Below are 72,089 nucleotides of genomic sequence, written 5' to 3' on the forward strand. Positions count from 1 at the left end.
TAAGTCCGTCCCTCTCTCTTGGTCTTTTACCATTTCCTCCACCCACACACACACACATGCGCACACACGCACACACACACACACATATTCCTACCTTGAGGGTGTGTGATGCATGCAGTCAGGCCTGATAAATGGAAGTGTCTAGGAAGAGGAATGAGTTGGTGCCTTGACCTCCCTCCTGGCATGGGCATCCTTCTCCAGACTGCCTTATCACGAGACGAATGGTCACAATGGTACACACATCACTCCCTAAAAAACGTGCACTTCTAAAGTAGCCCCTCCAAGTATTTAAGTCGTCAACCTAAAAAAAACGTCCAAGATCATACACGAAGGACATGCAGCTTCTCTCAAAAAGATTTCACTGAAAACAACTTTTTCTTTCTCAGCACAGTTGAAAGGTACATTATTAAGTATTCCACTGAATTACACGTGACTACAAGAGAGTTTTCAGTTACTGTAGCTGAATTGGTTTATACAAATATGACTGACCATTTATGTGCAATAAGACTGTAAAATGTTCCCAATCACTGTGGCAGAAACATACTATTTAAATCAAAAACCATTCAACTTTTAAATCTTAAACCAATTACGTGTTAACAACGTCCATATCTGCAGGTTTTGAATGTTATAGTTTCTCATTAATACCAAAAAATATGTTATATCAAAAAGCATTTTATATTCATTTAAAAACTAAGAGACACCAAAATATGCAAAAACCCCCAAAAAATAACTTTGTAATTTCTAGCCTGTTTGAGTGAGCGACAGCTGGCTTATGTGTTAAACAGAGGGATGGCAGGGATATCAGTAGGGTCACTTATCACAACAATTCCTCATCCAAATAGATAAATAAAAAGATGAGTTCACTGAGATGCTGTTCTCGGTTCCACACGTTGTTAGAGCCACATTTATGTGCTCTACACGTACTAAAGTGCGGTCATCTTAAATGAATCAAAATGCCTCACAACACATTAAAATGACTAAACTGTATGACTTGTTTGTCTTTCATGTGTGTGTACTGAATATCTATCCCCCCCTACCCTCGATTTGAGGACTCGTCCATCTTTGTCAGAATGCTCAGTATGGCACATTAAAAATGTTCCCCCTGGCTAAAACTCAAATTTGGAAAGGTTTCTGTTCTTCTTTGGCCTCATCAGTAAATTGAAGGGGGCCATATGAGACATCATTACGTAAATACTTTGTGTGTCTGTGTGTTTGAGAGTGCGTGTGTGTGTGTGTGTCTGTAGTATGTCTTACAGACAGAAATGATAAGAGAATGCATTTTGGATTATTGGAAGGAAAACAACAATTATTTTTTACTAATAGTTTTAAGAAGCCTGTCTAATACAACACAAAATTAAATACATAAGGAGGATGACTTGATAATTTTATAGTTATCTGTAAGTGTTACCTGATTTTTTTTTCTTTGAAGATGGGTGTCATCAGCTGGACTGGATATTTTGCCGGAGACAGAAAAAGAAAGAGCAGAGACTGAAGGGCGGAAAAGGTACAGTTTAATCTTAGCATCTGATTATGACTGGATAAACATGTATTTAAGGACAGCTACAATATTATATGTTGTTAGACCTCTGGACCAGTAACTTTTGAAGGAGTCAGATCCTTCTTGCAGTATCAAATCAAATTGCATATCATCTTGCCAAACTTCAAGCCGTGCGCTTGCATCAGAGCTGGAGTTCTACGAGACCATTCAGCATCCTATGAGAAACTCATATCTGACCACATGAAAATGATATAGGTAGCTACAGTGACTGTGTGCAAGCATGCTGTAAAAATGATAGCTTGACAGACTGACAGAGGCACACAAATATGAGATGGAAATTCTAATTTGTTCACTGTATCATTTTACATGACAAATGGCAAAAAGAATTAAAAACAAAAAGTAAAGACACGCAGCTGTTGATCATGACTCATACTTACACAAACATGAATTGATGTGAAAAATTGAAAGAAAAAAAAAAATTTTTATCTATATATTATTTGACAGGAGTATAAAGGGCAGCCAAGGGGAACATAAAAAGAGCAGAGATAAGTTTTGACATGCATTGCCAACATTAAAACAATGTTATGACTGGATTGCATCCACTGTATACACCTCTGAACATACTTTTGCAATTCACTTATCTCTCTTATCCACTCTCTTGGAAACTTTATCTTTTTCTGACAGTTTTTTTTTTTTTTTTTTTTTTTGAGATAGCTCAAGGCATGAATTTTTAAGAGCCAAAAAGGCCTTACAGAAATATTCTTTAAAAATCCAATTTCTTTTTGTATTTAAACCAACCAATGGAAAATGATTGTCAGTAAACAAACATGTTTGATAATTTAATCATTTAAACAATTTCATTAACTGTGCCAATATGAGAAAAAATTCTTCTGAATGCAGTTTGAGAAAAAAAATAGAGGATTTATTTCTTTTTTAATTTCCTTCATGCAAAACTAATCCATGAACCGCGGTGCTGCTACGCTGCTGAACTAATGTAGCATTTTAAATCATTTAACATGCCATGATTAAATCCTCCTTCCACTTTGTGTTATTTGTCCAGCTATACCATTTAACCTCAATATTTAATTTGAAATAATGAAAAATTTTCAGTTTAAAAGTCAGTTTAAAAATTAAAATGAAAAAACAGTCTACTTTTCCCCTTCTTTTTCTATTTTCTCTTCTTACATAGTGGATGGTTCTTGGCAGTGTTGGGATTGAAGTGTTGGTGAAGAATGTGTACGTGTGTACGTGCATCCATATAAATAATAATAATACTTTAAAAAATGAGGGGACTAAAAAGAAATCAGAATAGAACAAAGTACTTTCCTGAACCCCTCCCATATGAAAAATAATTAAGAAAAGAAAACAGTCTACTTTTTTTTGTCTGATGACAGTTTGCAAGTAGCTGCAGCGAGCAACTTTTGGTCGTGAGGCAATTGCACAAATCTCCCGGTGGGTGGAAACCTTAGTCCAACTCAGACTGACAACATCCCATCTCAAACAGATTGATAAGGTTCAAAATTAATCACCAGCTAATTTATAAAGGGAGACAGATTGCTAGCACATTGCAATCAGTCAGTCTGTGCCAATGACAGTAACTTGCCTGCACCATCAAATGAAGCACATATACCAGTTTGTAGAGACAATTTACTACAAATTGCACTAAATATGACAGTGAAAGGCATTTCTTATTTTAAGACCATTATGTCTGTGATAGTTGTTGCTAGGAGTGTTTATTTTTTGGAATGAGAGGGGGAGATGTTGTCAAAACAAGTGCGTAATTGGCACCACTGGACAGCTCAAAGCTGTGAGTAGAGTGCCAAAACTTTGGCTCTGTCCTCTCACTCTTTGTGTGGTATTTTATTTAAACTGAGCAGAACTCAGCTGATATATCACAGCAAAACACGTAATAGACACGCTGGGCCACCGTGTCCATTTCAGTGTTGCCACTCCTCAGTAAGGAAAATCGCTATTGGTTGTCCTAAAAGTCATCGCCTAATTTGCACAACTGGTCATGCTTATGTAATTGTAATCTACATTGTAGGAGAGAGAAATAACATCGTGGAAGACACACAAGTGAGTAAAAAACACCCTAAATGCATTTATAATATATTTAGAACTACAAATTAAATTCTTTTAGCAATTATTGTTTTTTTTAATGTCACAATTCCAACTCTCCTCCTTTATCTGGGCTTGGTACCGGCAAAAGTGACCCAAAACAGGCACTCTGGCGGAGTTACACACACAGACACACAAAAGTGTGTTTGTGTTTTTAGGTAGTTTTAAACCTTCCACAAAAAGTAAGGGTAAAAGAAGAACTGACTGCATTACAGTCAGGGTGGGAGCAGTGGCTTCGCTCATGACCGATTCATTTGCAGTTTGGACACGTAGGGGTCAGCATCTCCTGCTCTGACAGGGGCTGGGGGTGACTGCTGTGTGAGGACGATCTGCTGCCTGTGAACGCTTTGGCATGGGCGAGGTGCCCACGGCAGCACCCGCTTGTTGAGGGTAAGAGCGATACGTGCTTTCACGTCAAAAAGAGGTCATAAGTCTTCCTAATAAAACCAGCAAAAGTCATCAGATTTGTCGCTAGTCGCTTTTTAGGAAAAAAGTCGCTAAGGGGGTCTGAAAACTCGCTAAATATAGCGACAAAGTCGCTAAGTTGGCATCACTGGTCCATTTCACGCTTTGCCTCTCCAAAACATGAAATGTGCACGCATGGAGAAGCTGCATTACCAGCAGGGGGAGATAATAGATTTAAACCTACGAGGTAGGTTGGAGGTGTCCAAAAGATGTATGAAGTACATTCCAGGGTCCCTAACTGTCAGAAACGATTAAGCCAGGTGGCCATGTCTATTCGACGCTTTGCTGTGATATCAGGTTGCTCTATGGCGGGATGTTGCCTGGCAAAAAAACCCACAATTTTGGTTAATACAATGTTCCTTAAAAATATATACATGTTTTTATTTATTTAATGACAAAAGACATATCACTGTTCATTAAAAGGAGGTGTGGAAGAGGATTTGACTTTTGACCTGATGGTAAGCCAAATCCAAATAGCAAGTAGTGCCAGCTACTGTAAGACTAATTATTCATAATTAAATTTAAAGAATTTTCAAGTGCATGAATATGTGAAAAAAGTGTATTTGATTGTTTGAAGATAGTGAACAAAAAATCGAAATCTAAAGCACAATTTTTTGGTTATTTGCCTCAGGGCAATATTATGCAGTTAGAGTTTCTTAGGGCAATAATACAAATTATTCCTTCTAAATTCTGGTCCTTGGAACTGCTTCTTTGAAGCTTAGGTGTTTCCCTGCTCCAAAGCATATGTTTCAATTTTTTCATCTTATCTTGTTATCTTGTAAATATATCAAGCTAATAATTTCAATCCAGTGTGTTGGAGCAGGGATTGGGGACATGAGGAGTGTGAAATATTTTATTCTCAAAAAAAGGGAAAAAAAAATCATGCTATTGAGGGTTAAGGGCACATTAGAAGGAAGGACTGAGGCTACGTTCACACTGCAGGCGAAAGCGCATCAAATCCGATTTTTTCGACCCTATGCGACCCGTATCCGATCATGGTATGACAGTGTGAACGGCACAAATCCGATATTTTCAAAACCGATCTGGGTCACTTTCGTATGTGGTCCTGAATCCGATACATATCCGATGTTTTAGAAAGCGACTGCTGTTTGAATGGTCAGGTCGCATTAAATCCGTCTTTTATGTCACTGACAGAGACAGACGCCAATTATCAGCACCGGAGAAGACGAACCAAAAAACCATGGCGGCGGAAACTGGAGACGGAGCGAGTCAGTGGACCGAAACTGAGGTTGCGGAATTGATTAGCATATGGGGAGACAATTCTATCCAAGCTAAACTTGAAGGGTCGTATCGTAACCGGGCTGTGTTCGAGTGCATTGCCAAAGAAATGATTGAACGAGGGCACAGGCGAACATGGCTACAGTGTCAGAGGAAAATCAAGAACCTCAGAGCCAAGTTTAAAGAAGCTAAAGATATAAACAAACGAAGCGGACGTGGTTGAGTCACCTGCCCGTTTTATGATGAGCTTGACCGTATTTTGGGGGACAAACCCAGCTGTCAGCCAATAGAGCTGATCGATAGCTCCACTGAAACAGCTGAAGAGGAGCCTGAAAGTCCAGGGGCTAGCGCCAGTCCAGCTCCCAGCCTCAACAGTGAAAAAGGTAGGCTAACTTGTACCTTGTTGTAGTCATGTGTGGAGAATAAAACTGAGTACAAGTAACGTTACATTAAACGTATAACACATGTCTAAACACATAACAGAACTGAATAAATTACTGAACAAAAATTGAAAACATTCTATAAGACAGCAATAGCGTAATTCTAAATGAAGGCTGAACTACATCAGCTATAACCATGTACATAACTTTTTAATAGGTTGTATGATTGTATTTTCGAAAGGCGCCTGTACACTGGGTGAGGATACTCCTGTCTCACTGACATTTGATTCTGCATCAGACGAAAGTTCTTCATCTGCAGTGAGTGCAGATAATTCCATAAAGAAGAATGCACAAACCCGAAGTAAGTAACCCATATATTAAATAGAACATTGTTGTTGTTGTTGGAAACTTTTCATCATCCCATTAGAATAAAAACGTTTTTTCAAAGTAAAGTGTCATGTTGAGACCTCACAAGGCAAACTAATGAGTTAAATTTTACTCTAGATGCCTAAGCATGGATAAAGCACACATATCTTTTAATTAATACTACTCATTTTGTCAATGAGAGGGGTGAGATTGTAATGTAAGACATACTGTAGATTGTACAATGTTTTTTAAATAAAAACCATGATTTGACTCAAATGATCAAATACCCCACAGTCTTAATTTCTGACCTGTACTGTTATGGTGATGTTCTAATTTCTCCAAGGTGTGTACCAGAACTACATATGGGAATTCCCTCTATCTTTCAAACATAAAAATTATCCTTTGGTTGAAGTAACACAAACAACTATTCTCTTTACAGATACATCTGCCAAGAGCAGGAAGAGAAAGTCAAAGATGGAGTCAACTTTGGAAATATTTGCGGACAAGATTACAAGCGCCTTGAAGAATGATGAGTCGGAGCTTCTGTTGAAGATGCAAGCAGCTCAGCATGAGCACGATCTTAAAGTGCTCTCCATGTTGACCCAGCTCATCACACGCCAACAACCACCTTTCTACCAGCAGGCAGTACAGGCTCCACATCTTTACTGCCCAACACAGTCTTCACTCATCCATTCCACTCCATACCCCATGGATTCAACTCAGTCTCCACCATTTGAGATGTCCAATCAGTCTCTGTCTTTCCAACAAGATTTAGCTCAACCTCTTCCTTTTGGTAATGCCCTTCCACCATCTCACAATCTGGGTCAGCCCTTTAGACCAGAACGACCAAACCCTCGAGACCAGGCTCAGCATGCATCCTTTAACCAGGCCTTTACGTCATCCTACCCTCCTCCAGATGAACAGGATTAAACTACTTTAAGGCATTAGTTTAAATGTTATAAAAAGCAAGTTTTGCACATGGTTCACTTAATGTATTTTAAATGGATACTCCAAAAATATTTCAGTTAATGTTATGTTAATATTGTTTTGGAGGGACTTTACTTTCAATGCAAAATGTTGGTTATTTATCGTTGCATCCAAAAATGCTTTATATTTGTTGTTAGAGATTTTCAGTACTGCTGAAGGACAGTGGGTCTTTCAGATTTAATTTGTGCTTTTCATATGCAAACTTCTATGTTTTGAGACAAACAACATTGCAATTTCAGTACACAGAGGAAGAAGTGTACATGTTACACACGTTAAAATAAATATTTTCCATAAAAAAATAACTTTGAATGCTTTACTTTAAATTTTGTGAATGCATCACTTAAACATCAAGCTCAAATTTATTGACAATGAGATGAAACCATGGCTTTTGTGCCTTAACGTTGACTATGAAAAAATTGGGTCAGCACCTCTCTGATTCTTATTGGCTGAACATCTGGTAAGATGCCTCCTTCGGTACCTCTAGAATCACGCAAATCAGCGTTATCAGTTTCATTGTAGGCTTCACCATGTTTTTCACACACATTGTGGAGTGTACAGCATGCAGCTATTGTTGTGGGAACAGTGTGGATGTCCACATCAAGACGTTTCCCAAGGCACCTCCACCGACCCTTAAGTCAGCCAAATGCACACTCCACTGTCATCCTGGCTCTGCTGTGTCTCTGGTTGAAGTATTGCTGTTCTTCAGTTAGGGTTCCTGTATCTGCGTATCCCTTCAGCAGCCAGCTTCGCAGGGGATATGTAGGGTCACCGAGCAGCATGACTGGAACTTCAACACCCATGATTTCTTCTGTAACCTAAGATTATGTGAATACAAGGTGACACACATCAACAAGGAAGAATGGTAAAACAATTTTAATTACAATTCACTGTGTTCAAAGATACTGACTGGTGGAAATAGCTCCCCTCTCTCTGCCATTGTGTATATCTCAGAATTCTTGAGAACCCTGGCATCGTGAACGCTTCCTGGCCATCCAGTGTAGATGTTAGTGAAACTGTTGGGAAGACAACGTTGGAGAAACGTGAACATTTTATTTCTACTGTAAATCTGCAGATTCTGACAGAAATCTGCAAGTATACTTTGAAGCACTGCTCTTCTCTAAAACAGCAATAAGGATTATTATCAGGACATATGTAAACAGCAAAATAAATTCATAACTTAAGGCAAAATTGCGAAACGTAAAGTCCAAAAAAAGTCTTTATATTACGGGCCATCAGTCAAACAATACTTTTTGGTCTGGGTGGGTGCCAGAAAATGCAATATATTTTAATAAAATATATGAAATCTGTGAGGTGGGTAGTATAAGTTTTACCTTTTAAGAGTAGTTTTACTTGTAAAAGTAACAGTTCACTACTACATTGAGCAACAGTTGATTACTTATGACAATTTATAAAGGATCACTCATTTATTTAATAGTAATCATTTAAAAATATGTTACATAAAAAAAAACAAGTAAAGTGAGTTTAAATGCATAGGGAAACCGATTACTGGAAGCAGGAATGATGTGGGTAATTAGGAGAAAACAGAGAGACTGAAGGAAAACAACACAAAATGTTCATCACACTTATGATCAAACAGTTACTTGTATAATTCTTTAGCCGACTACTTTTTGTCCAGCTCTGTATATACGTTTGAGCCATTCAAATGCATGTTTATTTCCTTTCAAATTTTCATAATTAGTAGATCATAGTATGCTTACCAGAATTGATGGTCGACGACGCCCTGAAGGATGACAGAGTGCCAGCCTTTGCGGTTAAAATAATCACAGTGATTGTCCTCAGGAGCAGTGATGGGAATGTGACTCCCATCTATTGCTCCGGCACACTGTGGGAACCCCCATCGCTGTCTGAAGCCTTCAATAACTTGTATCAGGTCATCTCCTCGAGGCCATTTAATGTACTCAAGCATGAGGACATAGCGGACTGCAAAGCAAAATTCATGGACGATGGAACAAACTGTGGATTTGGCAACTCCGAACAGGCTTGACATGGTCCGATAACATGCGCCTGTTGCCAGCCAATACAGCCCGATTCCAACGCGCTTGCTCACAGGTATGGATTGGCGGAGATGAGTATCCTGTCTAAGCATTCTTGCTGAAAGGCGCTGACAGAGATATTCAAATGTTTGTCTTGACATCCTGAAATTGTGGATGAACTCCGTGTCAGTGAAGCCTCTCACATCCCAATCCCACCACTCCTGGTTCCGACTCCGTGTCCATACATACCTCTGCACGGAGGTAGCAGCCACTGCTCCAAACAAGGCCATTGTTAAAGCACGGACTCTCTTTTTTCTCAGCGTCCTCCTTTCTCTGATTAATTTGTCAAGATTCTGTCGGTTACGACTTTGCATAAATTGACAAACTGCTGCAACAACACCTACTCGCTCTGTAGCCGCCATTTTTACTTCCGTAAACAGAGCGTGTTGTGCTTCTTTTGCGCATGTGGGTCGCTTTGAGGGCCGTGAACCGTTCACACTGCAGCATGTTTGCTGTTGTATTTTATGTGTAGTGTGAACAAGCAGACAAAAAAATCGGATTTGATCAAAAAATCGGAATTGAGCATTAAGACCTGCAGTGTAACGTAGCCAAAGTGAATCCTGTTGTGAACTTCCTCAAGAGGTGCTAATAATTGCACTTTGTCTTTCAAAATGTAGCTATTAATGGGACTGTGTTAGTGGGTTTGATTAATTTCTGAATGTTACAGTTTGTTAGGACTATTTAAATCAATATATGCAATATTCTCAGTCACACACTTTCCTCTTCAGACACTTGCAATCAAACACAACAATACAAACATTGTAACGTGCCAAGAATAAATACCCAGTTCACTTAGTTCAATTTGACCTGCTGTGGCACGTCCGTATTTAATATTAAATAATGTCAAAATGCAACAGCATGAAAGGTTGTTAATTTAAAGAAAGAATTCAAAAATATTACACTGAACAGATTCCTAAGAAGGCAGTTTGCTTTGATGAGGGATTTTTTTTTCTGTTGTCCCGCTGTGTCATCAGTGCCTCACTATCTTATTTATTATTATTTTTTATGATCATTTTTTAATTATCATTTTTTAACATATCTATAAATGTCCATGCAGGGAAGAAGGCATCCTGTTCCGTTTACTGAGATCCCTACCGTAAGAGCTGACTTTTGGAGAAAAACTTTTATCTTCATTCAGGAGTGTGGCTGCTTCTCTCTATCGGCACATCATGGCAGCTGCACTATCAGCTGCCAAGCCAACAATCCATGGGCATAATATTTTTTCAGAGATGCTTATAGAAAGGGTTTCTAACTGCAGGATGTGAAACAATAACCCAGGTGCATAGCTCCAATTCAGTTTCACAACTCCACATGCTTATTTTAAGTATTACAAAATCAAATGCATTACGTTAAATCTCCCCATTACCGATTTTAGCTTGATCTTGGATTTTATATTTCATTTCATTTCAAACATAAAACAAGTAATCTCTCTATGTTTGTCCATTGGTATTATTGATATTCTCTTGGTAACTATGTCTGTGAAGCTGGATTTAAGAAGTAAGTGCTTAAAGTTAAAGTTTTAAAAACATGTTTAGTGCCATCTTCTGACAGTACAGAACGTGACATCATGTGTTTGGTTGGTTTGTTTGTGGCTAGTAGACTAATATTCAGGGACCAAGAATCTGGAAAGAGTTAAAGGTAGCCAGTTAGTCGTGAGTATGAAATATACAGTAATGATTAAAGGGGACTCATGGATCAGAACATCAAAATGTTAAAGAGCATAACTGCTAGCGTAATACCATCTCTTTTGCTTAAATGTTGGAGAAATCTGAGGATAGCCAAGGCATCAGAACACGCTCAAAACATGTCACAATCTGGCTGAGAGCAGACTGTGTGGAGTGAGGAGGTGGACCCAAGAGCAGACACACGAAGAGGCAAAACAAAACTTGGGCGTGACAAAAACGAGCCATTTATTAAGGCTGGCAAAATAAATACAAACAAAAGGCAAGGGCAAAACTAAACAATAATCTAAACTGGGTGAACTAACATTAAAACATGAAAAAAAATTGAACATGGAGATCTGGCATGGATACATAGGAAAAACATGGAAACATGACGTGAATATAACAGACGACCAGATGAGGAATGAATGAAAACACACAGACTAAATACACACAGGAGGTGATCAGGGAAAGTGGAAACACACAAGGAAACAGCTGACACAAATGAACATAATGATGTCACAAGGGAAGGGTAAAGCTAAACACACTGAACATAGAAACACAAGACCTTTTCAAATTAAAGAGGTCAATTTTCAAAATAAAACAGGAAACATAATGAGACGCAGACATGACAACACGAACTTGACAACATAAGACACGAAGACATGAAACACATGAGGGGCGAGGGAGACTTAAACACAGGGGTTGAAGACACAAGGGGAATCTAATAAACAATGAACTATAACGGCAACCTAGGCATAATAGAAATGAACTTAGACAACCTAAAGAACTTAAACATAAGCCATAAACATCAAAATATATTAAAACTCAAAACGCTGGGTCAAAAGACCCAGGATCGTGACAAAACAGCTCCCTGGCCTGTCAGTTCCCAGTAATTCATCTCTGAGGCCATTTTATAAATCTATTCAGAGCAAGTGTTTAAAGTTTGGTTAGTTTTCTGATCAGTCATTCCATCTTTTAAAAATCAAAATATACACTTTTTTGTGCATTTCAGAACCAGGATATTCAACTAAAGTCATATATACAGAAAAAAAGGTAAGCAGAATCCATCCATCCATCCATCCATCCATCCATCCTCATCCGCTTTATCCGAAGTCGGGTCGCGGGGGCAGCAGCCTAAGCAGAGAAGCCCAGACCTCCCTCTCCCCAGCCACCTCCTCCAGCTCATCCGGGGAACACCAAGGCGTTCCCAGGCCAGCCGAGAGATATAATCTCTCCAGCGCGTCCTGGGTCTGCCCCGGGGCCTCCTCCCGGTGGGACATGCCCGGAACACCTCACCCAGGAGGCGCCCAGGGGGCATCCTTGTCAGATGCCCGAACCACCTCAACTGGCTCCTTTCGATGTGGAGGAGCAGCGGCTCTACTCTGAGCCCCTCCCGGATGGCCGAACTTCTCACCCTATCTCTAAGGGAGAGGCCAGCCACCCTTCGGAGGAAGCTCATTTCTGCCGCTTGTATCCGCGATCTCGTTCTTTCGGTCACTACCCACAGCTCGTGGCCATAGGTGAGGGTCGGGACGTAGATCGACCGGTAAATTGAGAGCTTCGCTTTTACACTCAGCTCCCTCTTCACCACGACGGACCGGTGCAGCGTCCGCATCACTGCAGCCGCAGCACCAATCCGTCTGTCGATCTCCGGCTCCCTTCTCCCATCACTCGCGAACAAGACCCCGAGATACTTAAACTCCTCCACTTGGGGCAGGAACTCATCCCCGACCCGGAGTGGGCATTCCACCCTTTTCCGGCTGAGAGCCATGGCCTCAGATTTGGAGGTGCTGATCCTCATTCCCGCTGCTTCACACTGGGCTGCGAACCGTTCCAGTGCGAGCTGGAGGCCCCCACCCGATGAAGCCATCAGAACCACATCATCCGCAAAAAGCAGAGATGAGATTCTGAGGCCACCGAAGTGAAAGCCCTCCGCCACTTGGCTGCGCCTAGAAATCCTGTCCATAAAAATTATGAACAGAATCGGTGATAAAGGGCAGCCCTGGCGGAGCCCATCACCCACCGGAAACGAGTCCGACTTATTGCCGGCAATGCGAACCAAACTCTTACAACGGTTGTATAGGGATCGAATGGCCCGTAGCAGTGGGCCAGACACCCCATACTCCCGCAACACCTCCCACAGGACACCCCGAGGGACACGGTCGAATGCCTTCTCCAAGTCCACAAAACACATGTAGACTGGTTGGGCAAACTCCCATGCACCCTCAAGTATCCTCGAGAGGATAAAGAGCTGGTCCAGTGTTCCGCGACCAGGACGAAAACCGCATTGTTCCTCCTGTATCCGAGGTTCGACTAACGGACGAACTCTCCTTTCCAGCACCCTGGCATAGACTTTCCCAGGGAGGCTGAGGAGTGTGATCCCCCTGTAGTTGGAACACACCCTCCGGTCTCCCTTCTTAAAGATGGGGACCACCACCCCGGTCTGCCAGTCCAGGTGTACTGCCCCTGATCTCCACGCAACATTGTAGAGGCGTGTCAACCAGGACAGCCCTACAACGTCCAGAGCCTTCAGGAACTCGGGGCGGACCTCATCAACACCAGGGGCTCTGCCACCGAGGAGTTGTTTAACTGCCTCAGTGACCTCGACCCCAGAAATTGGCGGGTCATTCCCCTCATCCCCAGACTCTGCTTCCTCCTCGGAAGACGTGTCAGTGGGATTAAGGAGGTCCTCGAAGTATTCCTTCCACCGTCTGACAATTTTCTCAGTCGACGTCAGCAGCGCACCGCCAGCACTATACACAGTGCAGGTAGAGCACCGCTTTCCCCTCCTGAGACGCCTGACGGTTTGCCAGAATCTCTTCGAGGCAGTCCGAAAGTCTTTTTCCATGGCCTCTCCGAACTCCTCCCACACCCGAGTTTTTGCTTCAGCCACTGCCCGAGCCGCATTCCGCTTGGCCTGTCGATACCTGTCAGCTGCCTCTGGAGTCCCACAGGCTAACCAAGCCCGATAGGACTCCTTCTTCAGCCTGGTGGCTCCCTTCACCTCTGGTGTCCACCATTTGGTTCGGGGATTACCACCACGGTAGGCACCAACCACCTTGCGGCCGCAGCTCAATGCAGCAGCTTCGGCAATGGAGACGCTGAACATGGTCCATTCGGACTCAATGTCCCCAGTCATGCTGTTGAAGCTCTGCCGGAGGTGTGCGTTGAAGATCTCGCGGACTGGGGCCTCTGCTAGACGTTCCCAGCACACCCTCACTACGCGTTTAGGTGCACCGGGTCTGTCCAGCGTCCTCCCCCGCCACCTGATCCAACTCACCACCAGGTGGTGATCAGTTGACAGCTCAGCCCCTCTCTTTACCTGAGTGTCCAGAACATATGGTCGCAGGTCTGGTGATACGATTACAAAATCGATCATCGACCTGCGGCCTAGAGCATCCTGGTGCCACGTGCACTTATGGACACTCTTATGTTCGAACAAGGTGTTCGTTATGGCCAAACTGTGATTTGCACAGAAGTCCAATAACAAAACACCACTCGGGTTCAGATCAGGGAGGCCGTTCCTCCCAATCACGCCCCTCCAGGTCTCGCTGTCGTTACCCACGTGAGCATTGAAGTCTCCCAGTAGGACAACAGAGTCTCCAGGTGGGGCACCTTCCAGCACCCCCCCAGGGACTCTAAGAAGGCTGGGTACTCTGAACTGCCACTCGGCGCATAAGCGCAGATGACAGTCAGGACCCGTTCCCCAACCCTGAGGCGCAGGGAACAAACCTTCTCATCCACCGGGAAAAACCCCAACGGTGAGGGACCAGACAAAGAGCGATTCAGAAGACCCGTATGAAAAGAACATCGAGGGAACAGTTTACCCTGCCCGGGATAGGGTTACCGGGGCCCCGCCCTGGAGCCAGGCCCGGGGAGGGTGCCCGAGGGCGAACGTCTGGTGGCCGGGCCTTAGTCCATGGGGCCCGGCCGGGCACAGCCCGAAGAGGAGACATGGGCCCATCCTCCCGCAGGCCCACCACCCGCAGGAGGCGCCATAGGGGTCGGGTGCAATGCGTGTCGGGCGGCGGCCAGGAGCGGAGGCCCTGGCGGACCGATCCCCGGCTGCCAAGACTGGCAATAGGGACATGGAATGTCACCTCTCTGGTGGGGAAGGAGCCTGAGTTAGTGCGTGAGGTTGAGAAGTACCGGCTAGATATAGTCGGGCTCACCTCTACGCATGGCTTGGGCTCTGGAACTAGTCTCCTGGAGAGGGGCTGGACTCTGTCTCAGTCTGGAGTTGCCCCTGGTGAGAGGCGGCGGGCTGGGTGGGTATTCTAATATCCCCCCGGCTTGCTGCCGGTACGTTGGGGTAAGCAGAATATCCACAGATTTTGTGCTTAATATTCAACTCAGAGCAATGCATGTTAGTAGAACTCCCTGATTAGTTTTGTGCCAATTAAATTATCAACTACTTTACAAATAACTACAGAATAACTACACATAGCATATTCCAAAGGTAGCAAATTCCAAAGGTAGCAATACAGCACATTGGCCCATTTAAAAGTTATAGAAATATTCATTTTCAGCTCAGCTGTTAACTAGAAAATGTCAGTTTTCTCTCAATTATTGGTCAAGGAATACCTTCAGTTTTGCAGTACAATGCAATATGCCAAGACCATTTAAAAATATATATTCATTTAGCTTTGCCCATCTCCTGCTTCCTCAACACAAATCGATGAAAAGCAGCAGGTGGTGACCAGGAAAATTGGACGAAAACAAATTTTGCCTTGTGGCAACAAGCCTCAGTCACACAGCGTTGACAAAGATCCAATGACAAATCCATACTCATGACATTTTCTTAACATAAAGAGTCTGCTATAACCACTCTGCATTCACATACAGAAACGCACATGTACAAATTCCAGAAGAAATTCTAAATAGATCCAAAAACTAAAGAAAATCCCCACTTATTACTCTGTCTAAAAGCTGAGAGGCTACATAGTGACTGGTACACACACATAGAAGCACAGACATACTCTTATAACTCCACACACACTCATGATTGCACACACACACACACACACACACACACACAAAGTGGATGACAGATTGGCCTGGAGCCGTCATGGGAGAATGGGCTGTCATTTGAAGAGGTGAACGAGAGGACTAGAAGACAGGGATAGTGGGATAAAGAAAATTTTAACTTAATGGTAGAAAAAAATAGCTAAGAAATATAATAGTAATCAAATAGGAAACAACATAGGATTACCCTAAACAACGTCGAAAGTAGAATATTGAAATATAAATAATGTAAATAATAAGTGCACGCAGCTGGATAGTGTAGTGTTACCACTACTCGCCTTTGGAACTTTGGTTGGGGTTCAACTCCCTGGAACAAGAAGGCATAAGTGGACAAGGGATGAGAATGTGAGGCTGATGGAATGCAACCAGGCAAGTAATCCCAGCATAAAGGGTTAAGCGGTTACAGAAAAGGGATGTGGGACCTACGGAATTTTGAACACCCAACATCTAGACCAGGGGTCTGCAACCTTTAGCACCCAAAGAGCCACTTGGACCCGGTTTCCACGCAAAAGAAAACACTGGGAGCCGCAAATACTTTTTGAAATCTAAAATGAAGATAACACTGTATATATTGTTTTTTTACCTTTGTGCTTTGTGTGAACAACTAAAGTAAGTAAGGAAAGTTTATTTATTAAGCACTTTTCACAGACAGGCAGTCACAAAGCGCTGTACACAAATATTAAAATAAACAATACAATCAATAGACATTATACACAATGTAAAAGATCAAATGTAAATAATGTAAAGAATATAAAATACGTAGATCAACAAAAGGCTTGTTTGAACAGAAAAGTTTTTAACTGCTTTTTAAAAGAATCCACAGAGCAACTAAGGTGTGTTGCTTATGAAATCCATGAAGTGCTGCAGAGAAAATTACATTTTATTTATGTAATTAACACATTTTGAACTGTTAAAGAAATATAACAAAAGGAAAGACACCAACCTGAACTAAAATGATCCAGCAAACAAAAACTGTTGTGAGCCGCCACCCTTTTAAAAAGTAATTGGAAAAAAAGCACTATGCTGCTAAAAAAAAAATAGATATTTGCAAAATTCTGCCTAAATATCTATTTTACCTTGTTAATGTGTGTGGCGGGGCGTGGTCTGCAGTGCCGCTGAATGGGAGTCGGACGCACCTGAGCGGCACCCGCAATCACGCCTCGCCGCCTTAAAGTCTGTGCTCTCTCTGCTGTTGTGTTGTCGGGCTGTGAGCTGAAAAGCTACAGCCGGCTGTATGCGTACAGCAACCGTGTGTGAAAAGTGGTCAATATAGAGATGCTGAAAAGCGTGTTCATGCAAACATCGTCGGGTCTGCCGTGATATGTTTACAATGAGACTTCTGGTCCCGAACCTCTGCTCACAGTGTCTGCAAATCGGGGCTTTCATCTTTACGCAGGACTGTAAGCTGTCATCTGTGAGGCGGGAGCGGTGTTTGTTTTTAACATAGTTCACGGTTGAGAACAGCTGCTGACATAATGTGGATCCGAACATCCATAATTGGCCTATCTGGGGTTGAAAGTCTCGATAAATGCACGGCGTTTCGGCGGGTACACCGGCTTCCCCGAGTGTGACGCTTATTTTGAGCGATGAAAAAAATAATAAAATATTATTTTATTTTTATATTTCAAAATCACAACAATCTTCCAATATAGAACTACAAGTTTTTTAAAAAAGAACTAAACACATATAAAATGCACTTCAGCTAAATACTTCTAATTTATTTTCCCAAACCACGCGGAGCCGCAGTATAAGGACTAAAGAGCCGCATGTGGCTCCAGAGCCGCGCGTTGCCGACCCCTGATCTAGACTAACAGCAAAACAACTAGTAGCTCAGTGTTTCAACATCGAGAAGAAGCAACTGCTATCACAACTATAGATTGATGAGATACAATACAAATGCTATGACAAGGGGAAGCCAGGATGTCAGGTCAGGGTTGAGATATCATCCCCACCCTCTGAGATCGGGTACCAAGAACCAATAACAATTGGTGCTGAGTGTGAGAGCTGTTGACCTAAGAGATAGAATCATGGCTAAGCGAAATGGAAACCTGGACCGTACATGGCCGAAAACCAAGACAATTTGAAATACGCTCTGAAGGTGAATGCAGCATTATGGACAATCTACACCATGCCATCAGTGATCACTGAGATACTTGGATACAAAATGAACAGCCACAAGGAGCAGTTCCCTGGATGGATAAGGAGAGAAAGCTCAAGACAACATGGAGGGAAGTTAGCTAACTTTTAGAGCTACAGAAAAGTATGATGAAGAAAGGGATGCCAAAATGTACAACATCCATCCATACTGAGCCATCCATACCTGACACATTAGAAAATGCTAAGCAAAGACTCAGAGCCTTGGTCAGCCGTTTGAAGAGGTATACCATAGAGATCGAACCCACTGAATACTGTATTTCTCAGTGGCCCCACCGAGAATGCAACCTAGAACAACAATGCACATTGGCTAAAGAAGCTAAGTGCACTCCATGAGGGTCTGGCAGCGCAAATAAATCAGCTGCTAATTGATGAGACACGTCCAGAATGGCTAACCGAAGGCCGAATAGTCCTGCTCTCAAAGGATCCCCAGAAGGGACCAGTCCCATCTAACTACCAACCAATAATCTGGCTCGGCACAACATGGAAGCTCCTATCAGGCATCATAGTGGCTAACATGAACAGGCACATGGCTCAGTAAATGAGCGGGGAACAGAAAGACTTGGCAGAAATAACAGAGGGGCAAAACATCAGCTCCTGGTAGATAGAGCAGTAGCTCGGGACTGTAAGACCAGACAACTTAAGGACCGCCTAAACTGATTACAAGAAAGCCCATGTTTCAGTGCCTCACACATGGATCCTGGAATGCCTGCTTAGAACTGTAGGCATGTCAATCAAATCAAGGCCATACATTTCCATTTCATTACGGTAATATTTATTTTTTTGTTCACATTAAGTCACATGTGGCAAACAGAGTGAACTTCACGCCTTCATTACGAATAATAAAAATATTCATCTTCATAATTATAAAATTAAAAGTGCAAACAAAGTTTTGAATGTCCCGTTTCTCTTCACATTTTCTTTCCTTTCGTAATACAGTGAACAGTTGTGTTCACTGTATTAGGAAATATTATAGCTAAATTTCAATCAGCTAAAGAGGAATTTGAGGCCAACCTTTCAAGAAACAAATCACATCATATGCAATTTGAAGCTTAATTCCCAAGTAGAGCTGGGCGATATAAGATTTTTTCATATCACGATATGTTTTTCTCATTTCAGGCGATAACGATATATATCACGATATAAGCCAAATAACTATATTTGTAAGATTTAAATGTGCCGTTGCTCACAAGTAAATGTGAAATAATTAGCAGCTTGTTTTAATTAAAATATTTATTTCCCATAATAAGTTCAACAGGGCAGATGTACTTAAGGAACATGAGACTTCAGTTTCAGATAAATAAAGGCAAATATTGCAAACTACACAAAAGGCAGCCGCTAAAGCGTTTAAGTTTCAAAATAGAACAAACAAAACACACCACTAAATTGTCAATTCCACTTAGAAAGAAAATATTAATTCTAAAAATAGATCTTAGGTCGTTTTACAGAAGAACAGACAAAATTGACTAACTTTTGTCAATATCAAATAAACTGAGAACTAAAAGGAAATTCTCAATCTCTCCTTGTTGTATAGCTTAGCTTTTCAAACAGTTTTAACAATTACTTTAGTCTGACAAAAGCCGAATGACGAATTAGCGCTTTCAGTCAGAGACTGAGCATGCACCGCTTTGTTGTATTTCCAGACTTGCTTTCGACACAATTTACAGTGCGCGCTACTCTGTTTTTTGTCAGACTTGAAATAGCCGAAATACCTTCACACTACGGAACTTCTGTGGCCCTTCCGTTCGACAAGCTCTCCGGAATTGGAACCATCATCGGTTTTTTCTTCGGTAACCTTCGCTCACGCTCTCGGTTGATTTTTCTCTAGTCGGCAAACTCCTTTCCTTCATTACCCGGGCTGCACGGCTGCAAAAACAAATACACATGTGCGCCTTGGCGCTTGTGCTGTGCGTAACAAGTCACGTGACGTGACGCTGCAGCTGTGATTGGTTCGGCTCTGCGCTACTTAATTTGGATTGGCTGTTCTTTTTTTTCTTTTTTTTTTAAGAGGACAAGAGAGATGAGGCCTATCGCAATAGTTTAATTTTTCTATCGAGAAAAAGTTATTTCGCAATACATATCGTTATCAGCTCTAGTGACAAGTTTATTCTTGGACTGAGCAGTGAAAACAGAGCAACAAGTGTCATCAGTATCTAAGACTTAGTAGACCTAGTATGGACTCGTGTTGGTCTGTTTTTTATCAAAAGCACAAACTTGTTATTATATTTTAAGCAATACTAATTTAAAATTCAATGGCATCAAAATGCTTCCAGTCCTGATGTCGAACGCTCTTTTTCACTAATGTGTTGTTGTTGTTTATAGATTGTAAGACCAGAATGACAAAAAGAAAGGCCAGTCCTGAAAAAAAGACCCCCATAAAAAGAAGGAGGGTCAGTGAGCAGGCTGGTCCTTCCACCAGCTCAGATGCTCATGTGGTCAAAGGAGTCAAGCGCAAGGTCCAACAAGATGAAGCGGGGACAACCAATACAGCAAAAAAGTGTAAACTTCTTGACCATATGAGCGGTGACAAGGGGCAAGCATCTTCCTGGTTGGACACTGGTAAAGGTAGGCTAATTAGTTGAGTGAGGGGTAGATTAAGTGTACAGCTGGTTGCTGGGTTTAAGATATTAGTGTTTGGGTGATATTTGTGTCTATTATCTAATAAGCTGATGTGCTTTTGGTGTTTTCCACATCTGCAGACTGCAGCATAGACATTTCAGAGAGCTGCAGTAAAAACCAAAACGCTGGCAAAAGGAAAGCTGCGGGAGACAGGAGGGACCCACCTAAGAAGAAGAACGCGGACCAGGACAAAACCAAAAATGTTGCCAAAAAGTCAGTGGCCGAACAGAAACGTAAGTAGCAAGCAGCTTGGCTTTTATATTCAGGTGAAGAGCAAAATGAACATTTAGGGTACAGCAGAGAGTAATTTGTGTGACAGCTGTAGTAAAACCCAATTTGTTTGTCTGTTTAGGTGACTTCCAAGCGAGATACGTGGAGGAGCACCGGCTTGGAGGAGGCGGCTGCGGAGCAGTGTTTGCTGGCTACCGCATAAAAGATCATTTTCCAGTAAGTGTTCAGATGGTGGTAGTAAGACAGGCAGTAACGCAGATAAGGGATAATATCGTAAGCTGAGACGTGTGCTGTTTTACACCTTTAATTATGTCATACTGAGGAAATGCTGATCAATGCCCTGTGTCTTTTAGGTGGCCATCAAACACATCCCAAAGGGGAAAGTGTACTGCAAAGTGACGGTAAATGTGCAACACTTGAATTGTTTTTACATTAGTGGATTGCATGCAGCGTTCACCTGTGGAACGTCTGTTCCTCATCATCCACTTTGTCGAAATATTTCAGGATGAAAACGGGAAGCATCTGTCAGTGGAAGTTGCCATCATGCTGAAGCTTGCAGCTGAAGCAGATGGATCAGTGGGAACATCAGCCCCAGTGTCTCTGCTGGAGTGGTTTGACTTTGGCAGAGAGCTGATCCTGGTGATGGAGAGACCTGTCCCCGCTGTGGACCTGGATAAATACATAGAAGAAAATGGAGGATTTTTACCGGAGGACAAGGCCAAGGCAAGTTGACTTGCCTTAGAAGAGCCTTAGACTGTACATCATTCAATCAAAGCACAGAGTATTAGAGAAACATTAACCCATTGATTGATTATTGTCTTTTTCATCGTTTCCAGGTCATTCTGAAGCAGCTGGTTGATGCTGCGAAGCACCTGGAGGATAAACACATCTTTCACCGGGACATCAAGAGTGAGAACATTCTAATTGAGACCGGCTCAGATGTACCGCGTGTTCGTATCATCGACTTTGGACTGAGCTGCTTTGTTAAGGAGCGGTCGCTGTACCGCGTCTTTTATGGTAACATATTCTGCTCTTGCTCTTCACAGATGTAACAATTTTCACCTTTTGTTTTAGAAGAAATTGCAATTGTGTCTGTTTATTAGGTACAGACATTTACTCCCCTCCCGAGTGGTACAGGCGCAGTTGCTACAGGTGTGGACCCACCACGGTATGGCAAATGGGAGTGGTTCTGTACGAAGCGCTTCATGTGGGGGACTTTAACACCACCAGCTTCCTCAAAAAGCGCCTGAAATTCAAAAGCCGTCTGTCTAAACGTAAGAAAACGTCACACTTCAAGATTGACTGATGGCTTGGACCACTGGAACTATCATCTTCATGTTTTTTCTCTTTCCTTTCTTTCCAGACTGCCGGGATTTCTTGGACGCGTGTTTAACCAGAGTCCCAGAGATGCGGCCGACGTTGGAGGACCTCCAGCATCACGCTTGGCTGAGATAAACCCATCACACACACACACAAACACACGCAATTCAGACGTTATCATGTATGTGTGATATATGAGGTAACTTTCTTTTTTTCTGTTTGACAGGAAATAATTTTTTTAATTGCCCTATTTTAAACTTTGGTGTTTTGGAATTCCTGTAACCCCCCCAGCCATCCCAGGAAAGGGGATCTCTCTTTGAATGGGCTTTCCCGAGGTTTCTTCCCGTCAATCTGGCTCCCCCAGGGGAGTTTTTCCTCGTCTTCATAGAGAGCTTGGGCTGGGTCAGGAGCTCCATCAAAAGTGTCTTTAGTTGATTATTTTAAGGTAATCATATTCTTTAAAGTAATCAAACAAAAAACAGTAAAAATCTGAAGACTTGAAGTAAACTTTCATTAAAATAAAACTTGTTTAATTCATCTTTGCTGAGGATACTGTGTTATTACTATTTCAAGGATTGTATTTTACCCACGATGCATTTTGACAAGTAAGAAAATTAAAAGGTAAATCAGGTTCAGGTATATACAAAGAAAGTCACACTGCCACTGCTCTGAAGACTTGCATCTGTTGCCCTAATCAGTTGATATAATAAGAAAGTTAAATATACAATAATAAATACTTTAAATTAGAGCTGGGCGATATAAGATTTTTTCATATCATGATATGTTTTTCTCATTTCAGGCGATAACGATATATATCACGATATAAGCCAAATAACTATATTTGTAAGATTTAAATGTGCAGTTGCTCACAAGTAAAATGTGAAATAATTAGCAGCTTGTTTTAATTAAAATATTTATTTCCCATAATAAGTTCAACAGGGCAGATGTACTTAAGGAACATGAGACTTCAGTTTCAGATAAATAAAGGCAAATATTGCAAACTACACAAAAGGCAGCCGCTAAAGCGTTTAAGTTTCAAAATAGAACAAACAAAACACACCACTAAATTGTCAATTCCACTTAGAAAGAAAATATTAATTCTAAAAATAAATCTTAGGTCGTTTTACAGAAGAACAGACAAAATTGACTAACTTTTGTCAATATCAAATAAACTGAGAACTAAAAGGAAATTCTCAATCTCTCCTTGTTGTATAGCTTAGCTTTTCAAACAGTTTTAACAGTTACTTTAGTCTGACAAAAGCCGAATGACGAATTAGCGCTTTCAGTCAGAGATTGAGCATGCACCGCTTTATTGTATTTCCAGCCTCGCTTTCGGCACAATTTACAGTGCGCGCTACTCTGTTTTTTGTCAGACTTGAAATAGCCGAAATACCTTCACACTACGGAACTTCTGTGGCCCTTCCGTTCGACAAGCTCTCCGGCATTGGAACCATCATCTGTTTTTTCTTCGGTAACCTTCGCTCACGCTCTCGGTTGATTTTTCTCTAGTCGGCAAACTCCTTTCCTTCATTACCCGGGCTGCACGGCTGCAAAAACAAATACACATGTGCGCCTTGGCGCTTGTGCTGTACGTAACAAGTCACGTGACGTGACGCTCCGGCTGTGATTGGTTCGGCCCTGCGCTACTTAATTTGGATTGGCTGTTCTTTTTTTTTTTTTTTTAAGAGGACAAGAGAGATGAGGCCTATCGCAATAGTTTAATTTTTCTATCGAGAAAAAGTTATTTCGCAATACATATCGTTATCGTTCTATCGCCCAGCTCTATTCCCAAGTAACATTAGAGTGAAACTTTTATACAACATAAAACAAAAATGGTCCTCTTTAAAACAAGTGCCCACTAACCCATTAACATATTTTTTAACATTCTTTTGTAACATTACTTTTTTTTTTCCTCAGTGGGAGAAATGCACATGTGATTGCTGTGTCAGCAGCTTGAATCTGGGTTTGAATGGTGGTGCCATTCTCATGCACGAAGGTGTGCGTTGGTGAGCCTGGAACGGTGCTTGTTTTTTATATTGTTCATAACACAGAATGCTGCCTCACAGCACCCATTGTTTTACAGTTTACTAATAAAACGGAGTTCTGGGTTTATGTATTACGGGGAAATTTTTTGTGGCTCTGATTACTGGTCCGGACAGAACCAGCACTTGGTCTGGATCCAGACAGAGTCCACCATTTGGTAATATATGATCTACAACCGCATCGGAATTTCAATCGGACTGGAGAACTGTATTTGGATGGTAACAAAGACAGGAACGGTAGTCAGAACCGAGGGGATTGCACAACCAGAAGGCAATATTACAGACACTGAAAGGCCGGTGAAGAGGTCACTAGGAAAGTTATAACCACCAAATACCTGCAGAAAGTAAGGCAAGTCCTGAGGACCCCATTGAATGGGAAGGAACAGCAAAGATACTGTGCAGAACCCTCAAGCTTCTAGTTCCTCTGCCAGAGGACCTAGAAGCTGGAAGGACAGAAACCAAAATTGTATTCCAGTCCCTCACACACTCAGTGTGGCTTCAGACACACAAAATGTGATGTGTTACCAATGAATTTCAGCTGGAAATGTGCCCTAATGCATCATCTCAGCCATGGAGACAGTTTCAGGTAATTAAATAAGCTGGGACTGAATCATGTGTTTAACACTTAATGTTGACTTAGGAAAGATAATACTGTGAGTCATCATGCCATCAATGCCAAAGTTAACAGAACTTTTATTAAGATGTGGCTCTAAATCTCAATTTAGGCTCTTCACATTGCGTGAGGCTCTGTTTAACACATTATTCTACTTGGGTTGCCGTTGGTCAAAGTTGTGCTGAAATTATTAATACTGATAAAGCATAGTTTGGGGCTAAGCAAGCTCTAATACAAAAAAGGGGGGGAAACAATTTCTTTGTGAAAGCAGTGTCCATGCAGAGTCTTATTTGCACTGTCAAATATAGTTTTGTTACAAAAAATAGTAATAATGGACCATTTCAAAGTATTTATTTCAGGTCACTGTGTCATGGGTAAGATTAAAGTGAAAGTAATAAAGAAACCAAGCTTTATTTGAATCTAACTGAGAATAATGCATGCCTTTACAGCATCTCTCACAAGCATGAAGTGTGCAGTATCATGGAATGTGCATCTCTTGAACTTGAAAGCGGTTACACATTGACAATTTTCACTGTTTTCTGTGGTAGTAAAAGTAACAGTTATCAGAGATTGAATTGGTGTCTTACCTCTAAGAGAGCGTTAAGTTGCTTTTCATCAGTGTGACAGATATGACATTTAGCCATGAAAGTGGACGCCAATTTTAAAGATTACAAAAGGGAAACTTCAAGCTGGCATTAAGAGGCAGATGTGACACCGGCTATGGGCATTTATTTGTTTCATATCTGTTGGCTTGGTTGTGTGTATACAGTTGTTTCTGTCTTCTTCTTTTTTTTTTTACATGTGCAGGTAGTGTGCACAGCATCTAATCTATTGCGTGTCTAGATCTTAAATCTAGAAGGACCTTTCATTTGTAAAAGCTGGGGCTGTTGTGGATTTTTTTACTTCGAATGATGGGTTGCACACAAAGCCTTGAGCAACTTGAGTCCCCAGTTAACTCCATTTACCCACACAGTGAGTAAATACTCTGAGATTTTATGCAGTTTTTCGCACTTCTTGTATGTGTATCGATGAGTTTCTAAGGCATCTTGGAGAGTCAAAATGACGAATCTTGCTTTTCTATGCAAATGCTGTGCAAAAACCTACAACAAATACAGAAAGACAAAATATACAAATCTGCAAAGACAAAGATGAAATAAATTGCAGTGTTAGATTAAAGTGGAAAGGGAGGACATCAAAGAGAAGATAAAAGAGATGGACCTATCTGACTGAGTGTATCTAATCCCTCTGTTTCAGTTATGTAGAATGATTGCTCATAGGTCAAATACAATATCTTCTTTTCTGACTTGTTTTGTGCTCCTGTATACGCCTTTAAACATCAACCCTATTTGAACCTAAATGGAGAGGGAAAAATAGCACATAAAAGATGAAAAAGCCAACAGTTATATAATCTATGGATCATTTCTAGCATGGTAGTCATGGGTTAAAGTCAGTGGGAACAATTGGGAATAACGTTTTTGGTGCAGGTGTTAATAAGCTATAGTTGCTTACATCAGTATATAGCTAGCACTACAGAAGAGCAACAAGTATAAAGGGAGTAACATTTTGAAAGTGTCAGGTCATTTCAAATGCAACATTTCGAAAAGATCATCAAATATTAGTCAACACACAAACTGTTTCGGTGCAATTTGTCACACAATGTGCCTGCTAGCTAAAAGCACAGTGGCTGTTATTTCCCAGGAATAGAAAAGACTGAGATAACTTCAAAGATGTAAGAAAGACAAACCAGAAGAAAAAAGATTATTTTTAAAACTTTAAGTATGTAAAGTTTAAATATATTAAATGTATTCATTTTAGAGTTTTTTGAACAGGTATTGAAGATATTTGATGTATTGCTAAAATATATTTTTCTGTATACAGTACTTATTTTTGTACTGGAGAAAGTGTGCATTAAAATACTGGGCAGTTTAATGCCAGTTCCACTGGTTTGTTTACAGTACTGTGGTGAAGTTGGACTGGTGCTGAGCAGGCTGTGGTGTTCCACAGCATTCCATCATTTCATTAGTTTTATATTGCTTTATATTGCTATGGCTGGAAATAAGCTGTGATAGCTTATACAACATCTTCTTATATCTTATGGAATTCAGTTGTGGAAATCCACAAAAGCAACACAGGTCAACTGATCACAGCCTACACACAGAAAATCCACTGAAGCACACAATAGAAATTATGTGACTTATTTCTACATGATTTTTTCCCCACGCTACAGCACTGCAACCATTTCAACCCCTGATTAGAAACGGTTTTCTATTTAGGCAAAGAGTAACATTTGTGTTCTACATGACATAATGTTTGTTCAAGCTGTACATTCATTAGAATTAAAATTTAAGTTGAAAGAAAGATATAAATATTCCCATAATATTCCATAACTTACCATCCAGTCGACCCAAACAGCTAAAAACAAATAAGCCTAAAATCTCTCTAGCGAAGAAGTATTAGAAGTGGCAGTGTTCATTTCTACTATAAATAATCAAAAGTGTGGGCACTGGTGGTCAAACCCAAGGGTCAGCCGAGGAATTATTTGATCAAGAAGACCTATTTCTACGGCTGACAAGCCTGAAGCTGCTCAACCAGCAGAAGCCTTGATGCAGCACATAGTTGTATTGATGCAGTATCACTGCAGAGATAATGCTGGGAACAAGTGTGCAGGGAGGTGAAGGGAAGAGCAAAACATCCAGTGACTGTAAGGTTAAAAAATGTGACATGGCTGCCGAGAAGGAAAGATTGTCTGAGTAATAATTGGAGTGAGGGGGAAAAGGAGAGGCAGAGACTGACGATGGGCAGACGAGATCAAACTGGAATACAAAACATATAGGGCAAAAGACCGCAGTGTATCTAAATAAGTGTTCCTTCTGGCCAGTAGTTTGTTGAAATCATTGTTAACTCCTTAGCCTTGACTGTCTTTGTATCCCATTTTATCTTCTGCCAGTCATCCCCTCTTCCTCTCCTTTCTTGTCAGGCTCACTTGTTTCCTTTTGCCCTCATTTCTCCCCAGCATGCCGTCCTCTCATCTTCTCTCCTTTTTGAAGGTTTCAGGATGACATTGGTGCAGTTTATTCATTGGTGGCATCCTTCAGTGAACTCTATATATGACCTGACAGCCATTTGAACACACACAAGCCCATGTGATTCAGATGCACATTAACATACAAGGGCAGACAGACACAGACACGCGCACACAGCCAGAAGGAATGAATAAAATGAATGGCAAGTGACATACAGGGTTAGGAGAGGGGCTGTCCCACATATCAGAAGACCTTATGAACAGGCCAGGGTAACCCCTCCTTTAGCATTGTTTCTCTTAATCTAGCAGCCATCACTGATATTGAGCTTCTCTACACATGTGTGGCTCATGATTAAAAGGTAGCATCTAACTGTGTTGAGATGCATATATTAGTTTATCATGCTGTGATGGCAATCAGACTAGTAAATGGAGACACAGATTAAAATCTAGACTGAGCAATCTCGGAGGACAGCCAAAATCATCTCTCACGGAAAAATACACACATAGTGACTTTTGTCTTTACTATTCATCAGTAGTAAATCACAGTGCTGATTTTGTTTTTATTTATTTATTTATATGTGCATAATACTGCAAGGACAAATCAAACTAAAATCAAAGGTCACAATTATTGTCTGTGTAGACCACAGATTTGATTTTAATGAAACATTTTGCATCATAAATAATTTCACTTGTTTCTTGGTATGACACATGTTTTTATGCAATAGACAGGCTTCCTCTGGGAATCGGTGCTTGATTATGGGACAAACAGAAGACACAAGGGGTAAACGTTCAATTGACAGTAATCCACTTTCAAGGAAAGGCAGTGTTCATCAATCATTTGCAGACATTTGGAGCAAAAATATAAAGCTAATTAGTAAAAAGCATTTTGATTGGCAAAATGATTGATCTGACTTTACTGTTAATTTTTTGAAACACATAATAACAGAAGGAAGCAGAAAAGGCGATGCATTAAGAGACAGGAGACAGGCTTTGTAGCACGAGTGAAATTAGTCAAGCTGGTATCTTAATGTTAAATCATTTATTGATTTTTATTTTTTTTTCCAGGCTTAAGTTAGCCCGTCTGGTTCCTGTCTAGTGCCTGTACTTGCATCTTTCCATCTCTTTCACCAGCAGCATGGTAATATTTTTGGTTGGCTTGTAAGAGTGCTTCATTACAATCATGCAGCAGTACTTAAGAACCATAATTTGAACAAGCAGCGTTTGCATGACTTGAAATACTGAGGGAACAATTGCAACCCTGTAGAGAATAAAGTGGTTTCAACTCATTCGTATCGTATTGTTTGATGCCTGCCATACTTTCAATTATTTTGTCTGCTGAAAATGCAAAGATTATCAAATGGATAAAATGTGCTGTGTGCTGTTCAGTTCCATCAATCAGTTATTGATATGAAAATGTCTGACAGTCTTTTGACAGTGACTCATAAACATGAATGCATTGTGGCATTGTGACTCTATTCCCTTGTGTGCTGTATTAATAACACACACACCGCACACACAAACACGAGCTGGCATTCTGACTCCGTCCCTGGGCACAGCACATAAATCTTTCCTAATAACAGTGGTGGCATTTCAGCAACAATAGGGATTACACACAACCTCTATCGAATGCCGCACCAGCCAGAACACACACGGACCCTCCCATCACACATATACACATGCTCTCACTTTCTCTCTCACACGCTTTAGAGACACAATAAGGTGCGAGTTCTTTAAGTTCCTCAAGAGAAAGGGAGAAGAGGAAAAAAAGCTAAAAGGAAAAGAAAGCAAGCGAGGCAAGGGAAAGAAAAAACACTTGCCCTGAATTTTTCTTGTTTCCACTTGTAAGAGTGTTTTGAAATAGTGCAGCTTCATATTAGAAAGACATGACATGATCACAAGGATTTACATAAATCATAGCAAAAATATTCAGAGTATTTAAACCACTTTATTTAAAGGTTAAAGAATATATTGAGCAAATCCTTGTTGTTGCTAATAATACTTCTGGCTCTAAACTGTGAATGATGACACCAGGATAAGAGGGATGGTTTTGCTTGTTTTCTCTGGTGGTGTTGTTGTTGTTGTTGCTGCTGGTGGTGGTGGGAGGGGGGGTAGACATTCTGTCTATGCTAAATAATCTCTACAAAGTTCCAGATTTGTTTAAAACCTCCAGAATTGCATCACTACTTAAGTTTATTGCCATGTTGGATCGATATAGATTTTTTTTTAAAAATAAGAAGTTATTAGAACTTCCAACATGTTCCAGAGTAATGGCATTTTTTTCTCCTAAAATGCCTCAGCACAAATGCATAATTGACAAGGGACCCTCCTCTAGAAAAAAAAAATTAGATGAATTTAAGCGGTTAAAATTTTAGGCTGTATTGCACGTTTTCTGCTACAAACAACATACTGAAAAAAAGTTGAAATTAGACTTGCCAACAAGAAACTCTAACCACACACAAAGACATGTTTGTGGGCTTCTAACTGTTCCTTAAGGTCCTCAGACAGCTGGGTGCTCTTGATTTAACAGCCCATGGGAAACTTTTACTCACAAACAGTTGTGCTTGTGGGTGACAGCACTCCAGTGAACACACAGGAGCAGACAGAAGTTCATCTTGAATATGAGCTGCCGGTAATTCAGCTGAAGTAGTACTTTAACATCAGCTGATGTCAATAGATTGAGCAAGAAGCCAGTTTCATCTCAGTTTAGAAAAGGGCATCTCTGCGTATAATGAAAAAAATGCAAACTACTTTTCTGTAACACGCCATCTATCGCTCCACAAATCTGAACACTCTGCAAATCCCTCACATGACTAAAGGAAACATAAAACACCGAATGCCCTGTGGTCATTTGTAAGTACTATAAATGCTAAGAAATGACAGCACAAACACATAGATTTAATTGCTTTTATCAGTTATTTACTATTTCATTTGTTGTTGTGTGCTTTGTTTTGATTTGTTCTTTGGCTGGCTGTTTGCTGTCCTGTGAAAGAAGCACGGGGTGGTTTGGTAGGTTTACAGGTTTAACCTTTTACAGATCCAATTTCTGCGTCGTTGGATTATTTAAATGTTAACTTTTATTTGCAGCTTTTTTTTTTCATTTTTAGTGCCATATCTTGATAAGTCCCTTCAGTGTGCTGCAGTGTCTCTAAAACAGATTTAACAGTTCGAGTCAGCACTATGTTTGATTAAGAAGGGCTTGAAGCATGCATTAAAATTAAGGTAAGAACAAAAAAGTTTTCAATTGAGAATAAATAAATATAAATAAGCCTATGTAATCTGCTTATAGTTTTTTGAAGGGTTTTTAGGACAGGCTGTTCAATGGGAGGGCTTAAGGACTACTCTGTGGCTGACTTTAAGGAGCTCATCCCACCTCTGGTCAACACGTTTTATTTTGTCTCTTGCGTTTTTGCTGTCAATTAACTTGTGGCTGAGTAAACACCTGGTTGGTCTGCAGTATCATCCATCTCTCTCCTCAGCCTCCTGCTTTAATCCAGTTCCTACTGGTCACTCTAACACCTTGTTCTGCTTTGACAACCCACACTAAAACTAATGAAGAATGGTGAATGAGGTTTCTGAAGCGTCACAGTGAACAATGAAAACTTGTCAGGTAATTTGTGAGACTAGTCACACGATTCATCACTGTCAGCCTATCTCAATCTCCATCTGGTGGGGCTAGGATATAAATACAAACCACTCAGCTGCAGCAGGAATAGTAACTTCCCTTTTATCCAGTGTATTGATTTCTATGTTGCAGAACAAACTGCTGATGGCACATTTTAGATTAGATAATTAAAACACAAAGCATGCTGTGGTGCTATTTAAAAAAAAGCTCAAACCACTGACATTAATTAACGGTTTTGAATCTGACTCGGCATTATTTCAAGCACTTTAAGAATTCTGCGTTATATCAAATATCACGAGAAGTCACAAAGCCTACACATAATTAAGTATGTGTGTCTGCACTGTCGGTAATTCTAATATCTTGACAGGAAATAACCATTGCTTCTTTTCTGGTTAAGAACTTTGGCCAGAAGTGAGATCAAACAGCAATTAAAGTGTAATGTGTTTATTAGCTTTTTATCTACTGTCCCTATTTGCAGTAACACTAATGATTTGTCTTTCAGACGGCAATTTAGATAACTGCATACTATGCTCTGGTGGATAGTTGGCACAGTAAAGTAATAATTATAGCGTCTACTAATTTCAGTGTCACTGCATTAAATTTATAGAAAAAAACCAGGTGTCTAAATCATAAACCACACATCCCACAGCCAAGCCAGATCGTTTTTCAACAACTGTTCCTAATTTTTCCATCGCTGTGGGATGATTAGATGCTTCAACAATCAAACCTGTGAGAATGAGAGTTGCTGTGAAATGTATGAGCACTGATAAGAGATGTTGGTTATGCATAAAAGTGCCGCTGCTTTCCAGAAAAATGAAAGCAAATCCAGACTGTCTCTAAATTGTTATATTTTATTGATAAAGGCAGCAAGCACTTAGAAATGCTTTGATATGTAGCAACTGGTGGCCTGACAATGCCAGATTTTCAGACTGGTGCTTGTGTAACTCTCACAAAACAACTGTGCAATCCTACTTGTCAACGTTTCAGTCTGTGTGCAGATCGGACAAGCAACAGTGGGTGTCGGGGTGCACAAGTCAGTGAACTCCTAGTGTCACTCCCAAGCCTGGCTGTATGGGCAGGATTGTGTAAGGAAGTGAATCTGGAATAAAATCTTTACCAAAAAGAAAATGTGGATTATCAGGAATAGGAAAGTTACTTTTAGGTCCTTTCTATTCACCACAGCTTCACACGAATTTTACACAAAATACCCTTACTGACACAACCCCAAAAGAATGTGTCTTTCTTACAAGAATTGAACCAGTAACATATTACTTGATATACACAGCTGCAAACTACTTTACTATAGAGCCAACAAATGGATCTCCAGATCAGTAGATGCCCAGGTTAACAACTACCTTCAGTGTTGTTGGCCTACAGAGCACTGGTGGAAACTGTGTGCTACAGTTGGCCAAAGACAAAGGAAGCTCAGAGGAGCAAGGTATGTTCTGAGGCAACAAGAGCGAGGAAAGGGTAGGAGTGTGGAGGTGAGAGTAGGAGCTTTAAATGTAGGGATTATTATAGTAAGTGGAGTGAGTTCAGTAATACAGTATGATTGAGAAGAATAGGTAGCTATATTGGGCCTCATTTACAAATATGTTCATGCAAATGTTCTTTTTCTGCACAAAAATGTGTTTCGGACTCATTATCAAGGGCACATACTCATTGACTGCAATACGGATACTATGTACAGACAGCTGATCTGTTTATATGTACTGTTAGAAAATGAGAGCCATCATGTGTGCAGGAGACTAGGTGAAAGGGAAGCAAGCTCAGGAGCATTGGATGTGGATTCAAACTGTTCTACTGTGATGTAGACAGCAAGAGAAATAGAGTAAGAATCTTGAAGGAAGACTCTGTGAATGGTGTTCAAGAGGTGAAAAGTGTCGGACAGGATCATGAGTTCGAAGTCAGAAACTGAAGGTGTGATGTTGAGTGTTGTCAGCACGTATCCCACACAAGCTGGATGTCAAAAGAAAAGCAGGAATTCTGGAGCAAGTTGGATGAAGTGGTAAAGAGTGCCGCCAGGGGAGAGAGCATGGTGTTTAGAGCAGACTTCAATGCACATGTAGGTGAAAGGAACAGAGGTGATGAGCAGGTGTTGAGTAGTTATGGTGTTAGGGAGATAAAAGCAGAAGGAAAGATGGTAGTGAATCTTTTTGCAAAAAAGATGGAAACGGCTGCAGTGAGCACATACTCCAAGAAGAGGGAAGAACATGGGTGATGTATAAGTGGAGGAAGGTGCACCCAGGTGGACAACATCTTATGCAGAAGATGAAATATGAAAGAGAAAGAAGACTGCAAACTGCTGTTGGGGGAGATTGTAGCTAGGCAGAATCAGATAGTAGTCTGCAGCATAGCTCTGGAAATCATGGAAGCTGTGAGTGTAACATTCAACCTGCAAGAAATAGAGGTAGTAAAGGTGGATGAGTTTAAATATCTAAGGTCAGCCATCCAAAACAATGGACCAAGCACAAGAGAGTTGTTGGTGGAGAAGAGTGACAGGGGTGATTTCTGACAGAAGGATAGCAACAAATCAAAACAAAGATTTGCAAGATGAAAGTGAGACTTGCTATGATGTATGGTCTGTAGATGGTGGCACTGACAAAAAGACAGTTGGCAGAGCTGAAGTTGAAGATGTTAAGACGTTCACTGGGAGTGACCAGGATGGACAAGATTAGAATATTAAAGGGACAGCTCAGGTTGAACTGTTTGGAGATAAAGTTAGACAGGTAAGTCTGAGATGGTTTGGACATGTGCAGAGGAGGGACAGTGGATACATTGGACTAAGGATGTTGAACATGGAGCTGCCAGGCAGGAGAAGAAGATATATATATACCATATAGAAGATGGATGGATGTGGTGAAGGTGGACATGCAGAGAGTTGGTGTGACAGAGGAGGATCCAAAATTGAAGTGGAGCCAGATGATCTGATATGATGGCCGAAAAAGATCTCCTTTTGGATCTTCTCAAGGGTTCAAATTTTTCCTTTAATTTGTCACATGCCTGTGTTTCTTTAATGTACACTAAAAGTTAACCAAATGATAATCATGAGTTTTCAAAGAAATTTCAAATTAAATAAGTCAAGTGAAGGGAGACCAGATACATAAATATAATGAGCACTGAAAATAGTTTGTGCTCAGCAAGCAAGCAACTGTTAACATATATCAGAGTTCAGTTCAGTGCACATTAGTAGAGAAATTATAAAAGAGAGACACATTACTTTCCACAATATTCACACACCAAATTCCCAAATATAAATCTTTGGGAGGAGCTTGTAAGGAGAAAGATGCTGATTGTCCCTCCCCTGCCCACAAGGAGCCAATTAAGAACCGAATCCATAAATATACAGTACGAGCCAACATTTCTGCTGCCTTGACGCATGTAGACATCATTGTTTTCAGTGCATGGTGACAGGAATATCTACTTGTTATCATAATAAACATGTAGGTAAGTGTACCTGCTGTGTGTGGAGTAAAGTGGAAGAAAGACAGGAAGCAGATATGTGCAAGCAACATTAGAAAAAAATGCACAGCAGTCTAGCTCATCCCAGCGGACCATAGAAATACGCAAGAAGCAAAATAGATTTGTTTGTTTTCAAATGGCCACAGTCAAAGCAGGCACGAGGGAGGTGCAGGGCGCAGCTCTGCTGGGACACAGAAACAGATTATTGTTTACAACACGGATGCTACTGTTGTTGTATTTGTTTTCCTTTAATTCACTTGTTCTTACTTAGAAAATACCATTTGCTCTGAAGCATCTGGGAAAATTACCTTGGGAAAACATTTTTTTTCTGCTTTTCCCTCTGATGAAGCTATGGTGAAGATGTGAAAAGATATGGCATACCTCTCTCCAATATAACTTGTTACAGTGCCTCATTCTCTCTTTTTACTTTGTCTGTCTCTCTGTCTGGCTGTTTCTTTCCTCCCTTGCTCTCTGCTATCTTTTAACCACCTTCTCCTAACAATACCCTCATGTCAGAACAGATATGCAGGCCCTGGTGTGTGCAATCAAAGGGTGAAAAGAGTTTGTGTCTCTGTGTAGGGATGTGACAGAAAGTGTGCAAGTGAGGGTGAGAGAGAGAGAAAACATCCAAAAATGGCACAGAATTTATTCTTCCAAGCAATCTTTTATTTATCTTCCCTTTTTTTCCTCCTTAGGTCTGCTTCTTGTTGCTTACTTCTACTTTTACCTTTGAGTGTCTCCTCTGCTTCCTGCTCTAATCACCATTACAGCTGTGTACAAATATATGTTTCATTAAGAAACCAGCAATTAACCAAGTTCCTTCTTCCAAAGTCCCTGGCACAAATACTTCACCTCATATTAAATCCACAGAGATGCATCCCTGATGTTGCCTGGTATGCTTGCTTGTATGTTTGTGAGTATGTGACTCATGCAGCACATGAAGGCCAGAGTACACCTGTCTGAGTAGACATTGATTCAAGAGTAAATACATTTTATCTTGCTTTTGAAATCAGGGCATATTAGGACTGATGGGTGAGATGGAAAGGCAGATTCTCAGTAAACATATACAGTGCTTAAAGGTTTATCAGACTACCTGTCCTAAAAACAAGAAAACCAATATTTTAGAAATCTGTCAAAAACTGTTTGAAATATTAAAAAAATATATAACAAATAACAAACTGAATTCACATTTTTATACCCAAATTTCATCCAGCACACTGGACTTGTCTAAGTAGTCAGAAATTAATTAAGCATAATTATATTGAATCACTAAAACATTTTTTTGTCCCCAGAAATGCAAGTAAATAATTTGGCATCTTAATAAAAAAAATAATGACCTTCACTATTTTTGTTCAGCTTTATTGAAAAACAATAAATTTGGAAATTAATGGAAAACAATAATTAAATTTTAGCATTAAAAATGTTGATTAAAGTGACTGGACATACTGGTGGATTAACTGTTACAGAAACAATTTAAAAAATGGTAATTAGCAATACTGTTAATTTAGGCCAACTGTGATATAAACTTAAGCTGGGTGGTGGTCTAATAAACTTGTTAAGCACTGTATATGCAGAAATGTATGCACGCATACTGCATACAGTATATATTCTGTCCATATGTTCATATGCACGCACAACAGCAACTCTGCTGTTGGAAACACAAACTGACAAAATCATAATGAATTACAGTTACACATCGCTACATCTGCAGACCTTTTCTGTGCTACACACACACACACAAAAACATTATTCATAAAACTGAAAGGAGAGGTTGAACTCAAGCCATTGCAACATATATGACTAAAAACAAAATGTAACATGAGCTTCTTATATATTTCATGAGATTTCAGTACCTCTGCAGTCCCAACAAGAGAAATAATTCTGTATTCCAAAGTGTTTTTACCTTGTAAGAAGAAAGGGTAAAATGTGAAATAGGTATGTGATCTTAAACCATTTATTGAAAATTGCATTGCGGAATTTAAATATGAAAAAGAGTTTGATGTCTTTTCCACTTTGGTGACATTCTTTGTGCTTAAGCACACTGCCCAGCTTTTCTGTATACATGAATTTGTTAATTATACACAGTCCACAAATTTTTAGATGAATAGCTCTTTGTGTTTTATATACATTGTTTTATGTCTAAAAAATCCTTTGTAGCTCTCCATTCTCTTTCATAATCTGAAGTTTGACTGTATTGTTCATTGTATAATGCAAAGCAAATATTGTAAAAACAACAGAAGACACAGCTAAAAGCACTACATTTACAGTATCTCAAATACAGGATTCAGTCTGTTTAACATATAAATGTACAGACCCATGCATACGCTTAAACTTTCAATTTCACCATAATCTCAATGACAACGGCGAGAGATTGAGAACAGAAAACAACTCCCTGATCGAAGAGAAGTTAGCGACCGGTGTTTAGAAGCCAACAAACCAAAGACTATTACTCAGCTATGCATTCAGCCTTTACTATCCATCTTTTAACAAGCATTGACTTCCAAATGGGACACGCACTGACTTCAGAGAGGACAAATTCTGAGACGTGTGGCCTCAGAGGGGGACAAGTTTCGACTTCAAAGGACACATGCTTTGAAACACATTAGATTCAAATGGGGTACATTCAAAACAGCATTAGCTTCAAATGAGTCATCCTTCATAGTTTATTGACTTCAAACGGAGAGGAGGTGAACAGCAACACACCCAGGAAGGAATGTAGTTCCTCCAAAAAGAGTTAAACCCACTTTCATTAAAGTAAATAACACAAAAATGTGCATGTATTAGAATTTAAACAAAATATTTGTTGTATATATATTTTTTGTTTTGGTCTTTTTCCATCAAGCTCAAGCCCATTAAATATTTTGATTAAATTTTGCCAAGAGTTTACGTAACAACAACAATAATTAAATCAAACAATAAATAATTGCATCATAAATAATTATAATAAAATAACCTTCTTAGGAGAAAATTTTGAAGATAAGTGTGCTTAACAAATAGTGTTTTAAGTATTAAATTATATGCACTGAAACTCAGATAGCAACTGATTATTATTTTAATTTATGATATTAATTCATTGATATGCAGGAGTTGTATTACTTTCTTACATGTTTATCCTTTTCGTAGGCTGAGCTCTGTCAAGGAAAAGTCAAGGAAAGCAGCCAAGGAAAAATCATATCAGTGGAAATGGTCTTCAGCCGATGTCTTTGTCTAATGTATTGTCAATATAACTGAAACACACAGGCACGTGGACAGACACTCAAGGAGAGAAGAAAGGAGGCACGCACTTACATGCTTTGGAGCACTCTGCACACTGTGATGAGACTAATGACCATGTTGACAAACAACACAGCAGAGTGATAAGGGGGCAGATTTCCATTTCTGTGGCTATGTGTAATAACGTAATCTCAACTTTACACCTAATTACCAATAAAATCCTGTGGATCACAAATAATATATGATAGATATATTTTATATTTGAAGATAAAAATGGGTCAGTGCCTTTTTTAATGCTCTTTCCTGCCTTCAAGCTCAAAACATTTCTCTACCTCTTCCCTCCCTTTTCTTTCTCCTTCCTCTTTCATCTTTTACTTCCTCTTTCTCACTCATGTTTACACCTCCTGCCTGTAGTAAATCTTTATCCTGGCTGCGAGGCTCTTTAGAGAAGCAGATAGTCAGTGACACTCGCAGTCAGGTGGTCGGCCTGATACAGGCTGCTGTTGTAAAGGAAACTAGAAAACAATGGCATGCACACACTGCCACAAGATTTCCTTCTGAGAATTGACTGCGTGTACTTGTTGTCAACCTGTTGGCACAAAAGGAAAAGAAGAAAACATCATCAAAGTCTTTAGGATTCACGCTGTGGGCATCAAGGATTTCATGGGAAATCTATCTAATGGTTGTTGAGACGTTTCACTGGAAAACAAAATCAAACGGGATGCCACAAGAGGAAGATTGTAATTAGGTCATCAAAAGTCATTGGAATTCATCCTCTAGGTAAAGACTGTCCTCCCCAACAAAACAACCCCTTTGGTTGTTTGTGGAAGCTGCTATTACGGCGTATAATTATGTTTTAAAGCGTCCTCTTGAGGTTGGGTAAATAAATGCATGCAAAATGTGCACAGGTGTTGTTATTTCCATGGGGTAGACGTTGGCACCCAGAAAACCTTGAACATTTAACATTAGACTGTGCTTTAGTTTGGATGTGCTCTTTTCCTAACCAAAGTCAAGTGGTTTTGTACCAAACAGCGAGTGAAACTCACTCTCAAAAAATAGTCCCAAATAAGGATCAAACTGCAGTCTTCTGGTTGAAATTGGGGTATGTTAGTTGGTTCCGATCTGTCCGAAGGCCTTGTGTTCTCTGAGTTGTCTTTCTACCTAGATACTCTAAATTTGATATGACAGATGCAGGGTCACTGCCTTCATTTATAATGTAGGCAACAAAAAAGAGAACAAAAATCATGCCGCAATTACTGTCACTTCATGGGTGAGCTAGCTGTGTGCTAACCCAAGGCAGGCCTTAGGTAGCCCTAAATGCAATGATGATTCACTGACTTTGAGCCTGTATGGGGACAGGAAGAAGCCTGTTTGTGTGTGTTTTCCTTATTCGGTGAGTAGGCTGATGCCATGCCAGAGGGACAAAACATTACCAGTGGGAATGTAGAAGGACACATTCAGAAAGAAGCAGTATACTGAGCAGAGATCAACTGCTTTGCACAGGATGGTGTCCATGCTATATCATTTAGCTGTGTAAACTTGCATTACTTGTGTCTTATTGTGGATTTGTCTCGATTTCCCTCGGTAACTAAAAATATTAGACTATCTTTTTGGCCTTGAGCTGTACACACACCCTGTCATACTCGCAAACGCACAGACAGATACAAAGGTATGTTGAAAAATGTACAGGTGGCAGGTCTGTGAAATAGAAAAAATCAGCAGAAGAGATAAATGAAACTCAGATACATTCTAAATAGGATTCTTAAGGTTATCAGCTTGCTGGGTAACTCATCTGCAAAAAGTTGTAAGCCCTTGAATTCTAATGCCCGTCACTCTACCACAGAAATCCAGCATTTTAATCCCAGATCGGCTAAGTCCAGTCATCTGGAACAAATAGAATGTGACGGCTGACAAGAGGACGGGGAGAATGTCAAAAATCCATAGGAATTCTATATGCTTGGAGTAAAACCCGATGGCAATTGCCGATTAGCACTGCACACGTAAAACACAGCAGATGCTGTGACAACATGAGTGGCCCTTGGATTAAAGTAAATTTACAGCATAAGGAGTTATTCTTATTTTAGCTGTCAAACTTAGAGTAAAAAGATGGAGGGTATTGAGGGAGCTGGTGAAGTCCCATATGCATAATTCGCCTGCTTTAGCCTCACCTGTTCTCTGAGGCTGAAATTTATCTAGCAGCTCCTGTGAGGAGGGGTGGAGGGGGGGATAATATTAGGAACGCTTGAGCTGAGGGTTTTATCTTAAGGTCAGGTTTTACATATCATATCCACACACACAGAAATTCCACAAACACAGTTGTTGAGAGTTAAACACATAAATAGTCTACGTGTAAAAGTTAAGGGGGAAATTTTAAAGTGGTATTCATGTTCACACGCATATATGTGTTTGTATGGATGAGGCTTTGGAACTAATCACGCGCGCATACTCACATACACAGCACCTATCTGCCACCCACAGTAACTGACCTGGGTTAAATATGTAATGACTGCTTGTCCCACACTCAGGATTAATGGGCTGTGGAAAGTAGATAAAGGCACATCATTACCTCACACACACACACACACACACACACACACCCTCAAGAAACTTCATTTAAAGTTGGAATGTTGTGATTTATCTTTGAGCTACACTACAGTGTCCATTAAGATATTTTACATCTCTGAGGGGATATTTTGTTTTTAGCAGATTATTGTACTGTGCTTTTGGTGGTTTGCCAGCAAAGTAAACAGTGTGTAAAAGATCGGAAAATCCAATAATGCGGTATAATACCAAAATAATTACAGAAAAACTGAAAGGTTATTCAGACTGTGGTCCCAGAGGAAAAGATAACAGTATACTTTAAAATCAATTAATTTCTGTCAGCAATACTAAAAAATGAAAATTCTTCCTTTCTACACAATGAGCTGATGTAAAACCTAGATGGAAATCGGATGTATTTATTTTTTATTTATTTATATTACACGGCATGTTATCTGACAGTTTTCAAAAGAAATCTTGCCACGTAGATTCAATTATAAAAATTATATTCAAAATGCCACCCTCATTTCATACCATCTGCCCAATTCGCTGTCTTAACTTCAGCTCACAGCTTTCACCACTTGTCAACAGCAGTTCCTCCCTTATTGTGCAGTAAATGTGATTTTTACAACTATTACAACAAAAAGCTTGCTCTAGAGAGGGGGGACATTTTTAAAATATCATTATTATTATTATTATTATTATTATTATTATTACTAATAGATAAGAAAAAAATACTAATTAATAAAAAGAACTTATGATGTAAAATATCTAACAGAGATTGGTACTGACCTCTAATGCGTAGTATATTCTAAATAATGACTCCAAAGGCCTTATCACAGCACAATGATTAAATAAAAGTGCTAAAAAATATTCAAATGTATACATTTTTTTTTTTACCAGATGCTATTAATAATAATCAATGATAAGCCTACATCCGTGGCATGTTTAGTATCTTTCATCATTTACCGGCTCACATCGGGTTTTGTAAAATACATTTTATTCCTGAGTATGATGGTTCTATGGTTCCTGCCAGAAGGAAAAATGCACAGTTAACTACTCCTCTTATCTTAAATCTTTGATCTTCAGCCCACAATCATCACATTTCCATGCACACATGCACAAACACACACACACACAGTCAGTAGGCTATGCACACACAGGTTTATTCTGTGCTGATTCATTTGTCCCTGTAGACGTGGTGTGTGCATAATCTCTTTTAATAATACATAACAGAAAGAAAGCTACTTCTTCCATTATTAACACTTGGGTGCTAGGGGACACCCATGGTTTATTGTACATCATAAGCTGATATGCGGCATGGTCTCCCATACGCACACAACTGCAGACTCTTGTGGAAATTCAGACTCAGATATTGTTGCACATTGATATGCATATATATTCACAAACACTGATATGATTGCTGATATGAACAAAGAACACTGTCGTGACTGGGAGGTATTTGATTGCAGATGAGCATGTGTAATTAATTCAGGAGATGATGATGATGGCTGTCTCCTTGTACAACATCTTCTGATCATAAAGAGCGTGAGAGAAAGTGGGCGGAGGTGACAGTCTTAGACATTTCAAAGGAGGACCTCGGTATATGGCCTTTCTGGCAAATCCATTGATTATACATCCCTGTGCTTTTTAAGCAGCCCATATTTATTTTATTAATTAACACAATTAGAGATGCATTATAAAATGGATAATCTATATTGACTCTTAAAGGTTTCTGTAGAACAAATCAGCCATAGCGTAAGCATATACTGTTCACAACAGATTTTTCTATGAAGAATAAAGAAAAAGGAGGAAAGATCAAAAGTTCTGCAAATGCCTTTCTGCATGATGAGCCAAAAAGTGAAGGCTAACATGAGAAATAAATGCAACCTCTTGCCTGAGATATTCAAGAACGTTTTTTTAAAATCAAGGTTTCAGTGCATAAATATAGTTTTTCAGTGGTGGGTGGAGGAATTCTGCTTCCTCTTTTGCAATTGAAATATAAGAATTACATTCCAATATAATGCAATGATGATATGACATGCATTTTGTTGTATCTAAGATTTTTTTTAATTCACTGGTTGCTATTATAGAAAAATATCTAGACAGAAGAAAATTTTAACAAATATTGATAATTTATTGGTTTTCTGCACCAGCAGAAAGACTCCTTTATATGCCAGTAGTTTAGTATTCTTTAACTTTCAAAAAAGAACAACATACAAATTGCTAAATTTCTGAAGGTGATGATGGCCCTTACATAATTGTGAGATACATTTTTTAAATATAAATGAACTCAAATGTAGCAAATTTAAGCCATAGTCAGTGGTTTGAGTTAAACCTATACAGAGGGACAGTAAACATCATCGCCAACTTCCTGCTACAACAAGACTCTTGGGGAATCTGCATGGGAGCACTGACAATGTGTTATTATTACTATTTTATTTATTATTGCTGTTTGTGTGTAACATGCAACTTATCTGCTGGTGTTTATCACAGCTCATTACCACGACAACGAAAAAGTCAAATCCTCTTATGCCAATGAGCTGCGTTTAGATTTACCCGAGTGCTCTTGGGAGAAGAACCTCATTCACAGGCATGTGCGCATCAAAAAAAATACACATGCTGATAGGTTACACTGAGTGTTTAGATTCATCCCAATACTCCAGGGAGATTCTTACTCATTATGCTGTGGATATGTTGGCTGGTGAGTTGCTTAAACTGAGGCCAGTGCTGTGAAGCCACCAGAGAATTTATTCTTGGCTCCTTCATTACTTCTTATTTACCCAACTCAGGCAGGGACTGACTAAATCTGATAGCAGTCTGGCGACCTAGTCATTTTGGAGCTGCAAAATCAAACACATCAACATGTTTTATGCATAAACACATAAACAGAGCCACACAGGCAGCAGCCAGCACCCACACCCACACAATCCCATACACAGTCATCTGAATGATGAAAACACAGACTCAGGAGAGTAAAGGTGGATGAGATGAGATGAGTCTGTGCTGTCATCGCCCATGGGCCTGTCTTATGGCTAGACACGCACAGATATCGAAAAGTACACACATACACGCAGTTTTGGCTCAGATAAGCAACAAGATGGCACCTCTCATTGAATTGATATCAATATTTGGCCAGAGAGATATTTACACTCCCCTTTAATCAGGGGGAACAGATGGCCCCAAGGTCTGTGAACTGTGTCCATCCCTTTAACCAAGCACCAAGTCCTGGCTGTGTTTACATGCAGTGAAAGAAGAGAAGGCAACAGACCGGGAAAGGGGAGATGTGTAAAGGCGAGAAGAAACAATAGTGGTACCCCATTGTCAAGATAGACACGCTGACAATCTTAACAAGCTAATTAAGGGAACTAAGTGTAGATATGTTTCACTCAAAAATGTAATGCAAAATAACAGGCAAACTCATTAAAGTTCATCACAGTTTACAAGTGACACTTTTACAGATGACAACAACAAAAAATTTTATGAAGGCAGTTAAAGGAATAGTGAGGTAGTAAAACAGCAGCAAAATTCCCAGACACTATTGTATTCAGATAAATTGACTTGGTTATCGCTCTAGCTACTGCTACAGCACCTCTGGTAAAGTGTGGAGTTTTGATTTTTAGTGAATGTAGTGCCATCGTGCTTACAGGCTGAAAAGTTGTTCTCAAATCAAAAAAAATTATATGTGAAGGATTTCTATCTCTGTGCCCGCTATTTCTTAAACGTCAGACATTGCAGACTATTTGAATATAAAAGAAAAGATAACACAAAAATGAAATAATCAGATACAAAGTGGCTAAGCAATCGTTCCAGTGTTCCCAGAAGAGAGAAATATCTTTTATCATTTAAAGAAAAAACAGTTAAAACCATCATGACCAGTTTTTCTGAATCATTTAATCAGCACATAGACTTGCATATAAAATTTCTTGGTAAAACATGAAAGGTAGGAACATTACTTATCACAGACATTTGGCTTACACTTCCACTGTGGAAGCTTAGAATAGAATAGAATAGAATAGAATAGGTCCTGAGTAATCAAGGTCCTGAGTTCATCATTGCTGTATATGCCACCTGAAGCACAACAATATATAACATGGTGTACAATAAGCTCTGAAAAAAGATATTTTAACCTCATTAGTACATGTAGAATTTATGGACGGAGATCATTCCTGATGATGAGACCCAAATACCTAACTTTAGTCACCATATTTAAAGCTTTTTGTCCCAAACTGAATGAGGTAAAAGACTGAAGATGCGGGCCAGATCGCTATCTCGGGCTGACTCCGCTGGGTACAATGACGTTCTGTCAAGGTTTGCTGTGTGGCAGGCAGGATGCAGGACCCAAACGCACGACTCATACACGGGAAATTTAACTGAAAGCAGCAGCTTTATTGCTCGAAATCACTACTACAAATACAAAACAAAACTCAAAACTAGAAACAAGAAAACCCAAACTAAAACACTAGAAAATAAACCAGGAACAGAGACCTAGGAATTAGGAAGAAACACAACATAGTGAGGGTACGACGCGACAGAGTGAAACACACTGAGACATGACTGACTTGGGAACAGAGGGAGCATAGAGACAGGGGTGACTAGACATGAGACGAGGGACCAGGACAGGCATCGCGAAAACATGGGAGCAGTCTAAGAAAAATACAAAGAAAAGAAGAACTAAGATCACTAAGCACAAACGAAAGATAATCAAAACCAGGAATAACAATATTAAACCAAGATTTAAAACACAAATACTGGGTTGCAGACCCAGTACCGTGACACATCTGACTAATACTGCGATGGTCTCCCTTTTGCTGCCAAAACAGCCCTTACCCAGAAAGGCATACACTCTGCTACACACCTGAAGGCATGCTCGGCAACAAATTGTTTAAGTCATCTAAGTTTCGAGTTGAGGTCACCATGGATCTGACTCGTTTGCTACATGTGGACTGCAGGACACAAGGTTTCCCAACAGCACATTGCCTAAACTACAACACTGACTCCACTGGCTTGTCTTCTTATAGTGTGTCCAGGTGCCAGGTGTTCCCCAGGTAAGTGACACACACCCGGCCATCATGTGATGTAAAAAAAAAAGGGATTTGTCAGACCAGGCCATTGTCTCCATTGCTCCTATGTCCAGTTCTGATGCTCATGTGTCCATTGTTGGTGCTTTCAGTGGTGGACAAGGGGTCAACATGGGCCCCCTCTGTATGGTTTGTGGCTGTGCAACAAACTGCTACATATGAGGGTGTTTCTATCAGAACCAGCATTAGCTTTGTTGACTAAGTGAGAAACGAATCTACTGGATGGGTTCACACCAGCCAGTCGTCTAGCTCTCACAGTCTGGCTCTTGTAGGACTTCCACAAATTCTCACGCTTGCCCATATTTTCTACTTCTAACAAATCAACTTTGAGGACAAAATGTTTACTTGCTCCCAATTAAATCCCACTAACAGGTAGCATGATGAAGAGATAATCAGTGTTATTCACGTCACCTGTCAGTGGTCATAATGTTATGCTTGATCGTTGTACAGTTTTGTCTCGTGTTCTTGGAAACAACCTCTTTCAGAGCATTGATGCACAAATCATTGTTGTGCTTATTTTTAAAATCTAATTGCCATGGTTGTTATATATTATCAAAGCCAAACCCAAATAATTTGTTCTAATATTACTGACAGTATGTAAGCCAAAGCAACTGGCAGGTAAAAAACACTTAGTTTTCAATGCTGAATATTTTACCAGTTTTGCCTTCGACTGGAGGCACCAACAGAGCATTTAACAGAGTTCAATAGGAAGCCAGCTTTAATAATCCAGTAAAGCACAATGCAAGTAATACTGAAATTCTTCTCCTGGCAAACATTAGACATTTAACTGTTATTCCATAATGGCCACGTGTTTGGTCACTGCCAAGTTCTCAGCAGTGCAGCTCACTTCATCCAGCCTAATAACAACACCGATATTGTTTGAAACCTGACCAACATTGAACTTATCACTTAACACAGTTGAAAAGATCCCTGTAATGCTTTCTTCACCTTTAAACAATATTTTCAGCCTCAGTGACCCCATCGATACTGGATGGCAAAGGCATCTTAGTATTGTTACAATTTGCTTCTTTCCAAAATGCATTAAAAAATGTCTGCAGCAGCTATTTGGCCATGGACTCAGCCCTCATGGTCTGCTCATTTCTTTTAATAAACCACACAGCATATTTAAATCTTGCATTTGCACATTTCTCTTGTTCAAATACTGGTTCATGTCTAGCTTTACTGGATAAAACCCAGTTTTTAGAGGTTTTTTGGCCTCTATATAGAGTTCAAAAGCATATTTATTCCACTCTGGAATGGGATTATATGATTTTACCGTTTTATGGAAGAGTGTTTCACTGGCATTATTTAAACATTTTAAAATATAGATCATTATTGTGGCTGGTTCTTACCATTAAAGTTTTCACACATAATAACATCTAATGGTATATTGCTATTACTTAAGCTCTTATCAATCAGTAAATTGTAAAGCCATAGATCATTTTCTTGTAGAGTTTGTTCTGAACACTTCCTGTTCATTACATGAAATTCAAAATGTATTCACGCATCAAGGATTTAATCTCTGGATGCCTTCATATTCTCTGTCTTTTTCTCTTTGCATGTACATATGTGCATGTGTGTGCCATCTGCCCTAAGGAGTTACACTCAAAGAAGGAATTTCATGTTTCCATCCTTTCTCAAAGCACCCTCTCACACTTGGTTGACAGTTGCTTTGAGGTATTTGCCGCTTCACACAAGCTCACAAACCAGACCAGACCGATTTCCAGACCTCACACACATGAACACACGAATACACAAATGCACACAAATAGACGCCAACACACACTAATCCTAGCTGGGATGTTGAAATTGCAGTAATACAATTCTATAGAATTGCTCAAGATGGCAAAATTGCATAAATGCAACTTGGGAGAAAACCTTTTCACCGTTCCGGGGATTAAATCTTCCCTCTAAGCCCAGATCAAATATCTGATTGTTCAGCCTGCTGCTGCTTCAAGGTGAAGCCAATACACATACACACATAAATGCATACACACATTTTGATGATATAGATTAATCCATTAGATTTTTTTGGCCTCATATTCCATATTCTCAACTTCCATTGCAATATATTTCCCTCACTGCAACAAGAAAGCTTTAATTGCACCTTCTTCAATTAAACATAAGCCAATATCTCTGAACAAAATCCTCTTTCGTTGGTATAATACAGGTATCTTAATGCCTGTATAGAGGAGGAGGAGGTGGAGAAAAGTAGGATTTAATGAGGCAGAGATGATTAGAGTTATTTCTCATGAAAAAACCTCATAGATTTAACACTTGTCTCTTTGTCCGTCTCTCCAAGTCTCCCTTTCCATGGCTTCTTTTGTCTGCGTATTTCTGTTGCTGATTTTTTTTCTCCCCATATAATTGTATCTTTGCTTTCTGCATTGTCTAACTGCTACACAAATCCTTATATTTGGTATATAATAATGAACATTTATTGGAACAACAGACACTACCATTCTTGGGCAAGACACAAAATTTGTAGTGTTCCTGTTCCATGTTTGATTACCCTGAGAAGCTAATGCACTAACATACATGTGCCCTCCATAATAATGTTAAGTGTTCAGTTAATTCTACGAGATTAAGAAGAAGAAGAGTTCTGGCTAAGAAGGCTAGACAGCAATTTCCAATTCTGTAACTCTGATTATTCGGGCTTAATAGAAAAATATATATATTTTTTCCCATTTTCATATCAGCACCAAGTTAAATTACACCACAGAATTAAACCCAGAACAGAGTATGAGGTCATGAGAAACAGGTCAGCTCTGTTTACCCTTTTAAACCAATAGGCAATTGCATCATTGATTTTAGATTTTTTTAACTTCTGCTGTGTTGGATGTGACTGTCACAGGGCAATAAACTACTGCACTCAAAAAAAAGATTCTTCACCCTCAATAAACACAAAGCAATTATATCAAGTTAAATGCAACTGAAATATAAACAAATCAAATGTTTATTTATTCAAATTATTCACTGAGGAAAATGCTATAAAGTGAATGAACATCAATCAAGTAAATTTCATTTTGACCAGATTCCATTAAATTTAGCATATTACATCGCTCTCATGTAACAAAATTACGTGGAAAATTTACATGTTACTGAGTTAGTTAAACTCAGCATTTGGGGCATAACTTTTTTTTGACCGCGCTTTCAACAGATTTCCTTAAAGCATATAGATAGATAGATATAATTTTATTTCGAACATGCAAATATAATTGAAATAACAACAGAAAAAAACGAAAAAAACGAAACTTAAAAATCATCAAGTTTTCATGTATATATCTGTCTACAGAATGCGTGTGCTCGAAAAGGAGTAGGATGAAGTTTACACTTTTCTTGTTCCTACCCCCTTATTTCAAATTTCATTGCTTACAAATCCAAATCCAGGATTCAACATTATTTGATTATATATGGTTAACTATGTACAAGTCTAACACATTGAACATACACAAATTAAACCATTTTTAACACGTAAACCAGAACAACAACAAACTACATTTTTACATAAACTAATCACCCTGTCTATAACACCCGCTTAATCTCTGAGTTTATTTTATATCTATGTGACAAACACCTTAATGAACACGTAAGGTTGGGTTACTCAGACCTTGATCTATGAAAAATGAGGACACAATGAGACAACTCAGTCACTGAGAGGAAGATTTCATATATTCATGCAATTTATTATTTTTGAACAATCGTGTGAATTTTTGTATTGATGTACTTGTCTTGATTTCATCTGTACAGGTGTTCCACACACTAACTCCTCTGACTGTAATGCTCTGATATTTTACATTTGTCCTTACTACTGGCTTCCTGAACATAAGGATTCCTCTCAGGTCATGAGTATTTGGTCTTATTTGGAACAAGTTCTGAATGTTGTGGGGCAAAGATTTATTTGCTGCTTTGTACATTGTTTGCGCAGTTTTAAGGTCAACCAAATCTTTAAATTTGAGAATATTTAATTTGATAAAAAGTGGATTTGATGGTTCTCTTGAAGTAGTTTATTAGTTTATTATCCTTATTGCTCTTTTTTGCAGAATGTATATTTGGATGAGTGTGTGTCTTATACGTGTTTCCCCACACTTCCACACAGTATGTCATTTACGGCAGTATAATAGAACAATAGAGAGTATATAATGATGTTTGATTTATGAGATCCTTGACCTTATAGAGAATTGCCAGAGACTTCGATATTTTGCCTTTCATATGAGTAATGTGGGGAATCCAGGATAGTTTGTGATGTATTATCACACCAAGGAATTTTATTTCAGATACTCTGACTAATTCAGTGTTATTTATTGTCAGTTTACTGTTAGTAGAATATGTGCGATTCCCAAATATTATGAATTTTGTTTTGCTCAGGTTCACTGTTAATTTATTATGGTCAAACCAGGTCTTCAGATTATTTAATTCATTTTCTAACTCATTCAGAAGTTGTTCCAAGTTACTATATAATGTAGTAAGTAAAAAAAAAAAAAAAAAATAGATACTATTTTAATGGATACGATTTCAGTTATGGTCAGTGATTCAGTTAATGAAAATCCACATAACCTTATATAGTGGTGTGAAAAGGTGTTTGCCCCTTTCCTGATTTCTTTTGTATGTTTGTCACACTTAAATGTTTTAGATCAGCAAATAAATATTAGACAAAAGTAACTTAAGTAAACACAAAAAAAAGGTAGTTTCTAAATGAAGGTGTTTTCTTATTAAGGGGGAAAAATCCAACCATACATGGCGCTGTGTGAAAAAGCGACTGCCCCCTGAACCTACCTACTGATTGGTTGGGCCACCCTTAGCAGCAACAACTGCAGTCAAGTATTTGCGATGACTGGCAATGATAAAAAACAAACCAAAAAAAAAAAACAGCAGTGTTGGAAGAGATTCAGGGTCCAGTAAAGCAGAAATTGGTGAAATGTAAATTATTTACATGTAGTTACAATATGGGTGTCTAAAGGAGTCCATGCATTCAAAATCAATACAACTAAGTCTTACTAACAGCACATTTCCTCTAAGGTACACTTGAATTGCACATAGTTTTTCAAGTCATTAGCAGTTAGGTTGTTTCAGGAATCTAAGAGAAGTTGCCACAGGTTTTTGTTTTTTCTCTTTTTTTCTACAGGATTGAATTTGTCTCACTCTTAAACCCAGATCAATTTAGGGAAGGTGAAGTCAAGTCTTTTTTTTTAAATCTCTTTCTAGACTAGTAATTCTCTTTCTCTCTAAAGATAGTTCTTTGAGTCCCTAGCTCAAAGAACTATCCCTATGCTTTCGGTTGGTGACATTTTGGGGGAATGAATGGCTGGACATCATCTGCTTGTTAAGCGATGGCATGTTGTCAAGCTCCTATAGTGTGCATTAATCCTGTTTTCTTTTTAAAGTGTCGCATTGCTGTGTATCTTGTTTTATTTCATATAAACAAGCCCCTAAAAATAATCAGTGGCCATTATTGGATTCTTTAGCTTTTCATTACCAGTATTCGTCTGCAGCACATCTTTAAGCTTAGTTCTTAGATTCTTACGGTGTAGCTACAGCCTGTGGCCTCATGGTTTGTCAGACACCAAATATTTGAAAGTTTTAGAAAAGAATCACTCTGAGGCTGACTAAGATCTCAATGGTAACATGAACCTTAGGATCTGGAATTTTTCAAAGTGAGTCATCAAAACCACAAAGCAGCACATTAATAACTAACCTTGTGTTTTGGATGAATCATCTCAGATTCCTCTTGATTGAAGTTGAGTCTGTTGTCAGTGTCCTTTCCCTGCCATATGACTACATTTTCTTTCATTCTCATGTTGACTTTTATAGAGGGGAAAAAGTTTATGATTATCCTCCATCTTTGCTCTGCTAAAGTCTTTATATTACCCTAATCATAGTTCTGTAGTGAGTCACCAGGTTCCACACCATTATATGCCAGCTGATTGTCTTCGCCATGTTTCAATATTGTCCACAGACCGCTCATTTGTGTTGCATTATTGTTTTTAAGTCTTTCAGCTAATACATTACCTTCCTTAAAGGGCAACTTGGGTTTTGTTCTGTTGTTTTTTTTAATTCATGTATAAGATTTTTTGGAAAAGAATGTTTGAAAAGCTAATGGATGATTTATGTTTAAGAGAAAAAGGCTAAAATTCAGATGAAAAATTGAATTGCGGCTCTCTTAAAAACTTTTCTCAGTACACATCATACTGTGTTAAGTAACTGAGAGGACTCTTGCTCTTCGTCTCCGTCCAGTAGAGTCCTGTTTTCTTTTTTTCAAGTATCTGTAAGTAATTGTGAGTAATAATTCATCACAATGAATTACTGTGTGTGCCAGTTACACAAACTTGAGCCTTACAGAGCATTAAGTCTACAGCTTTTCATGATAGGAAGAAGAAGAGAACTTTTTTTCGTGCCTGGGTGAATTTTGTGCATGTGAGGTGATGGGACTTCACTGCTGCATCTGCCACAAACAAAACATGCATGGTGCTCCTGCTCAACGAAGGATTATGTTCTGGGAGATATGATGGAGTTCTGGATGGGATGTCGAAGCAAGGACTGTGCAGCATTGATAGCTGGTGCTGTTTCTTCTCCTTCCCTCATAACTGTAAAGCTGTGTGTCATATGCATACCGATTTTTCAATCATGTTCAAGGCTAAAGCTACTGTTTGCCTCTATATTTCTACTATGTAACATTGACCTTGCGCAGTTTCACTTCCTTATGTAACCAGGTTCTAGGTTTTTGAACAGAGGCTTTAACTTTGTCAGAAATACAGACTTTATCTTGGTTCCTCTGGGAAATTCAGTTTTGTTTTGTTTTTTTAGAAGAGATTAAACTTTATTAATCAAAATAATTTTGCGTTGTCGGCAGGATTTGAACCTGCGCGGGGAGACCCCAATGGATTTCTAGTCCATCGCCTTAACCACTCGGCCACGACAACTGTTGTTTAAAGGGCATATATAGATTTTGTTTTCTGAAAATGTAACTATTCCCTGATTGCTATTTATTTTATTCACTGAGGATCTCAATAACGAATATCTAAAGAACTCCAGATTTTGACTTTTAAGTCCAAAGCAGCTGGTCCCATTTTCCACAGCACGATTTGTATGCGTTTCTTGGTTTTGCTGCCTGTTGGCTATTAGGCTGCACGACAGTCCCTTGTTAACCTCACTTCTCCAGACTTTAGATAGTCCTAAACTGAATTTCTGCAATTTACCCAACTCCAAGGACCGCTATCTAGCAAGTGGCCTGTTATCTTGCTGCTTATTTAACAGCAGAGCATATTTCACGATTTGCAAACCACAGTGCAATCTAAAACATTCTTGCTTACTGATAGAAAAGGTATGCAAATAACACACATATAGCAACAAATTTAAAAACATCTACACAGCCATGATGCACAGTGCGAATGTGGGTGTAACAACATGGAGAGTGGCAGGAAACTAAGTTCCCTACTGAGAGAAATAATGAACAGGTGTCCAAAGTACAAGCTTCAATTAGTGTGTATGCATGCGTGTTGGCATGTCTGCTTGTGTCACTTCATATGGTTGCTTTTTTAGTGTCCCAGCATTTGCTTACAAATTTCCCCTCTCAAGTCTGAGCGAGTGCAGGCCCGTTGTATTGTTCTTGACAATGAGACAGGGTGACCTAAACTTCCCATTCACATTCCAAACATGATTAGTATGCAGTCAAAACAAAGGCAAATAGACTATAAAGGCTGTCACAGAGTCAGAATTAACAACCAGTATGACAGAGCAGTCACCTAACAGAGGAAAGATTGACAGCCTTTGATTGCATTATTATGCATCAATCACATATTCATCTCCATACACAAGTTATTCCAATGAAAAAGAGAGATATACATTCATACAAATACAAATGCTACACAACCTGGCACATGCACATACAATAAAAAGGACACTAAGCATCCACGTAACGTCAAATGCAAACACAATTATGCAGACTGAGTTGCTTTCATACTTCTGTGTCTCTGCCTTCTGCCTCTTGCACCTCCACCTATATTCTGTGATCAGCTAAGTTCTGATGCCAGAGTACCAGTAGTGGATTGGCAAAGTTCCCCAGTGCATCAGGCTAGAATTTAGCCAGATACTGACACTTGACAAATTGTTGTTGGCACTGGTACCAAGAGACTAAAAGAGAAAACTAATCGTGTCTGTATATCAGTTTTTTTGTGGGCCATTTTTGTGTATACACCTCAGTTTCTGTTAACTCTGCATATATGGTCTTTGAGTTTATATCTAAAGGTAAAATACATGGAGGTGTGGTGTATTTATGTAAGCCGTATAAGGATGCAGGCGTCATTATTACTGGTTCAGTCTGTATCTCTATAGCAATACATTTTTAATACCTATCCAGCTCCCACCAGGGATAAGATATGTAGGAAAGAGGATTATGAAATGGTGGTAAATTATAAATCAGGGATGTTCAAAGTCATCACATTACATTTTGTAATTACCTCTTTAATTATTTATTAAATCCAAGATTGTCCACACACACATGGACGACACTGAACATGGGGGCATTTTTGAAGTACTTAGCAAAGGGACAAATTGAGGTGACACATTTTAAAAACACACTCAAACAGGCACATGGAGGCTCCTCTGGTCAAATTGAGATGTTGAACTATCTTGACAGTGAAAATAAATTGAAGAAGACTCAAAAATGATTTTGGAAAAAGTTTGTTGCAGGTCTTCATTTAATTACTCTCCCTTGGGATAATCTTGATAACCCATAACAAAATTAAATTACTTTTTCCAATTGACTTTGCATTTTGGATCTGGGGACTGATGTCCAGCAGTCAAAATGCATGTTTAGTACAGAGTCTATTCAGTACCAGCTTAGGGGACTTCTTTGGTCTTGCTAAACTCCTGCAGTCTGCAGGTCTTCTTATATTAAAGGAAAGTTAATGTATGACTCTTTGCAACTGTGTGAACAGCTGCTCAGAGAGATTGCTTTTTTGGCCCGTATTGGACCTCATGAAAAAATTCACTGAATTCCGATGTAAAATGTATTATGATCCAAGTTACCGTGTACTCTGTGTCAGCTTCCCATTAAACCCACAAGTTTTATTCTTTTAACCACCAGGATCCGACATTTTACACATTTCACTGGTTTACTCCTCTCATTAAGTTTTATAGCAATCATTTCAGTTAATAAGCTGTAAATCATGAAACAATTTTCTGCTCCAATAGAAGAAAAAACAGAAAAAGGAGTGTGTTCCCCTTGTATCACAATGACGTTATGGGCAATGTCAAATTATCCGCATTATGTAGGTGTGTTGGAACAGACTTGATGGACTTTCATGAACTTTTGATTAAGAGCTTGAAAGTTCAGGTTACTGTATCTCCTTTTCTGAGCTATAGAGCATATCACAAATTCAGATTTTCCAGATACATATAAGGCGTGGAATAAATTAAGACATGGGTCGTTAAAGAGGTGGATGTACTGTAGTTGGAAAGAGTCAAAGGTTTAATGGGTAAAGTGCTTAGAAAATGATAAAGTAAACCCAGGCTGGCTTTAATACATCCCAAAGTGTAAGGTATCAAAATGATAAAAATGTCACTTAATCAAGGTTTTCAGATGTTGCTCACCTTTAGGTTTTTCATAAAGCTTAATCCATTTATGGGGAATTAAAGAGTAAAAGTGATTGAGTAGAATTTTGAAGACTTTTTTTTAAAAGTCTGTTAATGTGTACTACTGCTTATGTTAAAAGAGAAAAAACTGTATGAAACCATTTGGATTTCTAGAGGAAGCTGCACAAATTCCAACAAATTGCCGGCCCCTAGGGAGTCACGGTTGGTTGAGACTGAAGAATACAAGTTGAAAAATGAATGAGAAATTTGGATGTGGAGTGAGAAAGAGGTGAGCTTACAAGCACACTCTAGCCTACTCCTCATCTCTGCTTGAGGCCAACAGCTTCAGGCAACATTAGCCACTACAAGCAGAAAAGCCCCAAATCTCTGACTCAAGTGGGATTGTGGGTAATGTAGGTGGGATGTTTAGACAAGAAAAAAGAATTAATGGTATGAAAATATATTTTTTTATTTTGTCAGTCAGTTTTGATCTTTTATGCACAGTGTCACTACTTCTTACACTACATCTGGCACTGTTAAAGAGCAATGCAAAATATTTTGTAATACACTGATTGAAATAGTTACAAAAGCACAACACAAAAACAATTCTGATTTTCAGTCCACTTAGTAAAAGTCTATATCTCCTATTTATTGATAACAACAGTATCACTAGTAGGTGTACCTTTACATTTAAATAAAAAACAGGCATTACTTCTGTACACTCAAAATAGTACTTATGTTATTGGGGGGCAAATAGAAAAAAACACCCTAATAAGGAAAAAATACTATATGTTTTGCTTTTGCAGCTAAAGTAGAATTATTAAAACTCTAAGTCCAGAAGGACTTGAACAGCACTTTTCTTTTTTGATGTTTTTAATACCAATTCCTAATGCAGTGCACTATATTATTAGTTGGGCTATCATATTATCATGTTATGGGCAATCTGGCAACATCCAAAGTCCCATTTCATTTAATGAATTATAAAAGACAGGTAACAAGGTAACCAGGTAGCTTCAAAACATCGTTAAAAATATCCTCAAATCAGATATTATTCAAAACGGTCTCTAACATTCATCTTCCTCTCTTGCCTCCTTTTTTACTATCAATTTCTAGGAGTGAAATTATCATCCATTAACACATTCAATAATATACTCTACAGAAACACTGTACTTTGAAATGGCATCAGGTAAGCAGAAGTTTAGCACATGTTGGCACATGAAACCTAAACTCAAACAAGAGCGTGAAGAATCTGCGACCGGTGTCTCGAAGCATTCACTTCCAGAGAATAGACCCAGTTATTACTATCTTACAGTCTGAGGCTCATTTTCACCTTATTTTTTTCAGCCTGTCACTCCACATGCACAGTCAAAACATAGGGTTTCGGAGCTCATAATTTGTGGCAGATAACAGCTAGTGGCAGGTGGCTATTAGTCCTAATAAATTATGAATCAGCTTTATCACACTTACTGTCTGTCTCCCGCGGGAAATATTTCATTCTTGGGTGGCTGCGCCTTTAGACTGTACACATTTGTGTATGTAAAAGGTAATTTTTTATTCATTGAGTGATGGTATAATTGTGCATGTTTTTCCTGTCTGTTTGAATTCCTTTGAATCTTAGAGTGTGTTTGAAAAGTTGTCATTGTGAATGTTGTGGTTACCCGTGTCATGAATCTAAACTGAAGGTTGCAGCTCGACCCGGCTGAAATTGCACGTGTGTATCTGCATGCCTTTGTTAGGCTGGGAACCTAGACGGTAATGGGTGTCTCCTTGAGGGAAATTCTGATTGTGTATGATAAAGACAAATGAGCTGACAGCGAAGAGCTTTTCTCAACCCACTAGACAATATACACACCTCCATCTACTCTCTAATACAGACACACACATGCATATATACACGGACACACACAAATGACACATTTAACTTGTGCTAACCAGAGTCCATGAGAGAAGAGCAAGGTGGGCTCATATAAAGGTCTAATTAGAAGAGACAGTTAAAAGCACGGGGGAAAAAATACGCTAGCACTGAATGTTAAGCTTGTTTTCCACTGAGGCCTTACTCCGTTTACTTTGTTTTTTCCCTCAACTCCATTTTCATTTTTAATTAAAGTCAAAACAATATTTGTGGCATTGCAATGCAGAGATGTGGTCTGTACAGATGTTTGTGTCTGCTGCATTTAATCTCAGAGACCTGACTTTGATATGTTCCATCAAATTTCATTTCAATGATCTGATACTTGCTCACATTCAGAAAACCACAGATGAACAAACAGGACAAGAAATATAATAACCAAAATGGGCATCAGCATGTTGGCATACACAGTGGAGTTACTGTATTATTAGAACAAAGTCAAAAGCATTAGTCAGATTCAAACACTGGCATAGGTGCCTCTACCTTTTTCTCCTCAATTCTTCAATTTAATTTTTGAATAGATGAATTCTTTTCACCATTAAAGGTATTCTGGGGGTCCACAGGGCCACAGCTGTATTTCCACAGCTACAGTAGTAGGATAGAGGCTATTATGAGTTGAGAAAGAGGCAAATGGGAATTAAGGAGATGCATAAGAGTTTCCTCATGTAGGATGGACCACATATGATGGCAGCAACAAAAAAATGCAATAATGAGTGAGAGACAATGGCATCCCAGTCTTCTCAATATTCACTCAGATTTTCTCTGGTACTGACTACGCTCTGCAGTGCTCAAACCTCTGTCCATCACCCCTCTGTCCATTTGCCCATTTGCCATTCTATTTATTTTCTGATACACTGTGGGGAAAAATGTAGGTATCGAGTGGCATCAGATGATAATTCTACAGTTCAATGGCAAATGCTATCTGTCGGCTAAATTGATATCATCACTAGGGGGAAATTGCTATGGGAAGGTAGATACAGCTGCACAAAAATCGCCTCACAGAAATACGCACACACACGGATTGAAGTGATTGCTCACTCTGCTCAACCCTGACCTCTGCAGTAATATCTGGTCCTCCTGCCGCCCACTTTCTCACCATGGAGACGTCAATCACAGGGCTGCATGGCGAGAAGGTTAGAGACTGTCTGTCAGTTCCACAACTTTAACTGCCTACAGGCACCAAGCGTGTACAGACATGCAATGTCGCTCACACCACCCAGCATGCTCATGTTAGCTTTTCCAGGGCCCAAATGCAAAAAACTGTGCAGATTCCCAACTAAGACAGTGTATACAGTGCATGATTTTAACTCGCTATACCACCACATTAAACATTTATTATATGATAGAGTGCAGATTTTCAGCTTTAATTCAAGGGATTTAACAAAAAACATTTCATTTTGCTGTTTAGGAGTTAAAGCAGCAGGTTCAAAATTAATTAAACTAATAATTTAATTTTATTGTATGGTTAAGTATGGTTTTTAATACATGGATGAAAATCCTTTGCAGTCAACGATTGCCTGAATATCACATTTCTTGATATTGGGAAACTCTTGGGTTGCTTTTGCAGTATGCTTTGGGTTATTAACCCAATTGGGCAACCCAGTTTTGCAGCATTTGGCTGAATCTGAACAGAGAGTATAGCCCTGTGTACATCAGATTTCTATCTGGAGCCACGTCATGAGTAAACACTAACGATTCAGTTCCTCTGGCAGTCATACGCCATCCATGCCACAACATTGTCTCCATTGTTGACAGATAATGTTTTGTCTATAATGAGCTGTTCCTTTCTATCTCCCTATTTTTTCCCCTCACCAATCTGTTAATCTTGTTACAGTTACTCTTTTCATCTATCCAAAGATTTTATTTTAAACTGGGCAAACTCCTTAGATGTTTTCTGACTTTTGGTGATGATATGCCTTCCTTCTTGAGAGTTTTCTTGACTTGGCTTTGTGTTGCGGAGGGTTTTTGTTAAATACTTCTCAGTTATCCATGCTAATTGTCTTGCATGGTCTTTCAGGCGTTTTGGTGCTGCTGAGCTGCACAATGCATTGTTTCTTCTGACTTTAGAAAACTATATGTATGCTTAGAACTAAGGATAATTAGTCTACCCAAAGTATGAGCATTCTCATATTACACGCTCTTCTGGTATATATACCAGTTTATGTGTATAATAAATTCATGCTTTTTGAGTGCACACGTTATTTTTCTGTCTGGTGCTTGGTATCGATGGTATGGTTTTTCTGACAGAAACAATTACAGAACTTCATAAACTACATTACAAACAAATAGCACTGAAACTCCCAAAACCTAAACTAAAGCTAAACATTTTCAAACTTGAAAAACTGAAACAAAATCATTGAAAAATCAAAATTGAAAAACCAAACTCCACTCTGAAAACAAACAGACACTAAACTAAATTAAAAACGTCCAGAAAAAGTCCAAATAAAATAAAAAATAATTACAAAATACAAAACTCTAAATACCCATACAAACAAATGGAGATATTTCATAATGCACAGAAAAAGTTTTGGGCATTAAAAAAAAATTTTAAACTTCAAGTAATAAAGATTTTTTGTTTTTGTTTTTAAAAAAGACATTGCAGTAACAATAAATATCTCATATCACTCTTTGGAGACAGTACGGGTTCTTCTAGGTACACTTGAGGTACTCTTGCACACAGGTTTTCAACCTAGTTTGGTAGCTGCCATAACTCCCCTCCCCTCCCACCCCCTTTCTGGCATTAGGCCCTTGAGTTTACCTCTTTCTCTTCATAGAATCCCACACTGACTTCACAATGTTGAAATCAAGGCTTTTTGGAGACAGTATTTTACTTGTTTTGTTATGTTTTTTGCTGAACTCACTGACATTATGTGCTATATGACTCACCTCCCTCACTGTATTGCTGACTGATAAGGATTTAAACACTGACAAGGACAAATTCAACTCTGTGCACACAGCTGCATAAATACTTGAAATCATGCACACAAAGTTTCTTTAACCATTGTTTAAAACTATCAGCATTTCTTTCAACCCCTCTAATATTTGAATGGCTAACTAGTTATCCTCCCTTCGCTTGTTCTGTTCATTGTATCATGAGGATAATGGTGTTGTTATTATCTGCATCTCCACATCCTCTCATTTGCTATGGACAGTCTTCTCTGTATTTTGCACAGGAAAGTACTAAAATGGAAGAGAGCTTGCCAGAGGCAGTGTAGCTTTTGCAATTAACCCCCAGAACTGCAAAGTAAGTGAAATGAGACTTTACTTCAGCTTTAATTACAAATCAGCAAGAACTTCTGCATGCATGTGCTGATAATACACACATATTATGCAACCAATGTGCACACATGGACAGGAAACACAAACGCTAATGCATTTATGCTCTGTTCATGTTGGCAAAAAAATAGTATGGCAAATATCCTATAAATACTAAAGCAGCTTTAATGCACAACATAGAAACACATCCCACCAAATCACTGTAATGTTTAATTTAAAATAATTTCAAGTTTTTTTCAACAAATTGCTCAAAAATGGTGCTTCGGTGTAATTTGTCAAGTCATAAGTCCCAGATAAATTTGCACAGACACATAATATATTCATTCTGAAATATTTCAGCTCCAAATGAGACACTGCAGTTTTAACAAATATTGGTATGCATATTTCATGTTTTGATTAAGGTCTTGGCAAGCTATATCTCAGCATCTTTCAAGGTCTTGAAATGCATAAATATTAATAAATGTAAGCCCACTGTCTTCGCTTTGCTCTTTTTGCATTGTGAATGACATCACATAACATTAGGTTGCTGGGTAATGATAAGAGAACAGCGGTGCTGGTTTGATGAGTTATGCATGAAAGGACTTCTTTCAACCCTCCCTAGTTTCAGTCTCAGCAAAGCTCGTTTGCTTAAAGCTATTTTGATGTGTGCCTTTGTGAGACCTTTGTGTGGGCCTTTTTGACTTTCCAAACTTCAATCTCAAAAATTTGGAATGCATTTACGTAGAGCTTATTTTTGCTTGCGCCACGTCACTTCTGCTTAAGGATGCCATTCAGTGGTTTTGCATAGTACAGTGTTTTGCTTTGTTTGCTCGTTTGTTATGAATCTGTGAATTGGCACTCACTATCTTACTACTTTATATACAAATACATTCATATGGTAATGCTGGAGATGCTGAACACAAGGAATAGGACAATGTGGCTGTTTATACTAAAAGCACGTGGGCAACTGATGTGTGTGGTTGTTTGCTGACAGTTTTATTTTTGGCAGTGTGAAAAAGAAAGGGTCTGAGAAAGCATTCAGTTCACCACATAAGAACTACAATTAAAGCCTTATGGCTAAATCCATTGGCAAACCCATCATATTATCAATCAATAAAACTAATTCTGATATAACGCCATGTTCTCCACATGACAGTGCAGTGATTCAAATTTTCAAATATGAGTATTTGTGCCAAGAAACTATGAATGCTAAAATCTTAGCACAGAAGGTCTACTACAGTCCCCACATTTTCAAGGCTGGCATCAACGATTAGTATTACTAAATTAGTATCTGAACACATGTTAAATGCAGTCACAAGATTTCTCTGAATAAGTCATTAATAAAGGTCCAAATTACATTGTAATACATTATGATGGTGCAGTAAAGATAACTTTTAACCTTTTAAATATAATCATGAATTTATTCTTAGACATTTTCATGAATCATAAAGGTCTAACATGCCTGTAACATGTTTTTCTTACAGAGAAAACAGCTACCTCGACGCTTGACTGCATGTTTGAATCCATAGGTGAATGTTGGTGTCAGCTGTATTAGAGTATATTACCTTCAATTACAAGGGTAATTGTACTGTCACAGTGTGTCAGAGTACAGGAATACACAGTAAATTGCAAAGCAAATGCAATATCTATAACGGAAGAATAAGCAGAAATAAAATATTCATTCAATTTTAGTAATATTTTAGTCATTTAATCTGTTCTCTGATTTGCTTCCACCTGCTGTGTGCCATGTCTGAATTTCTTCTTCTTCACTCCAAGTTAGTTAACTTCCTTTCACTACCCTAATTGATTTGATATACGCCACCATGAGTCATGAGGTAGTGATTCTGGATAAATGATATTTGTGGGGGAATCCATTTAAAGTGCCTGCATGTTTAGATAAATATTCTATCAATAATTGGTGCCAGTTTACCAATAATGTGTTGCAAAACGAAGCTCGCATGATATATTGTTGTAATGATATTTCGCACCACCTGTAATCACAAAGAGTAATTTCTCCAAATTTCTTCATCTACAGATGCCTTAATTCACATCCTTTTGACTAATTATTATGATAAAATTACTCTCCTGCGTTTATTAATTGAGTCACGAATTAGAAAACTGATGGCAGAGAAAAAAAGTGCCCGATCACAATGTAACAAAATGAACATGCAAACAAAGAACATCTGATAGTGTGTTAGAATGGTTTTTGTCTTTTATAAATTGACAAGGATTTGACAAAGTTCATTATTATGAGACAAAAATGTCATATCCTTAATTTGCCACATTTGACACATCCTTCTTTAACCCTGTTTTAATTAAATTGGTATTATTATTATTATAGTAGTAGCAGTCATAGTAATAGCAGTAGTGATATCGTAGTAAAATAGTAATAATTATGGAAAGGCGGATTTTCTTGTGTCTATGAAATGCTGGTCCTCAGTCTCATGACCTTTAGATCACAATTTATTTCTGCCACCACAATAAGGGTCAACGTAGAGATTCTCTGTCTTCTCTAATTCACTCCTCTCCGTCTTCCTTCCTTCATTTACTACGACCTCAAATCCCAGACGGCTTATTCTATCCTTTTCTCTCTCTGTGCATCTGTCTGTCCTTCTCTTCTTCAGCCTTTCTTTCTGACCTCTGACCCTGACTTCTCAAAAGTTGTTAGAAGTTTCAACTCTCCACTTCCCTTGTCTTGTCAAAGAGAAGGACTCGGTGTAATTTTCTCTTAATCTCTTCATCCCATCCTCTCCGGAAAAGAGCTCTGTTACCTGCAGACGAAGAAGGAGAGAGGATGGAGGGAGTAGGAGGGGTGGGGGACACAGAGAAGAAGGCAGGGAGAGGGACAGGACGGTGGCCTGTGACTGCCCCTAATCAGGTTTCCCTTTTCGTTCTGTCTTTATGTTCTTTTTTCCATCCTTTGCTCTTTTGCTCTATCTTTCTCTTTTTATCTTGTTCACTGGATTTGGAGACTTTGCTTGGTCTTTGATTTGAAGTGCAGGGAAGATGCATTAGAAATGAGAAACAGAAATTAAATGACATAAAACAGCCGCGGTTCATTAACGAGAGTCCTAGGAAGATTGATCTTCACCTTTTTAACTACATGTCAAATTAACTCCACTCTTTTTTTCTTCTTTTAACTTCAGATTAGCAACACTGCCAAGTCTGACGAGGAGAAAATGAATATATATAAGAACTGAGAGAGAAGAGAGAGTCAATATGATGGACATTAGCTGAAAAGTCTGGCCTTTCAGTAATTGTGCCTGCTGCGGAGCAGAGGTTAGAGGTAAATGCCACACGTGGGTATGTCCTACTATAATGAGTGGAAGAGGGTATGACACATTCACAAACACATTACAGACACACACTCACACACGCATCATTTTGTAGAGGTATTAGCATGCAAATGTATTCAACTACAAGCGCACAAACATGTTTTGCAACACACAGGACTGCTGAGGTTATTTTAGAGGTGCACACTATCACGGATACTAGTTACCTTATCAGGGCTGTAATCATTAATTTCCTCCAACACTGATAATATATTTTGATATCTGCCAGATATATATTGTGTATATTTGACTTTCTCTAATAAGTTCAAGTTATTGACTCACCTGAGCAATATGAAAGAGCAGTTTGTTATTAAAGACGGGATTTTTCTCAAATAGAGTAAACATGACAAAAGCAGGAATAGTTGTTCGTCTATGGATATATGTTCTCAGAAATTATCAGTACAGGTTCAAAACTGAAAAAGAAAACAAAAACTCGCAGGAATTATTTCACTTACACAGAGCATTAATTTCTGCCAGATTTTCTAAATCGATCAGCTCATAAGCTTAAAGAATGAGTAGTTTTGTCTTTGTCTATCATTTCACTATGTTACTCCAGTCATTCTTAGGTGACCTTTATGTTGCAGAAATACATTGTAAAATAAAAGTCAATTTCTCTTCAAAATAAAGTACGTATTGTGACTGTGCAGGTCTACAATATGATAAAGGCCAAAATCAACATGTTGTATTGGATTTTTAGGTATGGCACCAACAGCATATGCTTTAAATGTTTTCTCTCACACTTCGCAAACAATGTAGGTGTGAAAGTCGTACTGTTTACACATGCAAAAAAAATGTGTTTTTTTTAATTCACATGATCACATTTCTAATTTCTCTGTATTTTTGTCTGTAATGATTAGAACAGAACACCTGTTTTTTAAATTTGTTGGCTTTGCAGAACAAATAAATACACATATAATGAAAATCTGCATTAAGAGCACAGCAAGCATTACAGTGATGCAGAGTGATGCCTAATAATCTCTGACTTCCAAATGCAGCTGCACTTACTGCTATGTATATTATTCCATATTAATGAAGGTCAGATAAAAATAATGCTGCTCACTGTCAATATTCATGCTGCACCCCACATTCACCAACAATAAAGCTGGGAAACAACAGCAGACAAAATCGGGAAATTGTGTCTTTGACCACCAGACTGTTTGTTTAATAATGCACCTTGTCAATAGTAAGTCATATACATGCACTGATTCTTTATTTATGTGAGGAAGAATAATGTCAAAGATGGTTAGCAGTGTTTACACACACACACACACAACTCGAGGGTGAAAAACAACTTTTTTGTATGAAAGTTAATCAAATAGAATATAGGAAGTGTTTATTTATTGAGAACATATAAATATTGCATTAATACCACTGCCAGTGGAGAAGCAGTGTACATTTGCAAGTAAACATACATTAAGTGTAAGTATCTAGGCAGCAAAAGGACACATGTTGGGTTATTCGATTCAGCTGAAAGACCACAGAGATAAAGGCAGGTTTGCAAATTTTATTATCTGCAGCAAGGAACTCGAACACAAGAGCTTAGAGGCAGGCAAGTATTACTGTTGTAAGAGTGTCTTTTCAGGGACTGGGCAGCATTTCACCAGAGGATATGCCAGAGTGGAGAGGACAGGTTAGTAAAGAACTAATGTGATTTGCCGCTGTTATACAATTTGAGAGCAGATTTGTGGTCTTACTTGAATCTCTTCATGTAGCTGCTGATGGGGGAGACCCGCAAGGATTTCCAGAGGGTGAAATTGGTGGCGAGTGGACAGGCAAGTAAGTAAAAGATTTCTTTGTTTGCAGGGTCCAGCCAGGAATCAAACCAGAAGAAAAACTAGGAGAGAGGCTGAGAAAACAGAAAGGGAACTGCAAAAGAGTGATAAGATCATAGTAACTGAGCCTGATTACTCCCACACAGGCGTCAACAATCTGGAGGAGAATGGAGGTTCCAGCCGGTCCTTAAATCCAGAGAAGTAATGAGTAGAGAGGAACAGGTGTACCCACTGGACCCATGAGGCAGGAGCAGCCCCACCCACTGGTGATGCTGAGAACCAGAGCCAGAGCCTCTCCCAAATGCCAACTGAAAAAAAGATAAAAAGTGAAAGAGACAGAGAGGGAAAGATAAAAAACAAGCGCAAGAGGGAGAGAGAAGCAACATCTGCCAGGACCATGACATGCTGACACGCTTTTTGATGAGGAAAAGCTAAATCACATCAGCAGGCTCTCTAGCCATGACTTTATTTTCAATTCCTCCTAATGCAAAATAACTGTCTTACAGTTCCTGTCGTCAACTCTGGTTGATGTAAACACTACTAGTATACAAACACATAGATGTAACCACAAATACCAGTTGTAACTGCAGCTGAAAAATGTACCTGGCATCAGTAAGCTTAATCAGCATTTCGTTAGCTTGTCTGGCAAGCCAAAGGCTGTAACAGACATTTACTGATATTTTAAAAATTCTTCACTGCAGCATAATAATAAAAAGGAACTCGCACAGCAGTGACATGAACTGTTTATCCACCCTCCAACTCTGAGTTTTTAGCTGACAGTCAAAAGCCCTCTCACTCTCTTTTCATGCTTTCTGCCTTTTATTGTGAAAATGCCAACTAGACTCAGGAGGTAGAGGTTGAAGGGTCGAGTGACCCCAGTGGAAATGGCAGTTTCACAGATGCCAATGTGTTGTGGCAGGTTTAAAAATATGCATATTAGCATGCATGCGTGCCTGTCCACAGCATGTTTAGGGTTGCGTTGCCCCATTTTTGTTGTACCTATATAACTTCATATACAAATTTTACAATCAGGTGCCAACATGAGCATTCATCTGTGCTTGGACTTTGTGTCTGGTCCAAACCCCCTGTTATTTTGCCAGATGCTACCTCCTCTTTATCCAATATGTTTCCTCCTTGGTGTCTTTTTTTGTCACTCAGCTGCTACTTGTCATTTTTGTCTTTATATATATGAAGACATTTATGTAGCGATATATATATATAGGCAACCGTTCTACCCACTGAACATGATTGACATATAGTATGGTTATTTGCTGGGTTTGTTTTATTTGTGATGCTCCCTGCACATTGTGTAATGTAAAGGATGGATGGGTGTGTGCTATAATCAATCAATCCATGAACCATGGTTTATATTGCAAACCCTCCTGTTTCTGTGTGTTTTCATGTCAGAGCTCAGTGTTGCATATTCCGTTGTTAGCAATTTAATTATACCCTGTGCACAGTTCATTCAGCAAATATTTAATTCAGCAGCAAGTATATAGAAGCTGAAAGATTCATTTATGCAGGTGACAGCAAGTATATGTCATCTTTCTTCCATTTCTTCAAATTAACATTTAATTCCTAAATGTTGGTTCTAGTCTGTAATAAGTAATTATCATTTTGCACAGTACTGTATGTCTACACTTATATCTATCAAATGTAGACAATGATCAGATTCTCAGCTTGGCTATCATTCAGGATTTGAATGTGTCCTGTATCCTCCAGGGACAAGTGAACCCTCAGCTTAAAATATGGGCACATATGCACACAGACACACCTCCGTTACAGACTTTGGTCAGAACAGCAATTATTGTCTCACCATAACATTTCATAGTTGTAATGATTATGTAGTACCAACTGTTCTCTGACCCACACGGACTGAATCTTTGTTGCTATCAGACACAAAATGGCTACTCTCATATGGAGGTCAACTGATATGAGGGTAAGCATTCAGGCACAAAATGACCACTGTTGAAGTGTGGATAAGTAGGCTGACCTTAGATAAATTTGCTCCCGGGCACTAGCTTGAGAAAATGTTTTTCTTAGCATATTTATCTGAGGATTTGTGGAGGACACAAAACCTTGGTACAAAAACTCAGAAGCACCCAGCATAAGTGAAAACATTCAAATACACATCCTACTAAATGTGTATAGGATGTATTACAACTGCTATTGTTATTCCGCCTGGCTCAGTTGGTATTTTTCAGTCATCCGTGGCAGCAATAGTTGGGGTTGGTACCCCACTGAGGACAACCTCAGTTCTCCAACCTGAATGACAAAATAAGCTGTCATTTCCTTCCAAAATGACCCATATGACCCATAATGACCAGTGCTGTCAGGTTTATTGTGTCCTCACCTGGGGAGTTAAATTGTAACCTTACTAAACAAGTGTCAACAGCTGCAGTTAGACTCAGGGGGATTGCAAATAAGAGCACTGATATACACTGGCAGGGAATTTATCCCCAGAACTAACTTGATTTGAGTCTGCATTTTTGTGCTGGCACACTTTTCCTGAAGTACTTGTTAGATTATGGTCCCGGAAGTCCACTTTTACTGAAATGACCCGGAATATGATGTCTTATTAGATGCCAAACCACTGCGGAATAAAGTTCACGTCACAAATATTACACAAGTGGTAGTTATATTTGATTGACCAACACAGCATGTTGCCAGATTACAGTGAATTTTGCAATGCACTGCTGCATGACAGAACCAGATTCTACACAGGCAATGTGGTGGCTAATGAGAGGGCTGTGTCATGCAGTGCTGTTGTGTGAATCTAGCAAAAAACTGTTTTAGTTGTTTGGGTGTCAAAATAGTTTTTCTTGCCCTGGTGACAGCAGTAGCTGGAGACATGTTTTTAGTTGGGTTGAGTCAGTGCTTCGAAGATTTCAGATTTTACTTTGAAAGTTGGGTGCTTGTTCAGTCAGTATTGCTACAACTACTTTTCTTTTGGTTCACTGATGAAAGGTGGAAGGATACTCAACATGGTTTTGTAAAAGTATGTGAATGTTTTGGTATGTGACTATGCAGATAGGTGATAAAATTATGATAGTCGGCCATTAATTGTCTGGATATGCCAAAGTTTAAGGGTAAAAGCTAAAATGCTGTGCACCAGTTTTACTGCCAAAGGAAATACTGCAAAGATAAGACTGTGTCTCTCTTTGGTTCTCCCTCATTACTACATAGTGAACCTAAACAGTAGAGGTTACTAATCAGCTAATGAGCAAGGCTAGGGAAGATTCAGCAGAATTATGAAGTGTTGAAGAATTTTAGCAAAGTTACTGCAAATGCAAACTCTGTGAAGAAGTAGTAGGGTATGATTCAACAACAACAAATCACAAATATTGAAAACTACTGAAAATGTGTAAGTTGAACAAAAAGATTTTGAGAATTGTATGAATTTCAGTAAAAAAATTATTATTTTATTATTTTTTTAGCCTTTATCTAGACAGGACAGTGTAGAAAGCAGAGTGAGAGAGAACAGGGGGAAGACATGCAGTAAATAGCCTCAGGGCTGACTCAAACCCAGAACTTGTAATACAATATGCTACTCAATCCAGTGCACTATACCATTACACTAGTGAAACTAACTTTCACATATATCAGCCCATATGCACTAATGCGAGCCATTCTGTGTAATTTGCATGTTCTCCCCATGTATGCATGGGTTGTCTCCAGCTACTCCAGCTTCTTAACCCAGTCCAAATACATGCATGGGGTTAGATTAATAGCTGATTCTAAATTGGGCATAGGTGTGAATGTGAGCATGAATCATTGTCACTTTGTGTTAGCCCAATGATAGACTGGTAACCTGTCCAGGGTGGCCTGTGACTGATGGGATAGGTTCCAGGCCCCCTGCGACCTTGAGTTAGATAAGTGGAAGAAAATGGTTGGATGAAAACTTGATATATGTGGTAATACTACTGTATTGTGATCCACTGTGGGATTCCTACGCCAGTTTATGAATTTGTTTCCCCCGTGGTCATTAAAGTTGTTATATAAAGTGTAGAAATGAATCCTTGCTTTTTGTAATTTTTTTTAGATCTTGCACAGATCTGTTAGACCTGTTTTACAACCTTGCATTCAGTTTCCTCACTTAGTGAATAATTCTTTCTGTATTCTCTCTTTTTGTTGGTTGGTGGATTGTTTGCTGGTTTGCAGGAATGGAAAATAACTGGCATACATATTGACGAAATGTGAGATAGATAGCATTTAATTTAATCTCCATCCGTTTTCTTCCAGTTAATTTAATCTATGCAATAAAATATCAGTTTCATCTAATTCCTGAGTTATCACTTGCGTCCAAATGAACCATATAGCCTAAAAAGTAAATATTTCATTTTCAGGCATGTTTATCGCCTTCGTTTGCGTCATGATCAGATAAACTAACTGTGAAAAGAAGCAGACTTATTGATGTGAAAGATTAATAAACACTCTAAATGCCAATCATAGCTACAGATTACATCAACATCTGTTGTCTTTGGTCTGCTCTATAATTGCACTCTCTATAAGAAATAACCTTCTGTTGCAACACTCTGAAAGACCACTTCATGTCATGTTCATAATCAAGTGAATTAGATTTAGCAAAAAGTATGTAAGATCAACCGGATAAAAGAGAATTATAAAATTAAAGTTTGGCTCAATAAATCAATTAAACAATAATAATAATAAATTGATCACTGGTAAATCACAAATTGAATTTATAAATGTAAATACTTGACATGTTTTGTGTCATGTGTCCACAACAGGACCTCACTGTCACTCATGTGTATAGGAAAATACCGTGTACGATATCATCAATCCCATGTGCATTTTTTCCCCGTTACTTTCAAGAAAAACAAAAGGAAGCACGTCCCTGACTTTCAATCAAATCAACTTTTAATGAAACTGTAAAGTTCAAAAGAAACAAGGGATTTTTTTTTAAAGAGCAGCTACATATCCATATCGTCTCGGAGCAGACTTAAACTCTATGCACGACTGCTCTTCTAAAATCTCAGAGGAGATATGGGTGAATGGGAACAAGTCTGGCTGACAGAATGGCGCAGTGTAAAGGAAAAGTGAAGTGTGTGTGTGACAGGGTAATGTAATTTGCTTTTGTTTAACCCTGAGCTGTAGGGTCTCTTGTTTTAATAGAGTAGTAGATTAGTTTTGCAAACTCACGTAATTGGGTAAGTGATAAAGCATACTCTGGTATTTCTATTCTGCCATTATAGTGCTGTCTCCCTCTCCCTCTCTCTGTCTTTCTCTCTCTCCCTCTTTCTGGCAGAAACACACAGATATTCATACTCTCAAAACACGTATATATATTATATATATTCAGAAGATTATGGGGAAAAAAAATATATTGTTCTTGCTTTGAGCCAAAAGATCATCCTTTATCTCCCCCAGTTCCCCATGATAAAGGCTGGGTGTTGTTTCTTGCTCATTAGTTTTCTTCGCTTCTTCCTGTATGTCCTTCTGCTCCATTCTTACATCAGTAAACAGTCTGGGCATAAATCCATCGTCCACAATGTCTCCCATTCACAGGCAGACAAATTCACATCTGCTTTTTAAAGGAAATTGCAATTCTGAGAACATGCAAGTCTATCACACTTAAATTAAATACACATGCTATGCCTTGCTTTAAATTCATTGAGAAGTAATGAGATTTGGCAAATACTCAAATAAATGCTTATGTTGCAAATTTACCATAAGAAATGCACTCAACCAGACACAAATATGCTGTATGAGAGCGTTTAAGCATTTTATTCTACATTATTCATAGTATTGAAAAAGGTAATCATTTTAGAGAGAAAAGAAAAGAAAAGAAACTGAAAGAAAGAGAGAAACAGAGAGATAACATTGCTATGGTTATAGCTGGTATTGCCCACAAGCACCATCTGCTAGAACACAGGGTCACAGCACACCTCCGCTTAGGTAGGCTCCCAAGGTGAAGTGTGTGTGTGTGTGTGTGTTCCCTTATATATTCACCTTGTGCATGTTTGGGCATCAGGGTTTACTTTACAAATCAGTGTGAAATTCATAAATATTGAGTTATTTAGTGCAGTGTTTCTCCATAATAAACAAAAAATAGCCAGTGTTACTGTTCTAAAAAAGAAGACAGGTTAAGGTTAAGGTAAGGATAATTTCCCTGAATAGACCCAGATAGACATTAGTTTGATAACAATCACGACCAGGATAACTTCAGAACTTACATTTACCAGTACCACAGAAGAAATTTCACTTGAATTTGTTTCAGATACCAGCATGGCAATGTCATTTGCTAGTGTCATTGGCGATGTCATTTCCAGGCTTGCAATTTGTCTGAAGTCCAACATAATATTGGTAGTTATGTGGCTGTATCCATGTACAGAGAATGGGTACCGAGTAGGCTTGCAGTTATGAGTAGCACAAAAGGTTAATACCATAAGAGGCAGACAGTGAGAAAAGAGGCAAAAACAAAAGAACACAGTTTTGTCTTGTTAATACATAACTGACCTCGTTTTTTTCCTGTTTGTGGCTGCACGGAGAACGAGGGTAGAGGGGAAATAACGGG

At 39.0% G+C, this 72,089-nt stretch overlaps 2 protein-coding genes, 1 long non-coding RNA gene and 1 other non-coding gene across 4 annotated transcripts in view; 1 reads left to right on the forward strand and 3 right to left on the reverse strand.

Moving 5' to 3' along the window:
• LOC109194654 (uncharacterized) overlaps positions 1–374 on the reverse strand; it is a 13,835-nt gene extending 13,461 nt beyond the window's left edge. Inside the window, exon 1 of the long non-coding RNA XR_002056460.2 lies at positions 95–374. This is a non-coding gene — a long non-coding RNA (uncharacterized LOC109194654). The remainder of the gene's footprint in view (positions 1–94) is intronic.
• A 7,314-nt stretch (positions 375–7,688) lies between these two features.
• Positions 7,689–9,337, reverse strand: LOC109204986 (protein ANTAGONIST OF LIKE HETEROCHROMATIN PROTEIN 1-like). Its single transcript, XM_019367273.1, has 3 exons — positions 8,772–9,337; positions 7,961–8,066; positions 7,689–7,868 (listed from the first exon to the last, which is right to left on the reverse strand). The coding sequence occupies exons 1-3, from the start codon at positions 9,335–9,337 to the stop codon at positions 7,689–7,691; spliced, it is 852 nt and encodes a 283-aa protein (XP_019222818.1).
• Positions 9,338–20,201: 10,864 nt separating this feature from the next.
• Positions 20,202–22,367, forward strand: LOC109194652 (serine/threonine-protein kinase pim-1-like). Its single transcript, XM_019345400.2, has 8 exons — positions 20,202–20,515; positions 20,650–20,802; positions 20,922–21,016; positions 21,154–21,201; positions 21,305–21,523; positions 21,637–21,817; positions 21,904–22,074; positions 22,164–22,367. Exons 1-8 carry the CDS (start codon positions 20,287–20,289, stop codon positions 22,253–22,255), a joined length of 1,188 nt encoding a protein of 395 aa, XP_019200945.1. The 5' UTR covers positions 20,202–20,286; the 3' UTR covers positions 22,256–22,367.
• Positions 22,368–52,551: 30,184 nt separating this feature from the next.
• On the reverse strand, positions 52,552–52,633 carry trnas-aga (transfer RNA serine (anticodon AGA)). Its single transcript has one exon. It is a non-coding gene; the product is annotated as a tRNA-Ser (tRNA).
• Positions 52,634–72,089: the final 19,456 nt, after the last annotated feature.

This window comes from Oreochromis niloticus, linkage group LG14 (genome assembly GCF_001858045.2).
Source record: "Oreochromis niloticus isolate F11D_XX linkage group LG14, O_niloticus_UMD_NMBU, whole genome shotgun sequence".
NCBI lineage: Eukaryota > Metazoa > Chordata > Actinopteri > Cichliformes > Cichlidae > Oreochromis > Oreochromis niloticus.

Bases quoted from the DNA above. Each gene is read 5' to 3' on its own strand.
- LOC109204986 (XM_019367273.1), bottom strand. From the start codon at position 9,337: ATGGCCTTGTTTGGAGCAGTGGCTGCTACCTCCGTGCAGAGGTATGTA. The intron at 8,067-8,771 runs GTAAGCATACTA...TCTTCCCAACAG, and splicing joins GTCGTCGACCATCAATTCTG to TTTCACTAACATCTACACTG. The intron at 7,869-7,960 runs GTCAGTATCTTT...ACATAATCTTAG, and splicing joins GAGGGGAGCTATTTCCACCA to GTTACAGAAGAAATCATGGG.
- LOC109194652 (XM_019345400.2), top strand. From the start codon at position 20,287: ATGACAAAAAGAAAGGCCAGTCCTGAAAAAAAGACCCCCATAAAAAGA. The intron at 21,017-21,153 runs GTAAGTGTTCAG...TGTGTCTTTTAG, and splicing joins GCATAAAAGATCATTTTCCA to GTGGCCATCAAACACATCCC. The intron at 21,202-21,304 runs GTAAATGTGCAA...GAAATATTTCAG, and splicing joins AAGTGTACTGCAAAGTGACG to GATGAAAACGGGAAGCATCT.